The sequence below is a fragment of the Quercus robur genome, chromosome 2 (assembly GCF_932294415.1).
Source record: "Quercus robur chromosome 2, dhQueRobu3.1, whole genome shotgun sequence".
In the NCBI taxonomy this organism is placed as follows: domain Eukaryota; kingdom Viridiplantae; phylum Streptophyta; class Magnoliopsida; order Fagales; family Fagaceae; genus Quercus; species Quercus robur.
This window is the reverse complement of record NC_065535.1, coordinates 91,961,663-92,033,751: the sequence shown is the minus strand read 5'-3', so window position 1 is coordinate 92,033,751 and position 72,089 is coordinate 91,961,663. Positions and strand designations below refer to the sequence as shown.

General features: G+C 33.3%; 5 protein-coding genes and 2 long non-coding RNA genes across 8 annotated transcripts in view; 4 read left to right on the top strand and 3 right to left on the bottom strand.

Moving 5' to 3' along the window:
• The window catches only part of LOC126715831 (probable receptor-like serine/threonine-protein kinase At5g57670), a 4,536-nt gene extending 1,699 nt beyond the window's left edge, over window positions 1-2,837 (bottom strand). Inside the window, exons 1-6 of the mRNA XM_050416637.1 lie at window positions 1,939-2,837; window positions 1,590-1,844; window positions 1,351-1,508; window positions 1,077-1,156; window positions 825-960; window positions 486-635 (exon numbers count right to left, since the gene is read on the bottom strand). Coding sequence (XP_050272594.1) covers window positions 486-635; window positions 825-960; window positions 1,077-1,156; window positions 1,351-1,508; window positions 1,590-1,844; window positions 1,939-2,152 — 993 coding nt within the window. The 5' untranslated portion in view covers window positions 2,153-2,837. The remainder of the gene's footprint in view (window positions 1-485; window positions 636-824; window positions 961-1,076; window positions 1,157-1,350; window positions 1,509-1,589; window positions 1,845-1,938) is intronic.
• An 11,761-nt stretch (window positions 2,838-14,598) lies between these two features.
• LOC126715827 (vacuolar iron transporter homolog 4-like) lies at window positions 14,599-27,778 on the top strand. Of its 2 annotated transcripts, none has more exons than XM_050416633.1 (2): window positions 14,599-14,753; window positions 27,091-27,778. In XM_050416633.1, exon 2 carries the CDS (start codon window positions 27,140-27,142, stop codon window positions 27,722-27,724), a length of 585 nt encoding a protein of 194 aa, XP_050272590.1. In that variant the 5' UTR covers window positions 14,599-14,753; window positions 27,091-27,139; the 3' UTR covers window positions 27,725-27,778. The 2 variants fall into 2 exon arrangements, with proteins under 2 accessions (XP_050272590.1, XP_050272591.1); XM_050416634.1 differs by having other exon boundaries at window positions 14,599-15,325; window positions 27,663-27,778.
• A 4,139-nt stretch (window positions 27,779-31,917) lies between these two features.
• Window positions 31,918-32,559, top strand: LOC126715828 (DNA topoisomerase 2-like). Its single transcript, XM_050416635.1, has 3 exons — window positions 31,918-32,205; window positions 32,298-32,364; window positions 32,456-32,559. The coding sequence occupies exons 1-3, from the start codon at window positions 31,928-31,930 to the stop codon at window positions 32,540-32,542; spliced, it is 432 nt and encodes a 143-aa protein (XP_050272592.1). The 5' UTR covers window positions 31,918-31,927; the 3' UTR covers window positions 32,543-32,559.
• On the bottom strand, window positions 32,486-36,231 carry LOC126715830 (uncharacterized). The gene is made up of 3 exons (XR_007651934.1): window positions 36,010-36,231; window positions 35,762-35,835; window positions 32,486-32,763 (listed from the first exon to the last, which is right to left on the bottom strand). It is a non-coding gene; the product is annotated as an uncharacterized LOC126715830 (long non-coding RNA).
• A 3,996-nt stretch (window positions 36,232-40,227) lies between these two features.
• LOC126715829 (uncharacterized) lies at window positions 40,228-49,175 on the top strand. The gene is made up of 2 exons (XR_007651933.1): window positions 40,228-40,455; window positions 48,505-49,175. It is a non-coding gene; the product is annotated as an uncharacterized LOC126715829 (long non-coding RNA).
• A 6,763-nt stretch (window positions 49,176-55,938) lies between these two features.
• On the top strand, window positions 55,939-59,618 carry LOC126715826 (uncharacterized). Its single transcript, XM_050416632.1, has 2 exons — window positions 55,939-56,605; window positions 59,196-59,618. The coding sequence occupies exon 1, from the start codon at window positions 55,992-55,994 to the stop codon at window positions 56,586-56,588; it is 597 nt and encodes a 198-aa protein (XP_050272589.1). The 5' UTR covers window positions 55,939-55,991; the 3' UTR covers window positions 56,589-56,605; window positions 59,196-59,618.
• Window positions 59,619-69,835: 10,217 nt separating this feature from the next.
• On the bottom strand, window positions 69,836-71,322 carry LOC126715825 (ribulose bisphosphate carboxylase small subunit, chloroplastic 3-like). Its single transcript, XM_050416631.1, has 3 exons — window positions 70,988-71,322; window positions 70,752-70,883; window positions 69,836-70,348 (listed from the first exon to the last, which is right to left on the bottom strand). Exons 1-3 carry the CDS (start codon window positions 71,135-71,137, stop codon window positions 70,115-70,117), a joined length of 516 nt encoding a protein of 171 aa, XP_050272588.1. The 5' UTR covers window positions 71,138-71,322; the 3' UTR covers window positions 69,836-70,114.
• Window positions 71,323-72,089: the final 767 nt, after the last annotated feature.

The following is a 72,089-nucleotide window of genomic DNA, read 5'->3' as shown; positions in this document are numbered from 1 at the left end:
AATATTAAAATTAGTGTTGGTAGTTAAATACTGTGTACAGGACAAACAATGCCGCATCAGTTAAAAATCATGTTTTGAAAATACAAGTTCACAACTATAACTGAAATCGATTTTTATGCGTACAGGTGTGTGCAATAAGGCGTGTGTAACAAGATTTAGCCTTTTACAATTGTGCAAAAAGATATCTTATGCATTTGATATGTGCATCTTTCCTCTCACAGCCTGTAAATCTCATACAATTGTGGGGTTTATACATTGTGAGAGAGATAATGCATGTATCTGACGCATAAAATACTTATCATCGTTGTGGTGATAATATGATATAACTATTTTGTTTTTAAAAAGGCAATCTTGACTTATAGTGAAGTAATGGTAAATTTAGTAATTTACCAACTACCAAGCATCGAAGTACCTCTTCAGTGCATTTATTAAAACTGATCAATATATGGTAAGTAATTGAAGTACATCATGGCTTTTTTAGCTACCTCACTCATGGTTGGGCGCCACATTGAAGATGAGCGAATGCAAAGAGAGGCTGCAAAGGCAAGTCTTTTTTGCTGTGTTACATCAAAGGCCCCTCCAAGCCTTGGATCTATTAGCTTTTCAACATCCCCTTGGTTCAAAATTGGCTTGGCCTATTAAATTCAAAATCAACAATCAATAAAAACAAAACAATCAACATAAACTAAATATTGCTAAATCTCTTATACTTAGTCTAAGAAATCTTACTCCAGAAGAAACCCAAAATGTGATTTTCCCTATGAAAGATGGCGATTTTTCTAATAAAAAAAACATGGTGACAATTTTCTAAAGGTTGTTATTACCCAGCTGTGTAAGCTTTGGTGAGAACTATCTACTGGCCTCCTGCCTGAGATAATCTCCAAAAGGAAAACTCCAAATGCAAACACATCTGTCTTCTCATCCACAATCCCATGTAAATAGTACTCAGGAGCTAAGTGCCTGCATAATATACAACATTTATTATACATGTAAGATCATTTCCTACAATTACTAACTTATATCTTAGATTGCAAAACTGTGTATGGTTTATCCACCAAAAAAAAAAAAAAAATTACCCAAATGTTCCTTCTATAGGAGCTATTGAATGATGAGTCCACTGAGATGGAAGCCATTTTGCTAGACCAAAATCAGATATCTGTAACATACAGAAGAATAAATATCCAATTCAACACACAAAAAAAAAAAAAAAAAAAAAAGCCACTAGATTGATCAAGAAAAGGCAAACTGGACTATGCTTAAATATGATAAATTGCCAATTATCATAACAATTTAATCTGATAAGTAAGTGTGATTTTAATCATTTAACCATTATTCTAATAAAATGTGTACCTGTGGTTCAAACTCTGTGGTCAATAAAATGTTTGAGGCCTTGATGTCCCTGTGAATTATCCTTCTTTGGCAGCCCTTGTGCAAGTAATGGAGACCTCTAGCCGTCCCAATGACTATCTTATACCTTGTTTTCCAATCAACCGGTGGCAAATTTTCATCTACAATGAATATTTTCAAAGTATAAGATACAGAAATAAACACCAAAACGAAACAAAGCAACTGATTATAGTCTTATATACCATGCAGGATAGATGCAACTGAGCCTTTTGAGGAGAAGTAGAAAATGAGGTAAAGCCCATTCTCAATGCAACAGCCTAAGAGAGATAGTACATTTGGGTGACACACATGACCAATGGTTCCAATTTCTGTCAAAAACTCCTTCTCTTTCCTTTCATCATTAGAAGCTTTTGTCAGCCTCTTCACTGCAATTACTTCACCATCTCTCAGAGTTCCCCTGTATACCTCCGCATAGCCTCCTCTGCCAACTAAATTCTCTGACACCCACATAAAAATATAAACATATAAGTTTCATGAAAAATTTAATACTTAGTTATGACCATAAAATTATTTAGAAAAACAAAACAAAACCTGAGCTAAAACCATTGGTGGCATCAAAGATTTCTTCAAAGGAGAAGCATTTCCAAGTGGGTCTATGAGCTGGTTCTGGTACTAAAGCATTAATCTTGAGGATATCTTTGTTTTGTTCTACAATAGAGCCATCTGGGTTCGGAATTTCTCCTTCTAAACTGCGACGCTTCAATGAGAAGAGGCGCTTCAAGCTGTTGGTCCGAATATATTTCATTGTTGTACTGAAAACTCTGTTTCATGCAGAGCACAAAGAAAAGAAAGAACACAGAAATATGTCCAGCTGAGACGCAACAAAAACTGAAACCTCTCGACTCTTATCTCTATTGGACAAAAAAATACACGTATAGGCTTTAGACTTTAGAGGCAGAGATAAGAGTCAAAGGATTTTTGAATATTTTTTTTTGTAGTACTATTATTGGTTTAAGGAAGTGGGTGTGCTTGTTTGTGCGCAGGAGTTGGAGAGGAATTAAGGTTGTGTGTTTGTGCAGTGAATGATAATTGCATATAGAAGGGTCCCTTAGAGGGACTTAAATGCTTTGTACAATTCACCAAGAGGATGACCCAACCTGTACACGGTGGTGTATTTATGCTGTTTCACTTAAAAGTGCAACAAAAAAACTGACACGGACAGACGAGAAATTTGATCTGAGAGATGGAAAAGACTGGGAATGCCCTATGTGTTGCGCTCTGGTGGCCAAAAGAGGGTGTATACACTTAGCTTTCTCACAACATGTGGGATTCACACTTGTTGTAAGAGAGTTAGGTGTATAAACCCAAAATATGATATACTCTCTCACTCTAATGGGGTGAAATATGTGTCTATAACACTGTCTTCCAAGGTTACAATCCTCGAAAACCTGACAAATGGGTTGGTTTAGGTGGATTTGGGTTCAATTTGGTCAAATTTGAGTAAAAAATTTTGTCGGATAAAAATTAGTTGTCTTGTAAAACTTATAACCCTTACACAATATTTGACAAGCCAGATCAATTTGGCATGTCCTTCTAATTAATACAAATAAGAGAATTTAAAAAAAAAAAACAAACAAAAAAACAAAAAGAATAACAATCCAACATAAAAGTTAAATAATACATAAATTTTTTAGTTTTAGTTCAAAGTTTATTAGTCTAATAATTTCATAAAAGAATAAAAGAAAAATTGAATGTCATTATCAAATATCAACCTTAATTGCGCTTGTTGTAAACTTGTACTAGTAAATAAAATATGAAATAAAGTCAATACAATAATAACTAACATCCTAAAATTTGCCCAAATAGATATAATTATATATGGTAGGGTTAGGCTTGAACCACGTAGAATAGCTTTTGTTTAGCCCAAATAACTTTAAAAATATTTGAAATACAGTATTATCTCATAGAAGAATTCGGTTTTTTATTTTTTTATTTTTTAGATAGTAACTAACATTCTAAAATTTGCCCAAATGGATATAATTATGGTAGGGTTAGGCTTGAACCACGTAGAATAGTTTTTGTTTAGCCCAAATAACTTTATAAATATTTGAAATACAGTATCATCTCATAGAAGAATTCGTTTTTTATTTTATTTTATCTTTTTAGATAGTTAGATAATGGGGAGGCAAAGGTGATATTCGAACCTTAGCTATGGAGCACCAAAAAAAAAAAAAAAAAAAAAACCTATTACCACGGGTCAGGGACAGAGGGAAACTTGGATCCCCCCTATTCTCTTTTTTTAATAATTAATATATACATAGGCACTAATATAATTTTAGCAATTTTGATTTATAAAATCACACTTTGCCCCCTTAAGGTTATCATTGATTCTTTTACAAGTACTACTCTAGCCACAAACTTTTTTATAACATTTTTACAAACTGTTGTGGCAATAAAATTTTATTAGTTTGCATTTAAACTCATCACTTATATCACATTTATACTTACTAATAACCACTCACCACATTAATAATTTGTAAAAAAAATGTTTGTAATTTTAGCATTTTCCTCCTTTTAAAAGCCAGATCTCAAATCTCCAGCAGCTTCTCCAAATTTTTATACTATTTGGAGAATGAACAGTGACATTTAACTTTTACCTACTCACTTTTTCAAATACACTTTCCAACGGATTCTCTATCTCATTTAAATATTATTTCTTTATTCATTGTTTATTCTTTTTTTAATCACCATTTATTCTTTTTTTAACAACCATATTTTTTAATGAGAAGTGTTATATTCACAACATTTTACGCAATATTTTCACAACAAAATTTATGTGGAAAGTTGTTACTAGTTATAATTTGAACCCACTATTGAAATTATTTTTTTACTTGCCAATATTAACTAATAATAATCTGTTACTTAAAATTTATTGTGAAAATATTGTGATGGTATTTTTCAATTATGATTTTTTTTTATATTATTTTTCTTCCTTTCATTTCATTTTCATCCATTCACGTTTCATTTCTTTTTTTCTTTTTCTTGCTTTTCTCCTCCACACAAGTGTCCAGCCCCCTTCTTTTATTTTCTTTTTCACCGCAAGAACATTCCAACAACTCATTTGCTTCACATCAGAGAGAGAGAGAGAGAGAGAGAGAGAGAGAGAGAGGGCTACTCATCCACCGCCCCACCGCCGGTGGAGATCGAGGTCGCCAAAAGGACAAAGCCAGTGGAGATCGGCATTCACCACGCGGCACTACCACGTCCGCCGCCCCACCACCGCTCGTCCTCCCCACCACCAAGTTGGGTTAGATTGGCGTTCTTTATATATATATATATATATATATATATATATATATATTTGCTTGTTCTAATTCAACTTTATTTTAAGAATTGGATTTTGTTTTGTGTTTTGTGTTTGGATTATGTGAGAAACGGAGAGAATGAGAGAAAAAAAGAAATCTAGAGGAGAGAGAAAGAATTGATATAATAGTAGCTGGGATAATTTTTTAAGCAAAAAAATTGATTTGAAGTTGCTACAGTATTCTCTAAATTTAGAGAAGTACTGTAGCAACTTCAAAAATTTTTTTTGGAGAATCTGTGCGTTTAGAGAATCCGCTGAAGCATGAACAGTAGCATTTGGTGTTCCAAAAATAGATATACAATAACTGTTGGAGATGCTCTTAATTGCGCTTGTTGTAAACTTGTACTAGTAATTAAAATATGAAATAAAGTCAAAACAATAATAACTAACATTCTAAAATTTTCCCAAATAGATATAATATATATATGGTAGGGTTAGCCTTGAACCACGTAGAATAGCTTTTGTTTAGCCCAAATAACTTTAAAAATATTTGAAATACAGTATTATCTCATAGAAGAATTCGGTTTTTTTTTTTTTTTTTTTTTTAGATAGTAACTAACATTCTAAAATTTGCCCAAATGGATATAATTATGGTAGGGTTTGGCTTGAACCACGTAGAATAGTTTTTGTTTAGCCCAAATAACTTTATAAATATTTGAAATACAGTATCATCTCATAGAAGAATTCGTTTTTTATTTTATTTTATCTTTTTAGATAGTTAGATAATGGGGAGGCAAAGGTGATATTCGAACCTTAGCTATGGAGCACCAAAAAAAAAAAAAAAAAAAAACTATTACCACGGGTCAGGGACAGGGGGAGACTTGGATCCCCCTATTTTCCTTTTTTAATAATTAATATATACATAGGCACCAATATAATTTTAGCAATTTTGATCTATAAAATCACACTTTGCCCCCCTTAAGGTTATCATTGATTTTTTTACAAGTACTACTCTAGCCACAAACTTTTCTATAACATTTTTATAAACTGTTGTGGTAGTAAAATTTTATTAGTTTGCATTTGAGCTCATCATTTATATCACATTTATACTTACTAATAACCACTCACCACATTAATAATTTGTAAAAAAAAAGTTTGTAATTTTAGTATTTTTCTCCTTTTAAAGGCCAGATCTCAAATCTAAAGCAAAATAAACAAGCCCAAAAAAATTATTTAACAACAAAAATTACCAATAGTAAAGCTAAAAACAATTAAACTCAATCAACCAATTTTACCCAAAACTAACAACCTGGCCCTTTAAAAAATTTTAACAAAATAATTTTGTCCATACCCGGATGCACACATAACACACACACACCAAAAAAAAAAAAAAAAAAAAACCATTAGCTTTTAAGCAACCAAGCTGGAGGCCAGCCGCCACACGCAACTAACAGCAAAACTTCCTTATAGAAGACACTTAATACTAAAAACCTTCCTAACTTATGCATTAAACAAGTGGATTGTGCAAGGAAGTTGACTCCTCATTTAGTATTGTAAATAAATTGTGTAATTTTTCAAATATATATATATATATATATAAACAAATCATAAATGTAACAAGTTAGAGATATTCTTATTAAAAATTTGAGCCTTTGCTTGGAACTTATTGTTCTAGACTTTTTAAAAAAAAAAAAAAAAATTGCTGCTATAACATTTGTTGTGCTTCAATATGTTAATGGTTAGAATCAAGTTTGAAGGGGGTAATTGAGCCCGAAGTTCATACCAATAGATCACCCATTAATTGACTACTACCGTTATGTTTCCCTTTTTATAAAAGTAGTTAGATCATAGAGCAATTGGATATAGAATAATTTTAGAATTAATATTATTATACTTTGTTCAAAACTATTATCTCTATTATCATAATAAAAGAAGAAGAAACTAATAAAAATTTTAATGAGCAATAAACTATTAAAGTCTAAATTCACTTGCTTGAATATCATGATGTCATATAAAAAAAATAGTTTGAAATTAAGAGAGAGAGCCTATGGAGAAGTTCATTTTTTAAAGGTTCAATTTTTTTATTGAGGTGACTTGTTTTAACTGGTGCATAATAAAACAATGTCAATGATGGGCAGTGTGAAAGTGATGTTTTTACAATTACAACTTATCACCTTAATAAGTTATGAAACATATGTATCTAGCATTGCTCATAAATTTTAATACTAGTATTTTTTTTTCTTTTTTTTAGCTGAGGAAACTTATTTATTTAAAAGGGAGCACGTAGTATTGAAAACAAATCTTATGTCCTAAATGCTTCACCAATCACAACTTACTATGTGTTTCATTTTTTTTTCCAATTTAAAATTTGGTTATTTCATAAGAAAATTTAAACAAATATATCGCAAACTATGATTGGTGAAGCATAAAATAAAACATAAAAAATGGGAAAGAGGAAAGAGGAAAGATAATTTGTATTCAGCAATGTCATTGGAAAATTTTAATAGTTCAACACACTGCGTTGTTAGCTCAAGACTACCCTAGCAATCTAGCACTCTTTATAACGAAAATGAAACCACCCTCTAGTGAAGGATAACATGATCAATCATCAATATCATATATAAAAACAGAGTTATCATGGGAGAAAGCACGAGATTCTGCCACATGACACTTTATGAGAGTATATTTACATTTAGCCTTCTAATTAATTTCTTCCCATTGTATTCCAAACAATGGGCTGATGTTTTAAATTAGCCAAACAACTAATATATCTTTATTACTTTAAATTCTTTAGATAGATTCAATGGATAACTTTTCAGCTTTATCTTTTCTACGTACAAACTAAGTTCAATGTAGAATCGCACGAGTCTAATTCAATGGATTGGATGATAAGATTATTTGTTTTTACACATTTGTCTAGTCAAGCATAAAGAGCAATCTCCTCAAGAGTTTTCCTTCAAGAACTAAGTCCAGTGTAAATTTTCAAGAGTTAGGTTCAATGGATTAAGTAATATGATTATTTGTATCTACACATTTGTCCAATCAAGCATAAATAGCATTCTCCTTAAGAGTTGTCATTCAAGATAAATTTTGATGGAGTGATTTTTAAAGAACAAAGCAGAAACAAGGGTTTTGATTCAAGATGATAATGAGTCGCTCATTGTAGCATTGAATTGCAAAGAGAGAGCAATTCGGATTCGAAGGAGGCAAAACAAGTAGAGATTGTCCAAGCTATTAATTTTGCAATTGAGATTGGTGTAAGAGATATCATCTTAGAGTGAGATTTGGCATATGTTATTAACAAGCTTTCGATCTAAGGAGGAAGAGAATTCATGGCTAGAAACTATGGTAGAGTTAGCAATATTAAGATTTCTCAAAAAAAAGAAAAAAGTTAGCAATATTAAGAATAAGCATTATTATAGTTATAAAGATAATTTCATATAAAATTATTTTTTGTAAAATATTTTAAAATAAATTTATACTCTACCCCGTGCATCACTCAGGACATCAGCTAGTGCTATCAATTGGCTCCCCTAGAGTCTAGAGTCTAGTAGCCCCTAATCTGCTTCAATCGAATTGTGCGATTGGAATTTTCGCATGAAGAGAGGACCAATCTCCAAGAGACAACAATATCCATTACTCCCCAGCACAATAATCTATACATGTTCAATCAAGATTTCAATTAAGAATGGAGCATGACTTATAAAGCCTGTTATGGTTATGCTCTTGTCATGTAGTGCACAAAGATCAAAACACTACATTAGGACTCAATTTCTTTTCATTCCAAGATATTAATACAATACCTATGGTTCTCATCAACCCATTTTTTTAATGCCATATGGCAGTTTTCTAGCCAATAACATGTGAACATTTCCAGTCTTGGGCAAGTCAAGCACTTTAGAACTTGAGTCATAGGGATGTTATTGTTTTCCCGGCTACCAAGGACAATAAAATGTTGTCACTTAATTTTTCCCACTAAATATCCTGTTCTAAAAAGCAAGACAATGATGTTTTACTGTTTTTCACGAGCTCCACAGACTATTTTCAGCTTTTTTTTTTTTTTTCAATTTTCGTCAGTTGAGTCTGTAGATTTAGAGTATATTAGTTGTATTGTACAGCAGTAAAAAGACATGGGAAGAAAAACACATTAGACTTTGCACCATAAACGAGGCATTGTTTAGGGGTGAGTAATCCTTAATAAACTACTCCATGAATTTAGGGTGAGAAAAAAGGCGATGGTCATGCTTGCTTTTGGAGCTTTACCAAATGAGTGAAAGCGAGGATAGGAAGCTGTGCTCAATTACTCATCATCTATTCATTCACGAGCTAGTTCTTCAAAATTTGGACTATATATTTTTTTTGCACATGTTTTGAGACACACGAGAGATCACAGTCACAGGCCAAAGAATTTGACACCAATTATTATAGTACATGAAATTTAGTCTTAAAATATGATATATAGCATGAGACAAAGGCAACATATTCTCCCATTTCTATTTGACCCCAGTATCTTAATCGATCTCTTTCATCAATGTGTACCTGTCCATCTGTCATTACAATAAAAATAACAAAAATTCAAGCTCAAATTGCAACAAAGTGAGGCTCACATAATATGTTAAAAAATGCTATAAAATGACTTGTAAATTTGTAATTGTGTAAACCAACACGCATCCAAAATATATGAGAATTATATACTCAAATGGGTGTGTGAGAAAACTTGGGGATGTTGAGTTTAGTAGCGGGTCCAAAAAGTTGTCGGCATTTGGAAATGGGAGGGTTGAACTGCTTTTCCGGTTACCGGTGTACGCATGCTAGAAATTCAATGAATTAGGACAAAGTAGTTGGGTAGTTAATCAAAACGAAACGCTTTTGTATAAAAACATTAAACAGTTGATAGTATCTCTGATTCTTTAATTGCCATGATAGGATAAGAGTGAAAAAAAAGTACGATAAATATTGAGGAGTTGGGGGACATGTGACTGGTGATGCTTTATATGCCCTTTCATTTATAAATATTGGTTGTGACTTCCCAGTATAAGGTTTTGGATTTTTTCAGAAAATGTTTGATCGTAAGAGTTCAAATCCCATGACTATTTAAACAGCCCTTTAGTAGTTAGTACCTAGCTAAAAGCATATAAGAAAACACAAAAATATCTTATCTAGGGGAAACATGTTTCTGATTTAGTTGTAAGGATATAATAATTATGAATCACACATAATAGGAGTACAAAGTATAAACTCCACTATACGGTGCGTCTTGAATTCAAGTCATCTCTCTTTAACTAGCGATATGTTGGTGCCCCTTATACTTCATCAAAATAAGGTTTTAGCCTGAAAGCGTTTAGTATGGTTATGCTCAAGTAAAAAAGCCACATTTATCATCCCTTCCTAACCAATTTTTGTTTATCAAAAGAAATAATGAAACAGATCATATTTATCGAGAAGTGCAAAATCGGATGGATACAATCTCCATGTGTATGCCATGAAACTATAAAGTTGTACCTGTAAATTAACCAACCCCCAAAAGCGAAATAGGAAAAAAAAAATCATTTGAATAAGTATTGGGCTTTGGACCCAAAAACTTAACTCCACAAAGAAGACCCGCACATTAAGCCGAACTATAAGCCTTGCAAAATCAAACTGGGCTAAATTACTAATAACTCTTTGAGCTAAACAACCTGTGTGCATTCAGGCTAGCTAAAAGATCCACAACCCTTTTAGATCCTTGGGCTTGATAAGTCTTGACAGAATACCATGTGAGTTGGACCCTACAAGAGCCCTTTTTTACAAAATGAGTAACTCACAAGTGGAGACGGTTCAAACCCATGGTCCTCTTAGGCCTCATTTGGGAGGAGGGAATGAAATGGAATGGAAAGAAATAAAAAAAATCATTTTAGAATATTCTTCTATTCCCTTGTTTGGGAGTTTTAATGGAGGGAATGGAAAGCTCATTCCCTTATTTGGGAGTTTAAGTGGGAGGGAATGGAATGGATAGGAGGGAACACTCATTCCTCTTTATTTCCTTAAAACCTCAAATTTTCATTCCCCCTGAAATTTGGAGGAATGGGAGGGAATGGAATTAGATTTAATAATTTTTTTACTAAAACTCCCAAAATACCCCTATATATTCAACTCTTTATTTTAAAATAGGAGTCTAATAGTAATATTATCATAAAATGATTCCATTTCATTCCCTCCATGTTGCTCTCAAACAAGATTAGTGACATTCCATTCATTTTCATTCATTTATTTTAAAACATCCAAACAAGGTTACTTAATTTCATTCCATTCATTTCCCTTACTTAAATTTAGTCCATTCCATTCCATTCCTTTCCATTCCCTTATAATCATTCAATTCCATTCTATTTCATTCCCTTATAAACTCCCAAACGGAGCTTTAAGTCTAAACAAAGATACTCCTATGCTTTTGCAAGTTCAACGGGCTCATTAATGGGTGAACAACAAAACAAAACCCAGCCCTTTTTCTTAAAAACAAAAATGTCTAGCTCAAGATCTTCTTTCTAAAGGAGAGACAAAACTCATGACTAGTGTGTAGCTCATGAACCAAGGCATTTAGAACTAGGGAGTAGGTTAAAATCCTTTTGGATCTGAAGACTAGAGGATAGCTAGGCTATATGCTTCAATTCTCTGTGACCATATTTGGATGGCCAAGAATAAAAGCCAAATTTCAAATTTTATGGAAGAAGGTTTGGTCATTCTGGATACCTCATAAAGCTAAAATCTTTGAATGGAGAGAACTATTTAACTCTCTTCCAACCATTCACAATCATGCTAATTGTGGTCTTCCTTTAGATCCTATATGCTCATTTTGTATGCAAACTGTGCATGTGCTCTGGATTTACACTTGTCGCGGTGCCAAATAGTGTTTGGATTGCATGGAGGAGCAATGTCCGGAAATGAGATAGAGAGAATTGGTGGATTTTTCAGTTATTTTTAATTTGCCTGGTAAATTTGATCGCCATGTTTTTTTAGGGTTTTTTTGTTATTGCTTACAGCAATGTTAGCATTGATTGTCTCCAACCTCCTTCAGATGTGGCGGTGTCTAGTTTGATTTGTTGGAGGATTTTCAATTGTAGAGAAGTAGGAAGATGAGAAAACGCTACAACTTAACTTGATATCAAGAGTTTTGTACGTAGCTGAATTAGCACCCATGTACACAAAGTGCTTGGGATTAACTAAAGGGCTAATCATGGGTGGAACAGAAGACAAAGTTGATACTAAAGCTTTATAGAGAAAACCCTTGGTCCAGGCCGCTCATGCTCTCAGCTATCGTTGGTCCCTTTCAAATGGATTTTTTTAGCTTTTTTGATCCCAGTTCAGCTCCTTCTGTTTTGGAAGTAATTTTTTTTTTTTTTTTTTTTTTACTGTTTTGGATGTAATTAAGGAGTATGTTCATTTTGTATCCTGTTTTTGTTAATAAGAGTTTTTTATTCTCAGCCAAAAAAAATAAACTTGTTTCTTGTTTCTTTCTTAGAATCACATTGCTCTGACACCGACTAACTCTTATTCTCTCTAACCTCTTCAACTCTTACAAACTAAGTGACCAAGAAAAAGGAAGCTAGTTCTCGTGCACACACAGGAAAAGGAAAAGGAAAGGAAAAGAAAACTCTACCCACCCATCATTTTTATCTTTCTTTCTTCACTATTCAGGGAGGGCTCTAGAAATTTTTTTCAAGATGGTCATTAAAAGTCTTAAATTAAAAAAATAATAATAAAATAAAACTTGAATATATTGACTTCACCAAAAAAGTGCAAATACCTAACTGTTAGGATTAAATCGATGCAATCCACCACTAATTTCTTTTTTAGGAAAATTATGGTCAAAAGGTTGAAAAAAGCCTCTTTATAAATATATTATTTTTATTTCATCATCATTAATATGAAAATATGAGACATTTTCTTATAGCCTAAGATGTAAAAGAAAATTATTCAAATAAATATACGAATTTGCTTACAAGATGAATCTTGTAATATAAGTGATTTCTTTATAAGAAATTTGTCCATAGTGCTAGCAAAGGAATAAAAGATAAACTATAAATTCAATCAACATATTCAACTTAGGCATTCAACCATTATATTGTTCAATATTGTATCCAAGCATTATTTTAGTATATATGCATATTGTAGGGACTAGATTCGAGATCCAAGCCCAAAGTATGAATGGACTTGGGCCCAAAAAGCCCAAAATAATGAATTTGTAGATAATGGATTAAGAAAACTGGGTTTTAGTTAGCCAAACAACAAGTTATGTAGGTTTGATGTCAAAAAAATGAAAATACACGAGTGTATGCTAAAGAAAAACGTCATTGGCGAGGTCTGAGGACACTGGTTTTTATATAATGCTCTTAGGTAACGTTACAGGTTTAATTCTCAATTGCTACAGTGTTTCTTTCCTCCTTTTTTCGATCCCCTTTCTCACTCACTCCTTCTCATTTTATATTGTCTTTCATTTTCATCTCCACCTTCCACGTGCATTCTAGACGGTTGGTTTGGATACTTATTCCATTAGCACTCCCCATAAGTCCTTATATAGTAGCTATAAGGCTGAAATCTATTGTTCAGGCATTACCTCTACATTAACGCGGCCAAAGAGTTAGCTGCAGTACATTTAATGTGGAGACAGCAGCTTTCACCTAAGATATTTTGGAACTCCTCCTTATCTGAGGTTTCTACAATGCTTGTTCGCCCCAACTGAATTTTTGGGATCGTCACTCTTGCTGATAAACCATCTCTTAGGACCTCGGCTTTGTCTAGCCGAGGATGCCTTCATCCTCGACATACTCTCTTGAGCTATTATGACCAAATCCCACCTTTTTATTCATTAACATAGTCTCCTTTGACAAAGACTTCTCCTCCTCGAGCAAATCCTTGTTCTCGGCTTGGGCCACAGGCTCAATATATGGGTAAATAATGAACCCTTGGGCCCAAGGGCCCTACACATATGTACAAAATGTATCACATAAATATTCTAACAAACCTAACTAAAGATTAAAGCAAGAATTAATAAACTAACTATTTGAAAATGTGCGTTTGAAAAAAATAGTGATTTTAAAATATGCCTTTAGAAAACACAATTTAAAAAATCATAATTAAACATTTAATTTGGGCTTTTAGGCTAATTTGTTTCTTTGGGCAATTTTTGATGAGTGCTACATCTATAAAATTTTAGTAACATTTTCTCAACAAAGTCTAAATGATAAGTTATTATTGGTTCTAATTTAATCTTACCACTGAAATTACTTTTTTGTCCACCTTTAACAATAATGTAAAAAAGTTGTGAAAATATTGTGAACATAATATTTTTTACAATTTTTTTTTTATTTGATCTTCAATGGACCAAAATTTTAGAGAGGTCAAATTTTTATTTAGGGTGTTCAAGGTTTTTTTTTAGGGTGGTTAAGTTTGTTTTCTAGGGTGGTCATCAACCTATATTAGTTTAAAATTCGATTTTTTTAAGGTATATATAAATAATACTAATAAATAAATAAAATCAAGTTAGGGTGGTCAAGTGACCATCCTGAGTGAGGCATGGCGCCACCCCTATCACCGTTAATAACTAATTTGACTAACTCTCATTCTCTCTCATGCACACACAAAGAAAAAGGAAAAGAAAAAGAAAACTCTAGGGATAACAAGTTTGATTACAAAATTAATAGCATATTGTAAGTTGTAATACTATGAAAATTAAAAATTAAAAACTCAATGACAGACTAAATGTTGTTTTTTCCTTCTTCTTTTTTTTTTATTTTTTTATTGCAAAGTTGACTTTTGTACTTATTTATCATCAAATACATAGAGTGTCACTTAAGTTATCGATTTTTAATCTACGAGCTAGTACCCACAAAATGTCATCGATACTAGGATTAGATATAAAAAATTCATTGTGGATTTTGACCAATTCTTTTTAGAAGCTTTCCGAGAGAATGAGTTGCTCAATATGTTAATTTTAATATTACAAAGAGTGCTAAAGATGGTCATATGTTAAATCCCGGTTATCAAAAAGATTACGTTAAATCCCTACTCTAGATTTTGCGTTATAAATAACCAGAGAACGTGTCCTCCATGGACTCATTATCATAACCTTCTTCCGTATAATCATAGCTTCTTTGCTTTTCCACAACATTTCTTCAATGGCAGCCCATCAAGCTCAAGACCTAGACCACACCAAAAGGGGACAATGGCTACGAACCACCATCTTGGGTTACAGTGATGCGTTGCTTTACTTTCCATCCTATATGATTTTAATTGGAGCTGTCTTAAAAGATAAGACTGCGATCTTTAGTGGAGTTTCATGGTTGGTTGCAGGAGCTTGTAGTATGGCTATAGGAGAGTTCATCTCAGCTTGCTCAAAATATTACATAGATAATGCACAAATGAAGAGAGAGTGTAGCATTGAGAACATGGGAGTCGAGGAGTTAGACGCTGAGAAGGAGAAATTGTCAAACCCTTGGCATGGATTGTCAATAGACACAGCATTTTCATTTCTCGTGGGAGCTTGTGTATGGCTATTATTAGGGGTACAGTTTGTAAAGAATTGTGTGAGGGTAGGGTTGATAATAGCGGTTGTAAGCTTTGCCTTGTTATTGTTTGGAGGGTTAGGTTCTATTCCAGCTGGGACGGCTGTGAAGTCCTCGTTAAGGGTGTTACTTGGAGGTTTGGTGGCCATGGGAGTTAGTTATGGCTTTACCAAACTTCTTGATTCCGCTGGATTGTAACCATATGCTAGTTTTTCAAGTCTTTTTATCTTAGTGCCCGTTTGTTTCAGCATTTTCAGCTCAAAACGCGCGTTTTCAAAAAAGCCAGACCGAAAATAGTGTTTGGTAAGTATAAAACGCAACTTTTTGGAAAAAGTTGCGTTTTATATTTGTGAAGAAACGCGCGTTTGAGTTTATGGAGCTCTGGAGGTCCATAAACAAAAACTTATGCGCGTTTTGATTTTGAGCCGTTGGGCTCTTCCAAAAATTACGAAATTATCCTTGATAAATCATCCATTCTCATCTCATCTCTCTGCTCTCCCAATAAATTTCCAACTCCAAACACAAAAAAAATCTATAACAAATTCCCAAATAATCTCTCTGCTCTCCCAACAAATTTCCAAATCCAAACACAAAAAAATCTATAATAAATTCCCAAATCAGCTAAGGAAAAAAAAAAAATCAATCCTTTGCAAATTAGGATTCCTCAAAATGCAAAAAAAAAAAAAAAAAAAAAAAAAAAAAAAATCAGAATGTAGCAAAATCTTTCAAATGGAGTTTGTTACCCATCTTGCGGTGGATGAGTTCCGGTGGCTCTTAGAACACGCTGGGAACGCAATCATCAAAGCGATCGACACCGAAACAGTCCCCGCCATCGCCGTCTTCGGAATAGAAGCTGATCTGACAAGAAAAGGAACGAACGAAAAGGACGGGAAAAAAAAATTCTGCAAAGAAAAGGATACAGATTTACTCTGGAGTTGGGTGAGTTTGGTTCAGCTCACTATGGAACGAACGAATGAAAAAAAAAATTCTGGAAAGAAAAGGATTGAGGAAAAAAAAAAGTCCTCCGTTCGTTTTGAAGTGCTAAGAGGAAAAAAAAAAAAAAAAAAAAAAAAAAGAAGGAGAGCTGTGGTGGAACGTTCTGGACTGAAGAGGAAGTGGTATGAAATGAATTAAAGAGGAAAGGAGGAAAAAAAAAAGAAGGAGAGCTGTGGTGGAACGTTCTGGACTGAAGAGGAAAGGAGGAAAAAAAAAAAAAAAAAAGGAGGAGTGGTGGAACGTTCTGGACTGAAGAGGAAGTGGTATGAAGAAATGAATTAAAGAGGAAAGGAGGAAAAAAAAAAGAAAAAAGAAAAGAGTGTGGGTACGTGTGTGGAGGAGAAAAAAAGAGAGGAAAAAAAAAAAAAAAGTAAGGGGAGCCACGTGTGTGGAGAGAAAAAAAGAGATAAAAAAGGAAATGTTGTCACAATATTTTCACAATAAATGTTAAGTAGTAGGTTATTATTAGCTAATACTTGTGAGAAAAAAAATAATTTTTTTAGAAAGAGAAAAAAATAATTTTACTAGTATGTTAAAATTAAAATTACTATCAATTTTTATCACAATATTTTTACAATACTTTCACAATAAATCTTAAGTGGTAGATTATTATTAGCTAATATTGGTAAGAAAAAAATAATTTTTTTAGAAAGAGAAAAAAATAATTTTACTAGTATGTTAAAATTAAAATTACTATCAATTTTTATCACAATATTTTTACAATACTTTCACAATAAATCTTAAGTGGTAGATTATTATTAGCTAATATTGGTAAGAAAAAAATAATTTTTTTAGAAAGAGAAAAATTGATTTAAGTATGATGAAGTAATTGATTTAAGTATGAAACAAACTCACATAAAAAAAAAAAAAAATTTGAAATAAATTTCCTTATATATACATTGTCCTTTTTGGTCATTTACCCCTCAAAAAGCCACTTTTATCAGCTTTTACCAAACACTCAGCTTTTTCATTATGCACTTTTTAACAGTTTTTACCAAACACTCAGCTTTTTGAAACTCCACTTTTTACATTATGCACTTTTACAAAACTCTACTTTTTCATTATGCACTTTTTCTAAAAGCTGAACCAAACTCACCCTTAGTTTCAACATATGTTTGATCTTGTAGCATTCCTATCTTGTAGAACTACATACACAAATAAATTAAAAAGTCTCATATTTCTATTGGTCAAATGAAAGCTTAGAGAATAATGCAAAATGGTGAAAGAACAATCATAATGGCATTCATTGATTCTCATTTAACTTAAGGATAAAATTTCTCTCCAAAGTGAAACCCTTTAAATTTATTCCCTTATATCTTTTTTATTGAATGTGAATTTTGAAAAATTCACCATTAGATTGCATTTTCTTATTATATTCTCGATATTTGCAAAATTTTAAGAAAATCAAAAATCAATAACCATGTCATTAATCAAATGTTAAAACTTTAAGTTTAATTTTATAGTCTTATGCATAAAAAATACGTTTGTGAATAAAATAATAATTAGTATCTGATTTGAATAAAATTTAAAATGCATGTTAAAAATATAAAGAATATGCAAACCAACGATTAGATTTTTAAAATATATAACTATGTGTACCTGTCATTGCAATTAAAAAAAATTATTGAAATTCAAGCTCAAATCACAACAAAGAGAGCTCAAATAATGCATGAAAAAAAAATGCTATTAAATGGCTTGTATTGTATACAAAAACATGCATCCAACATATAACAATTACTAGTCACTAGTCGGTGTGATGCACAAGTTTATCTCAATGAAAGTCGTGTGAAATGTTTATACATTTGGGAAAAAAAAGTTGATAATAGATTTTGAATAGAATAGGACTCCTTAGTTTGTGGTCTACTCTCATAAAAAAAATAATAAAGAAAAAGTACATATTATATTTTAGGCTTCTCTAACAAATTTATCATTAGTCCACACAACAGAGAGCAGATAATTATATTCCTAAAAAGGTTGCAAATCACTTAATTAGTAATCATTTTCTTAGTTAAAAAAAAAAAAAAACATGGAGGGAAAGTTGTACCCAACATCAATATGTAGGATTTATTATAGAAATAAGACTCTTATTGGAGTTCTCTCTTCAAGAAATCTTCTCTTAGGGTATTCTTTACTTGATTTTGAGATATATATAACCATCTCTCTCTCTCTCTCTCTCTCTCTCTCTCTCTCTCTCTCTCTCTCTCTCTCTCTCTCTCTCTCTCTCTCTCTCTCTCTCTCTCTCTCTCTCTCTCTCTCTCTCTCTCTCTCTCTCTCTCTCTCTCTCTCACAATTTTCCATTTAAACCTATTCTAGATATCATTCCTCACCATGAATAAGTTTCTTCTTGCCAGAGGAACAACAGTGCAAAACCCTTTACAAGGTTTGAGTTCTCTTCCAAGGTTTTACCTTTTTGTGTTGCAATCTTTCTATCAATTTGCATGTACACATAACTTTAATGTTTGTAATTAAACAGGTAGTGGTATTGGGTTTTTTTCTTTTTTTTCTTTTCCTTTTTTCTTTTTATAAATGTTATTTGGTAATCTTAATTTGCAAAAACCTTCCCCTTTTTGCATCATTGTTTTCTCAAAGACTTTTTCATTGCTTTTGGAGAGCAAAAGTTTTTTTAAAATTAAATTATATGCTAACACAAATATTAAAAGCGCCAACATTGACGAGCAAAGAATTATTATGACGAAACTACATTATTAGTCCTTAAAGTTTATTTTATGAGCGTAATTAGATTCTTAAGCTTCAAGTGAGTGCTATTCTTAAGTTTAAAAAATAAACACTATTAGTCTTTTTTTTAACTCTGTTTTTTTTTTTTTTTTTTTTTTTTTTTTTTTGAGAATCTGTTAACTCTATTAATATTATTGTCTTTGTGGTTAACAAAACACAAACTGACTTATTAACTCTGTTACTATTTTTTTTTTTTTTTTTTTTTTGAGAGGAAAAACTCAATTCTCATTTAACTGAATCTGAAATTGAAGTACAACAGAGGGGAGAAAAGACAAAATACAATAAACTAACACTTCGCCCTATCAAAGATGAGCAAACTTTGCAGCAAAGGTGGGTCTATTCCATCCCATGACTGAGTAGCCCCAGCAACTTTTGCTAACTGTGCTAATTCATGCGCAGCTCTGTTGAATTCCCTTTTCAGATGCTTCACATTCCAGCTTCTAAACTCCCTTAGTAAGCCACTGATTCCTTGAATAATTGAACCCAGCTCTCCCATGTTTGAGTTTGTATTGATAGCCTGGATAACTGACAAAGAGTCCGACTCTATGACAACTTGATTGAGTCCTCTTTCACGGGCAAGAAGGATACCTTCTTCAACTGCAAAAGCTTCAGTTGTTTCTACTTCATACATTCCATTCAACACCTTGCTTCTTGCTACTACTACCCTTCCCTCACAGTCCCTAATGATCACACCCACACTGGACAACCTTCTATTCTCATCAATTGCACCATCAACATTTATCTTGTAAAAACCCGGGGGTGGTGCTGTCCACCCAACATCTGAATGCTACTGTCTTATTTGGTGTACAACCAAAGCTCCTTTGTAATCCTCTTGGGTTCGTTGCGCAAACCCCCAGATTTGGGATGGAGCAAGGCAAAGGGATTCATGGACCATTTTATTCCTTCTATACCATATAGACCAAGCCGTGACACAAAGAGTTTCCAGATCATGAGGTGTTCCCCTGCTCAAAATCTGCAAAGCAACATCCACAAAAGTTTTATTCTCTGCCAGCAAGCTAATCGAGCACTCATGCCAATTCCACCACACATCCCAATTTCTTTCACAGTACAGTAAGGCATGACTAGTACTTTCTACACCTTTCTCACATAAAGGGCAGTTCACTTCAGTGTTTATCCCCCTCTTATGCAGATTCAATCTCGTTGGCAGTCCTTCCATGCATGCTCTCCAAGCAAAAATTCTGATCTTTGAGGGGAGTTTGAGCTGCCACATTTTCTTCCATAGTGGGGTTCTACAATCTTCCATCGAGCATTCACCCAATTCAGATTTTTCCATCAATGGCAAGGCTACGTAGTAAGCACTCTTGACAGAAAACATGCCGCGTTTGTTTCCTACCCAAACTCTGTTACTATTATTGTCTCTGTAATTAACGAAACACAAACTAACGTGACAACTTAGGAATGTAACAATATGTCAGCTATTTAATTTTGCCACATAACCTTTAATTAATATGTATATATTTTAAAAAAAATTAAAAAAGAAGATTGGCTTCAGCCTCTCTCTTCCTCCTCTTTCTCTACTTCGCCGTCTTCCAAACCTCCAATCCTACTACCAAATCACATCAAAGGCAACACCAATCTGCTGGCAAAGTAAGTAGATTCACCTTTGACCATACAAAGTCTTATAAAAATCTCTCTCTCTCTCTCTCTCTCTCAAGATTCATTGGACACATTTATTGATTGGGAGCAAGAAACTCAACAAAAGGATTCAATGCATACAACCTTTCTTGTTAAAAGGCAACCATTGATCCCTGCAAAGGTTGGTTGGGCCGGAAAAAAAAAATCTTTAACATTTTGCAAAAGAAAGCAAATCTGAATATAATACTTAAAAATCATTCAAATGTTTGAAGACTATTGAAAAATATTTAAACCTCTTTATGTTATTTATAGATCCATTGGAAACAAATTTTAAGAACAAAGATACATAAAGATCCTTCAAGATTAGCCATCGGGGCAGATCCACGGTGATTGGCGAAGGACATAGAGATGTTTTGTGCTGCTGATGCATTAACAACGACGACACTACGACAGTTTGTTAATTGCTAGTGGCGAACGGTGGTGGGAGTGGCTGAAGTAGCAGCAACGGTAGCAACAGTTAAAGGGCCACCCGTTGGGAGAGGAGAAAGATAAAGCGTGGGGGGAAGTCACAAGAAAATATGTCGAATTTTTTTTAACAAAATAATTTTAAAAAAAATAATGACTCACATGCTAAGTTGCTAGCCTAGCAAATTCACCAACGTGGCTATTGCCATATAGACTTATATGAAAGTTTTAAAAAAAAAAAATGCCAGATTATTTTTTCATTAGCCACATAGGCAATAATGCTAATAGCAATTAACCAAAGAACTAATAATTCTTATTCTTATTTTTTATTTTTATTCAGCCAAAAAAAAAAAAACAATTCTTATTTTTAAACTTGAAGGACCAATAGTACTCATTAGAAACTTTTAAGAAAACAATAGCACTCACAAGGTAAACATTAAAGACCAATAATGTAGTTTCGCTAATAATTATTTATAACTACATCATATAACTCATTTATTTTATTTTGTTGTATTTTGTTTTTCATAATAATATAAACAATGTGTGGTATGTATGTATTTATGTACGTGTGTGTGTGTGGGCAAGTAATGAGTAGCAAATAAAGCTAAGCTTATAAAGTCTTATGACAAATTTAACTTTAGAGTAGGTAGTTCTTTGATTGAAGCTAGAGATAGAGAGATCAAACTATTTTGCAATGAAGAAAGAAACAGTTGTTATATGCTTTGTCTATTAAGAGAGTAACAACTATACTATTTTTTTTTCCTGGACCAAAAGATATATAGAGGTACTTCATGTTTGTGCTTTTGCTCCTGAGATTGGCTTTTTTTATATAATCGGAAGGCACTGTACATGAACTTCTTATAGCAATTTGCTCTTCTCCTTAATGATGATGTGGGACATATTGTTGCTGAGATAAAAGTTCTTATATGTTCCTTTCATACTTGGGATATCGACTTTGAGGTTGACTCAGTTTGCAATTCATCAAAAATAATGTTGCAGCTCTAGACCAATTTCCTTTGTTATATTTCAAATAAATATTGTGGAGCTCAAAAACTCAAACTGAAAAAAAAGTTCTTGATCAACACAATTAATTTCTAAGAAAAGGTTAAAAAAAAAAAAAAATTCATAATGAGAAGATTAGACAAGTAACTGAAAGACAAAGATTGTTGAATAAGACACTTTGATTGAGAAAATCTACTTCCCAAGTACAATGTATGAAATAAAAGTGAATATAGATTCTTGCTCTCTCTTTTTCTCTTTCTCGCTCTTCTTTCTCAATTTTTCTGGATCCCCTCCTTTGTGGGCTAAATCCTTTTATTCCCCCCCCCCCCCCCCCCCTCCTTTCTCCTGTCCAGCTGTACATTACTTGGCTAAATGACAAAAAGATGCTTGTCCCATCTAACACTTCTCCTACCATTCCTTGATCATGAAAATTGACTTTTAGGGTGTCTTTATTGTTTAAGTTAGTCATTCATCGATTAATGAGGCTGACATTAGGTAAAAACACTTAATTAATGCAAAGGTGATTGTTACTTTGGGTTCTATATCATCTTCTTTGTGTTTCTCAAGAAAAAGGGATCAAGATTGCTCCCTCTGTGAATCCGTTAGATCTCTTCTCGATAGGATGTTCCTTGGATTACCTCGATAGCTGGTCCAAATCATCCTACTACTTCATGGGATTGGGCTTTTCAATGTTAAGGCTTGGGCCAATATCTTATTTTGGGAGTGTCCCTATGGCATTCCTTCTTTGTTCCGAAATCCACGAGATGGTTATATTCCTCTCCCCACAAATATATTTTTATAATAGGTTGACAAAAAATTTTCAATTTATTGTTGAAGAAGTGGTAAAATTCTTTGTATATTTAAAGAATGTGTTTATTCACAATCTCTGTCGCATCAACATTTTTATTTGAGACTCCGAAGACAAACCCAAAAAGGAGTAGTAAAATAATCAGAGAAGGTACATCGTTCCTAATCTTCTTGGAGTGAAGAAGTCTATGGAGTAAGATCCATCGGCTTTGATTTTTTGTGTGTTTCTTTTATTTTGGAATAAATAGATCTGTATGGTACGTATTGAATTTGTGTTTCTTTTATTTTCGTATACAACATAGATCAATATAGTAGCAGAAGATTGATTAAAATATATGATCTTTAGATAACCACAATACGGCATGCAATCTACATGACTTGCCTAGCTACTAGGATGCCCAAAATGCAATATAAGTTAAGTGTCATAGTTGTTATACAAATAACAACAACAACAACACTTTTAATAATAATAATAATAATAATAATCAATACTATTTCAAGAATAATAATAATAATAATAATCCAACAAAAATATTGACACAATTATTTACTTTTTCCTTTTTTTTATTATAATTGAATGTTTCCGTGGGTAAAAAACTAGTTAAAAAATAATAGTCAAGATAGAGACTAAATGTTGGAACCTAATGCATTCACAACTGCAGCTCAACTCAATGGCATACTCAAATGCTATTTTTTTCCTTTTTTTTATATTACAAAGTTGGCTTTTGTATTCATTTATTATTAAATACATATAGACTTAAGTTATCGATTGTTAATCTATGAGCTAGTACCCACAAAATGTCATCGTTAGTATGTGAATGTTCAGTTTAGAAAATTGTCAGCATAAGTTGCTATCACTGATCCTCTCTCTACTTAGGCTGATTATGTCTTTTTTTTTTTCTTTATTATAGTTAAGTACTTGCTTAACGCGGTCCCCTAACAATTAATCAAATTTTTTTAATTCAAATGGGATTTAAAGATTAGAAATACAGCAAATGCAATGTATCCTCGAATCTCAAAGTTTGAATAATTTGTGTATTGACTATTTGCTTAACTAGCAAGGAAGTAAAAATCATTGAATATATAAAGCAATCCATGGTAAGAGATTTATTCATTCTCTATAACAACAAAGAAAATGGGTTACGACATTGTTCCAACTGCACCACCCAGTGCTAACATGTCATCCTATGAATCTGAACTACTGATGTTCAACGAAAAGAAAAAGAAAAGATGTAGGTTTTTCTCCAAGAAGTCGTTCTGGATGTGTTGCTCAAAAGTGGAGTTTGTCAAAGGGGCTCATCAAGAGAAAGAGAGAGCGAAAGGGAAGAAAGTTGGTTTTAAGCCTAAGAAGAAGAATGTAATGATGTGCTGCTCAAACATGGAGCTTGAGACCGAGGAGGAGAAAGAGCAAGTCCTTTCGTATTTGGAGAATGATACAAAGAAATCTCATGTGATGATGTGTTGTAGCAAATTTGTCATGGTGGGCTCAAAGAGTACTGATCTTGGCCATCAAACTCCCAAATAAACGTGACGAGGATGGTGTTTTGACTTTTGAGAGTGTCACCATTTTCTCAAACAAAAATTGGATTGATTTTTGTATTTAGTGAAGTAGTGGTACTTTCAATTGCACACTTTTAAGTAGTTTACATTAGAGGAGTATATGAGTTGCATGTATTAGGTTTTGTAATAAAGTTATGAATAATCGGGAAACATGGGATTTTAGTATTCTTGTATAGTAAGATTATATTTTGGTGTATTGGTTTACTTTTAGCAAAATTCTATGTTGGGAGATACATAGGTTTTTGTTGTAATGAATTAGATTGTGTGTGTATATGCTTCTCAAAAAAAAAAAAACCGTGTGTGTATATATAAAACCTACTTTATCAAATAGTGCTTATTTGACCATTCTTAATAATTCCAGTTTTTATATTTATGTTAAGTTTGGTTGCTCAGGCTGTTGTTTGGTACCTGTGATCCGCAGCCCAGATCGTGGCCCAACCAAAAAAAAAATTTGAATTGAAGCCCAAATTAATTTTTGCCTAGATTCAAGCGTGCATATTCAAGCTTAGATAATGTGGCCCAAAAGCCAAATCAATCCAAATCATAGGCTACTAATCATAAGTCAATAAATCACTTGTTAATTATAAATCTGCAAATCAATAAACCATAACTAATATCATAAATCAATATATCATAGTTAAGATTATAAATCAATAAATCACCTAGTCAAGATAACCATTTAATCATAAATCAATAAATCATAGCTAAAATCACCTACTAAACATAAAAATAAAATAAATCCAACAAGTCCAAGAAATAAGTATTGCAAGTCCAACAAGTCCAAGAAATTAAAAAGCTAGAAAATAAATCCCACATGTGACAAGTTTAGAATAATTACAAACCAACAAATTAGTCCAAGAAGTCTAAGAAATTAAAAAGGCTACTAAATTAATACAAAAAGTCTAATCCTCCACAGTTGTGACACAACTCCCATCCTCTTCATTAAGCCCCCCATCATCAAGAATTGATTGAAGTGTACAATCTCTAGGCATAGTTGAAGAACTTACAACAACAATGAATTAAGAAATGGAATAAACTTCATCAAATTATAACTAGCAAATATTAATATAAAAAAATGATTTTATAAATACAAATTAGTCAATTGCTAATCGTTGATTTCACTCCATAACCAATTCTGAGCACACATCATTGCCTCTATAGTCAATTACTACAGTGTGGACTTAATAGTCTCCCAATAGTGCTAAAGGTAGATTTTGAAACAACAGTTGTAACAGAAATGGTTAAAATATCTCTTGCAATCCTTTGTAAAGTAGGATACTTGATACCATTACTTTTCCACTATGCCAAAATATAAAAGTCTTCACTCCTCTTTAACACTCCCTCATCAATGAAATGATCAAATTTCATTCTAGGACTCCCATGTTTCTTTGAGAACTATTGTTCACAAATAAATCAAAAGATGACATTGTCCCACTCAACCTAAATTTCATTTGTGCCACTTGATTTGAAGTACTTGCAGGCATATGAGAACTTCCTTCATTATCTACAAGGGACTCATCTACATATCCATACTCATCAAGCAAATCATTACAAAGATTCTTAATTTTTTTAAATCTCCAAATCAGAATTATTACCATAAATGCTAAGATAATAAAACTCCAATAACTTCATCTTATATCTTGGATCCAAGATAGCAGCAACAACCATAACAACATTAACATTAACCCAATAAGAATTAAATTTAGCAAGCATGCTTTCTGCCATCATACTTATCATCTCATTTGAAGGCAAACTCCATTCATTTATTGCAATTTTCAACTCACACACCGAAGTAAAATACATATTAGTTGTGGAATACTTATGACCAGAGAAAAACTCAGTCACACAAATATCTTTGGCTACCTCCCAATCATGGTCATGTGGCAAACAAGTATAAAATACTCCACGTTTAGCCATATGAAAGAAAACATATTTATAAATTAATGCAGTAGAAAGCATTAAGTAAATTGAATTCCAACATGTCTTACAATCTAGGACCAATTCTTTGGTGCATTGAACACACAATTGGCGTGCATTTTCATCAAATTTCTACCTCCTTTTTGGTGATCCAGTCCAATAAATCACACTATCATGATTCCTTTCAATTCCATCACCAATAAAAGACAACCCATCTTGAACAATCAAATTCAAAATATGTGTAGCATATCTCATATGCAACACAGAGCCACCCAGCATAAGAGAACTAGTATCAAGCTTATTCAAAAGAAGTCTTATCATAGCATCATTAGTACTACAAACATTCACAAATTCACAAACACCACTGGGGATTTCGGACTCCTAATTGGTTCAAAATTTTGGGAGTTAGAAATTCTATCAATCAAAAGAAACATTCACAAATTCATTATTACACATACTCATTGATTAATGGGCACAAATTCATAATTACATAGATTCACAAATTCTATCAACCCAATGATAATTAAACATGATTAACTACAAATTCAAACACTCACTCGTTGTTTAATAGGCATAAAAGTGATGGTGACGGTGATCCTGAGGGTGAGCTACCAGAAGGCAACAATGACAAGGGTAATCGTGAAAATGGCAGAGGAGACCGCATAGTTGGCAAGGGACAACTAGATTTTTTTGTGTCTCCCATCTCTGTTTTAGGCACTGCATTCACAACAAACACAATAAACAATAAACAATTTCTTCCATTAAACAAATTATGCAGATATAAAGGGAAAGAACAGGGGTACATAAACAGGGGTACATAACCTTCTTCCGTAGAATCATAGCTTCTTTGCTTTTCCACAACATTTCTTCAATGGCAGCCAATCAAGCTCAAGACCTAGGCCACACCAAAAGGGGACAATGGCTAAGAACCACCATCTTGGATTACAGTGATGCGTTGCTTTACTTTCCATCCTATATGATTTTAATTGGAGCTGTCTTAAAAGATAAGACTGCGATCTTTAGTGGAGTTTCATGGTTGGTTGCAGGAGCTTGTAGTATGGCTATAGGAGAGTTCATCTCAGCTTGCTCACAATATTACATAGATAAGGCACAAATGAAGAGAGAGTGTAGCATTGAGAACATGGGAGTCGAGGAGTTAGACGCTGAGAAGGAGAAATTGTCAAACCCTTGGCATGGATTGTCAATAGACACAGCATTTTCATTTCTCGTGGGAGCTTGTGTATGGCTATTATTAGGGGTACAGTTTGTAAAGAATTGTGTGAGGGTAGGGTTGATAATAGCGGTTGTAAGCTTTGCCTTGTTATTGTTTGGAGGGTTAGGTTCTATTCCAGCTGGGACGACTGTGAAGTCCTCGTTAAGGGTGTTACTTGGAGGTTTGGTGGCCATGGGAGTTAGTTATGGCTTTACCAAACTTCTTGATTCCGCTGGATTGTAACCATATGCTAGTTTTTCAAGTAATTTTATCTTAGTTTCAACATATGTTTGATCTTGTAGCATTCCTATCTTGTAGAACTACATACACAAATAAACTAAAAAGTCTCATATTTCTATCGGTCAAATGAAAGCTTAGAGAATAATGCAAAATGGTGAAAGAACAATCATAATGGCATTCATTGATTCTCATTTAACTTAAGGATAAAATTTCTCTCCAAAGTGAAACCCTTTAAATTTACTCCCTTATATCTTTTTTATTGAATGTGAATTTTGAAAAATTCACCATTAAATTGCATTTTCTTATTATATTTTCGATATTTGCAAAATTTTTAAAAAAATAAAAAATCAATAACTATGTCATTAATCAAATATTCTTCAAGTTTAATTTTATAGTTTTGTGCATAAAAAATATGTTTGTGAATAAAATAATAATTAACATCTGATTTAAATGAAATTTGAAATACATGTTAAGAATAAAAAGAATATGCAAACCAACGATTAGATTTTTAAAATATATAACTATGTGTACTTGTCATTGCAATAAATTAAAAAAAAAATTTATTGAAATTCAAGCTCAAATCACAACAAAGAGAGCTCAAATAATGCATGAAAAAAAATGCTATTAAATGGCTCGTATTGTATACAAAAACACGCAATGAAAGTCGTGTGAAATGTTTATACATTTGGGAAAAAAAAGTTGATAATAGATTTTGAATAGAATAGGACTTCTTAGTTTGTGGTCTACTCTCATAAAAAAAAATAATAAAGAAAAAGTTCATATTATATTTTAGGCTTCTCTAACAAATTTATCATTAGCCCACACAATAGAGAGCAGATAATTATATTCCTAAAAAGGTTGCAAATCATTTAATTAGTAATCATTTTCTTAGTAAAAAAAAACATGGAGGGAAAGGCGTACCCAACATCAATATGCAGGATTTATTACAAAAATAAGACTCTTATTGGAGTTCTCTCTTCAAGAAATCTTCTCTTAGGGTATTCTTTACTTGATTTTGAGATATATATAACCAACTCTTTCTCTCTCTCTCTCTCTCTCAATTTTCCATTTAAACCTATTCTAGATATCATTCCTCACCATGAATAAGTTTCTTCTTGCCGGAGGAACAACAGTGCAAAACCCTTTACAGGATTTGAGTTCTCTTCCAAGGTTTTACCTTTTTGCGTTGCAATCTTTCTAGTTTTTTTTTTTTTTAAATGACATATATCAATTTGCATGTACACATAACTTTAATGTTTGTAATTAAAAAGGTAGTGGTATTGGGTTTTTTTCTTTTTCTTTTTTCCTTTTTTCTTTTTATAAATGTTATTGGGTAATCTTAATTTGCAAAAACCTTCCCCTTTTTGCATCATTGTTTTCTCGAAGACTTTTTCATTGCTTTTGGAGAGCAAAAGTTTTTTAAAAATTAAATTAAATGCTAACACAAATATTAAAAGCGCCAACATTGACTAGCAAAGAATTATTACGACGAAACTATATTCACTACAAAAAAAAAAAGGCTATAGCCGCATTTGCAAAACGCAGCTATAGCCTATAAAAACGCAACTAAAAGGCTATAGCTGCGTTTGCAAACACGGCCTATGCAGCAAGGCCATAGCCCCCTGCGGGGACCTAGAGCTGCGTTTTCAAAAACGCAGCCCAAACCGGGGTCTGTAGCTGCGTTTTCTACGGCCTAGAGTCGCGTTTTCTCACAACCCCAGATGCGGGACCTATAGCCGCGTTTTCAATAGAAACGCGGCTATAGGTGGCACATAGAGCTGCGTTTAAAACGCAGCCCAAGAAGTGTTTTTAGCTGCGTTTTATACAGCCTAGAGCCGCGTTTTTTACAACCCCAGAAGCGGGATCTATAGCTGCGTTTTCAATAGAAACGCGGCTATAGGTTGCACATAGAGCTGCGTTTTAAACGCGGCCCAAACAGTGTTTATAGCTGCGTTTTAGAAAGGCTAGAGCCGCGTTTTTCACAACTCCAGAAACGGGACCTATAGCCGCGTTTTCAATTGAAACGCAGCCCAAAGCACCGCATAGGTCAGAAATCTATGCGGTTCCTACAAACGCGGCTATAGGAACCCAAAACGCAGCTATAGTTTTTTTTTTTTTTTTTTTTAATATTTCTTTTTCTTTCTCAACACAGTACTGCCCAAAACAAAACCTGTAATTCCAGAGACATATTCCTGCCAACACTCAGATGCAACAATACTAACCAACAAAACAAATTGCATATATGAAATCATTACCAAATTGCATATTTGATACTGTATAGTATCCAAAATATTAATTACATAAACGATATTTTTACATAAACAAAACAATTAAGTTCATTGCCAAAAGTACCATTACATATCCAAAAAATTACATAGCAAATAAAAGTTCCCAACAAACTTTAGTTTTTACATCACAAAATAAAAACATCACTCAACAATTTCCCAGCAAGCTTCATGGTGCAGCCAATTACCTGTGACAATGACAACACCGGAAATAAGCTAACATTTTAAGCCCAAACAAACAAAGTCTAAACAAAATCAAGTATTTTGCTAGCTGCACTGTAACAAGGTCAACATCCCTTAAATTTTTAGAGTCTTTTTGATGTAACTTCATTTAAAACCATAGCATCTTAAAAACAAGACTAAGAGTGAGACATAGATTCCACTTTGAAAAGTTTATATACCTCCATACTCTATACAATATCATACTCTATACATAATCCATATTCACTACCATTTGTTAAATATAACAACAAATATTATAATTTCTTAGATGGAATGCTACCTTCCAGTAAGGTCCCTTCACATAGTTCACTAGTTGTCAAATTTCTATTCTTTCAAGTTTCAACAATAAAATGCGAACAATACTCCACGTCGAGTATACCATGTACTAATTAACCACATTGTTATTATTACCCTTCCTTTAAAACAATTAAATTAATAATGGACTACGTGGTTGACATTTAGCAAGTGCAAAAAGGCATGGTTGACATTTTCTAATTTGATTTTATGTCTTATAATACATCTACAGCACAGTAATTAGCTTGTTGTGCAGTATTTGTGTTTATTCCTTTTTGTGTTGTGTAGTATCTACAATTGATGATGACAACCGCAAACAAAAATTCACAAAATTTAAGTTAAGTTGCTAAGAACTATTTTGTCAATAACAGATAATTTCTGCATTTCCTCCTTATTTTGTTTAGTATCTTGGTGTTAATTGAGAAGAAAGGTGCTAGTGCTACACTTGGTGTTGTAGAAGTTCACAACTTTAGGGGTGGATTTCACTTGGTGCTGCACTTGGATTTCACAATTTTAGGGGTGCATTTGGATTCTTGGACTTGATTTTGATGCAATATCTCTGTTTATTTATGTGTTTCTTTGTTGGAATTTTAGGGTTTTAGGTTCTCGGATATGGTTTTGGTTGTTATGAGTTGGGGTTGGTGATTTCAATTTTTGGGGTTTTGGGACTGTTGGACATTTAAGGGTTTTCTTGGTGCTGGATTTGGATTCTTGGACTTTGTTTTGGTGGCATATATGGTTTAGCTGGTTTGTGAGGATTCATGGTGTTTGATTTGTTTGATTGAGTTTTCGGTGCATGATGGATTTAGTTAGGGTTTCAGTTTGTTTAGTGATTGTTCTTTGTTTTCTTTGATTCATTCTTGGAACTGATACAATTTTAGGTTATGTGACGTGGGCCAATTTTTAATTAACTCCTTTGTTTTTTCAATCAGTCTTTTGGTTCATCAGGGAATTTAGGATTTAATATGTTTCTGAATGAATGCTCTTGGATATCAGTTCATTTCAGTTATTGTTTATTACAGTGTTCTGATCCTGTTTTTTCATTCTAGTCTTGGCTTATTTATCAAATAAAAGGAAAAAAAAAAAAACTGTACAAAAGTATTTCTGTTGTGTAGTTGTAGAAGGGTTCTTGTCTAGATGCATATGCACAAGGTTCTGGGTTTCATGGGATATTTTACTGATTATATTATAATTAAATTGTTAATAGTTCATAGATTTGTGGGTGTTTTATTGCCTAATGTGGTTCAGAGTTCTGTTCACTTTGTGGAAACATAATATTGGTCACTGAAATTTATTGTTTAATGTAGTTCTAGATTAAGTCTTATTCCTTTGAAAAACATAGTTTTTCATCAATGTGCTAATTTAGTAAAATGGTTTTCGTGATCTGAAGGTGTTTTCCAACAACATGGAAACAAAATCTCAGCCAGTCATTTCAAAGTGCAAAGAGAGTGAGAATTGGACTAAGGTTTCATTTAAGCCCGACTTGGCAAAATTTAACATGACTCATCTTGAGGACAACATGGTTGCGCTGATGAAAAAGCGGGTATTTGACTTGGCTGGGTGCCTTAGGAAGTCTGTGAAGGTTGACCTGAGTGGAACTCGGGTCACCGTAAAATCATTTACTGATTATGTTAATGTCTACTCAGATTCGGCTGCTAAATCTAAACCTGAGAAACCTCCAAGGTTCTTTCTATGAAACTCTGAATGTTTTCATTTTATTTGTATTTTTCCCCTTCATAGTATTAATTGCTCACTAGAATCTTTTGTTTCCTCAGCTATGATGTGAAAGTTAATGATAGGTGGGAGATATGCGTGAGTCTTAGTGATGGGCAGTTTCAACCGGTACCTAGGTCTTTTGAAGCAAAGGGAATAATGAGTCAATTGAAATTGCAATTGTGTGAGACTTACATGATTTTTTTGTTTTTTTAACCAGGTCAGCTTTGTGAATTCGATTGCCACAACCAAGGGTGGAACTCATGTTGATTATATCAGTAATCAAATTACAAACCATATAAAATGAAAAAAGTAAGATTTTAAAGAACTGTACATAAAAGTGAAAAGGTAAAACTAAAGTTGATGCAAATACACAATGTAGAAAATGGGAGTTGAGACTGGCTGGGTGGCTTACCACAAGGACTTGCCGCTGCCAGTGGCCATGACCACCAAGCAGTCCTTTTTCTCTAGAATCTTCTCAATAGCTGTCTTATGATAGTCTCGGAAAGTACAATACCCAAAATATTTCTGCAGTAACACAAAAGTTACATGATCAACACATTCTTCACTGACTGATTAATGCCATTTCAAAGTTTTAATAAAGCAACCAAATAAACTTCTTCTAACGCCATTGCATGATGATGATTTTAAAGTCTAATCTCTAAATGTTAATTGAGTACCCAGTTAAAACTCAATTAACATAAGTGTTAATTGGTTTTAATTGGGTTAATGCCCATTTGACCCAATTAATAATTGGGTGGGTTTGAATCATATTTAAGTGAGTGGGTAAATGGGTTTGAGTTGATTTTACCACCTCTTGAGTTTTATACACCTAATCCATTGTAATCCATTTCTGTATACCTGCATTACCTCTTGCATCCAACCTATTTCCTGTTGAACTTTTGGCAGATACAAAAAGGCACCTCTAGTCTCATGCAGATTGAAATTCCAATTTTGCAAAATCTAAGAATTTGAAGGCTAGAAATTCACTGATGTAACTCATTTAAGTTGGTAATTATTCTCCAGGTATAAAAGTATGTGGTCTTTAACTTCTTTTTTTAAAGCTGGATGTTACTTGGTAGAGATGAAGTGTTACTGCACTTGTTTGTATCCCAAAGAAACATGATGCATTTCTTTGGTTTCCATATGCGTGCTGACCGCAAATCAATCAAGAAAATGACATGATAATTAATGGCCACTAGAAGACAGTAGTGACCTCCCTTGTAGCATTCACATCAAGAATGCTAAAAATTATAACTTTTAGTAATTCAAAACTCTATTTTATCTATTTTAACATCCCATTTTATAATATACCCAACATCAAAAGTTTTATATGTTTTACCACGTCATTAAAATATTGTTTCTTTATTCTTTTTATTTTTTTAATTTTTTATTTATTCTCAATCTCATCTCTTCTTCTCTCTTTCGCTGTGTATGTCTCTTCTCCCAAATGAAAAGACCTAACCCACTGCCGCTACCACACCCACTGCCACAACCACAACCACCACCACCCACATCCTCAACTCCCAACCACCAAAATCACAAACAAAAACAAACCCAAAACGAAATCATAATCTCAAAACCAAATCACAAACCCAAAATCAAATCAAATCAAACTCAAACCCACACCCATTGCCACCAACCACCACCACCCACACTCACTGTCACTAGCCACCACTGCCACAACCACAACAATCACTGCCACAGTCACAATCACCCACAACCACAATCTCCAACCACCAAAATCACAATCCCAAAACCATAACAGCATCCATCACAACAACATACTAAGGTATTGAGAAGCACAACAGCAAATGGTGGTGCCCCAAGTGGAGTAGGTTGGACAGCCTCTAGACTCTAGTTCCTTAGTCGAAACCCAAACCTCCACCCAAACTCACCACAAAACCTGATCTGAACCCACACAAATCCTGAGCTGAACCCACCACAAAACCCCAGGCAAAACCTACCCCAACCTCTCTAATGACAACAACCCCAACGGCCTAGCCTCTCTGATCTCAACCTCAGCCAAGAATGCTGATCATGCCGACCACACAGAGCACGAACCCTTGAAGCTTAACAGAGAGCAGATGGGTTTCAAGAACGAAGGCAGCGTGATGAGGCTTGATGAGAAGGGAAGGGAGATGATTGGCGACATGGGTTGTGAGGGAGAACCAGAAAAGAATAGGAGAGGCCAAGCATGAGAAAGAGGGAAAGGGCAAGCGTGTAGGATTAAACAAACAATATTTGCTCACTATAGTTGAGTGTCAAAAAATTTAGCATTTGACATGTTTGATGAAGAACTCCTATATGTAATTTTTTGGTTATTTTAGGTACATGCCAATTATACCAATGGTTCTTGTCAATGGTAGTGAAGGAATTGGGACTGGTTGGAGCTCTTATGTTCCTAATTACAACCCAAGAGACTTAATAGCAAATATTAGGCGCTTGTTGAATGGTGATGCTGCAGAGCCTATGGATCCATGGTATAAATGGTTTAAAGGAACTATTGACAAAACTGCTGCAAAGGAAGGAGGGAATAGCTACACTATTTGTGGAACTATAGAGGAAGTCAATGAGACAACACTAAGGATAACAGAGCTACCAATCCGTAGATGGACACAAGATAAGAAGGAATTCCTGGAATCTATTTCTTCTAGTAATAAAGAATGCAAAGATCCCTTCATTATGGTAAATTTACTGAAGTCCTTGAGAATTATGTTACCCACCACAATGTGAATTAGATTGTACCCAGTTTCTCATGAAAAATAATGCTGGCTGCAGGATTTTGATATGAATTGTGATGATGTAACTGTAGAATTTGACGTTTTCTTGACCCCTGAGAACTTGATTAGGGTCACTCAAGAGGGCTTGCTGAAGAAATTTAAACTAACCACTACAATTAGCACTACTAATATGCACCTATTTGACCCAAGAGGCGTGATTAAGAAGTATGCACCTAGATTTTGGCTGGATCCATAATTGGTTTTATAAGAGGTAGAGTAAAAGACTCAAGTAGCCCAACAATGTTTAGTCCTTTGATAAGAAAAGGCAAACAACTCAGCCTTCTTGGAAAATGAAGATAACCTAGCTTCATTTGAACTAATAGGAAGAGGTGGGTGTGGAGAAGTATACAAGGCTGACCTACCACAAAGTAATGACAAAATGATTGCCATCAAGAAGATAGTTGTAGCAAAATTGATCAACAAAGATAGTAAGATTGGGGTGTGCACCTAAGTAAAAACAAGACGAGGCCCAAAACAGCCCAAAATATAATCTGTCAAAGAATTTTCACATTTTCGCACAAGCACAAAATCTATATCATAAAGCAAAAACTACATGTGATTCAAAGTTGAAACTACACAAAATGCTTCTGATAGCTTTAAAAGGTTAAAATTTTTGATAAAGCAAAAACTATATCATAACATGTGATTGAAAGTTGAAACTACATGTCTATAATACATGAAATCTAAGTTTTTTCAATTTTCTGAAAACGAAACAGAGCAGTGGAATATGAAAACGAACTCACCGGAAGCCATTGTTGGATGGATGGTACTAATTCGTAATTTAGGGCTTGGTTGGTTCTTGGTGAAGGAGAAAAACCTGAAAAAGAACTCCTTCAGAAATCACAAGGCGTAGAAGGGAGAGAATAAGACTCAACAAGCTCAGTGCTCCACAGGAAAAAAATTTTAACAGCAAAAAAAAAAAAAATTGAAAAAGAATAAACGTGACAATGGACATGGAAAATGGAGAGGGAGAGAGAGAGATAGTGGTCACCTGTGAGAAGATCTAGAAACTTGATCAAGTGGAGTGACAGCCTGCCGGCGACGGAGTGAGCCTCACCAGTGAAGAGCTTGGGTCTCTTCGGTCAGCAAATTTTTCGGGTTTTGATGAGGGAGGAGGCGTGAGGTTTGTGGGTAGTGGGTTGAGAGCACGGCGGCGAGATTGGATCGAGAGGTTGAGCTGAGATAGTGAGAGCTGAGATTGGGGATCGGGAAATTTCAAGTGTTGAAATTTAATTAGGGTTTGTTTCACTTATACCAGCTGCGGAGCTGCGTTTTATTAAACGCAGCTCAAATACGTTTGGAGCTGCGTTTTATTAAACGCGGCTCCATATTAGATCGAGCTGCGTTTATTAAACGCAGCTCCAAACGTATTTGAGCTACGTTCAATAAAACGCAACTCTATATCAGATGGAGCTGCGTTTCTTAAACGCAGCTCTATATTCCCAGCTGAAGCCTTCAGGAAAAATGCAGCCTCAACCGAACAAAACGTGGCATAAACTCGCGTTTTTAGTAGTGATTGTTAGTCCTTAAAATTTATTATATGAGCATAATTAGATTCTTAAGCTTCAAGTGAGTACTATTCTTAAGTTTAAAAAATAAACACTACTAGTCTTTTTGTTAACTCTGTTTTTTTTTTTTTTTTTTTTTTTTGAGAAATTGTTAACTCTGTTAATATACACAAATTGACTTATTAATTCTGTTACTATTATTGTCTCTGTGATTAACGAAACACAAACTAACGTCACAACTTAGGAATGTAATGATATTTCAGGCTTGTCAGCTATTTAATTTTGCAACATAACCTTTAATTAATATTTATATATTTTTAAAAAAAATTAAAAAAGAAGATTGGCTTCAGCCTCTCTCTTCCTCCTCTTTCTCTACTTCGCCGTCTTCCAAACCTCCAATCCTATTACCAAATTACATCAAAGGCAACACCAATCTGCTGGCAAAGTAAGTAGATTCACCTTTGACCATACAAAGTCTTATAAAACTCTCTCTCTCTCTCAAGATTCATTGGACACATTTATTGATTGGGGGCAAGAACCCCAACAAAAGGATTCAATGCATACAACCTTTCTTGTTAAAAGGCAACCATTGATCCCTGCAAAGATTGGTTGGGCCGAAAAAAAAAAAAAAAATCTTCAGCATTTTGCAAAAGAAAACAAATCTGAATATAATACTTAAAAACCATTCAAATGTTTGAAGACTATTGAAAAATATTTAAACCTCTTTATGTTATTTATAGATCCATTGGAAACAAATTTTAAGAACAAAGATACATAAAGATCCTTCAAGATTAGCCATCAAGGCAGATCCATGGTGATTGGCGAAGGACATAGAGATGTTTTGTGCTGCTGATGCAGTAACAACGACGACACTACGACAGTTTGTTAATTGCTAGTGGCGAACGGTGGTGGGAGTGGCTGAAGTAGCAGCAACGGTAGCAACAGTTATAGGGCCACCCGTTGGGAGAGGAGAAAGATAAAGCGTGGGGGGAAGTCACAAGAAAATATGTGGAATTTTTTTTAACAAAATAATTTAAAAAAAAATAATGACTCACATGCTAAGTTGCTAGCCTAGCAAATTCACCAACGTGGCTATTGCCATATAGACTTATATGAAAGTTTAAAAAAAAAAAAATGCCAGATTATTTTTTTCATTAGCCACATAGGCAATAATGCTAATAGCAATTAACCAAAGAACTAATAATTCTTATTCTTATTTTTTATTTTTATTCAGTCAAAAAAAAAAACAATTCTTATTTTTAAACTTGAAGGATCAATAGTACTCATTAGAAACTTTTAAGAAAACAATAGCACTCACAAGGTAAACATTAAAGACCAATAATGTAGTTTCGCTAATAATTATTTATAACTACATCATATAACTCATTTATTTTATTTTGTTGTATTTTGTTTTTCATAATAATATAAACAATGTGTGGTATGTATGTATTTATGTACGTGTGTGTGGGCAAGTAATGAGTAGCAAATAAAGCTAAGCTTATAAAGTCTTATGACAAATTTAACTTTAGAGTAGGTAGTTCTTTGATTGAAGCTAGAGATAGAGAGATCAAACTATTTTGCAATGAAGAAAGAAACAGTTGTTATATGCTTTGTCTATTAAGAGAGTAACAACTATACTATTTTTTTTCCTGGACCAAAAGATATATAGAGGTACTTCATGTTTGTGCTTTTGCTCCTGAGATTGGCTTTTTTTATATAATCGGAAGGCACTGTACATGAACTTCTTATAGCAATTTGCTCTTCTCCTTAATGATAATGTGGGACATATTTTTTCTGAGATAAAAGTTCTTATATGTTCCTTTCATACTTGGGATATCGACTTTGAGGTTGACTCAGTTTGCAATTCATCAAAAATAATGTTGCAGCTCTAGACCAATTTCCTTTGTTATATTTCAAATAAATATTGTGGAGCTCAAAAACTCAAACTGAAAAAAAGTTCTTGATCAACACAATTAATTTCTAAGAAAAGGTTAAAAAAAAAAAAAATCATAATGAGAAGATTAGACAAGTAACTGAAAGACAAAGATTGTTGAATAAGACACTTTGATTGAGAAAATCTACTTCCCAAGTACAATGTATGAAATAAAAGTGAATATAGATTCTTGCTCTCTCTTTTTCTCTTTCTCGCTCTTCTTTCTCAATTTTTCTGGATCCCCTCCTTTGTGGGCTAACTCCTTTTATTCCCCCCCCCCCCCCCCCCCTCCTGTCTCCTTTCCAGCTGTACCTTACTTGGCTAAATGACAAAAAGATGCTTGTCCCATCTAACACTTCTCCTACCATTCCTTGATCATGAAAATTGACTTTTAGGGTGTCTTTATTGTTTAAGTTAGTCATTCATCGATTAATGAGGCTGACATTAGGTAAAAACACTTAATTAATGCAAATGTGATTGTTACTTTGGGTTCTATATCATCTTCTTTGTGTTTCTCAAGAAAAAGGGATCAAGATTGCTCCCTCTGTGAATCCGTTAGATCTCTTCTCGATAGGATGTTCCTTGGATTACCTCAATAGCTTGTCCAAATCATCCTACTACTTCATGGGATTGGGCTTTTCAATGTTAAGGCTTGGGCCAATATCTTATTTTGGGAGTGTCCCTATGGCATTCCTTCTTTGTTCCGAAATCCACGAGATGGTTTTATTCCTCTCCCCACAAATATATTTTTATAATAGGTTGACAAAAAATTTTCAATTTATTGTTGAAGAAGTGGTAAAATTCTTTGTATATTTAAAGAATGTGTTTATTCACAATCTCTGTCGCATCAACATTTTTATTTGAGACTCCGAAGACAAACCCAAAAAGGAGTAGTAAAATAATCAGAGAAGGTACATCGTTCCTAATCTTCTTGGAGTGAAGAAGTCTATGGAGTAAGATCCATCGGCTTTGATTTTTTGTGTGTTTCTTTTATTTTGGAATAAATAGATCTGTATGGTACGTATTGAATTTGTGTTTCTTTTATTTTCGTATACAACATAGATCAATATAGTAGCAGAAGATTGATTAAAATATATGATCTTTAGATAACCACAATACGGCATGCAATCTACATGACTTGCCTAGCTACTAGGATGCCCAAAATGCAATATAAGTTAAGTGTCATAGTTGTTATACAAATAACAACAACAACAACACTTTTAATAATAATAATAATAATAATAATCAATACTATTTCAAGAATAATAATAATAATAATAATCCAACAAAAATATTGACACAATTATTTACTTTTTCCTTTTTTTTATTATAATTGAATGTTTCCGTGGGTAAAAAACTAGTTAAAAAATAATAGTCAAGATAGAGACTAAATGTTGGAACCTAATGCATTCACAACTGCAGCTCAACTCAATGGCATACTCAAATGCTATTTTTTTCCTTTTTTTTATATTACAAAGTTGGCTTTTGTATTCATTTATTATTAAATACATATAGACTTAAGTTATCGATTGTTAATCTATGAGCTAGTACCCACAAAATGTCATCGTTAGTATGTGAATGTTCAGTTTAGAAAATTGTCAGCATAAGTTGCTATCACTGATCCTCTCTCTACTTAGGCTGATTATGTCTTTTTTTTTTTCTTTATTATAGTTAAGTACTTGCTTAACGCGGTCCCCTAACAATTAATCAAATTTTTTTAATTCAAATGGGATTTAAAGATTAGAAATACAGCAAATGCAATGTATCCTCGAATCTCAAAGTTTGAATAATTTGTGTATTGACTATTTGCTTAACTAGCAAGGAAGTAAAAATCATTGAATATATAAAGCAATCCATGGTAAGAGATTTATTCATTCTCTATAACAACAAAGAAAATGGGTTACGACATTGTTCCAACTGCACCACCCAGTGCTAACATGTCATCCTATGAATCTGAACTACTGATGTTCAACGAAAAGAAAAAGAAAAGATGTAGGTTTTTCTCCAAGAAGTCGTTCTGGATGTGTTGCTCAAAAGTGGAGTTTGTCAAAGGGGCTCATCAAGAGAAAGAGAGAGCGAAAGGGAAGAAAGTTGGTTTTAAGCCTAAGAAGAAGAATGTAATGATGTGCTGCTCAAACATGGAGCTTGAGACCGAGGAGGAGAAAGAGCAAGTCCTTTCGTATTTGGAGAATGATACAAAGAAATCTCATGTGATGATGTGTTGTAGCAAATTTGTCATGGTGGGCTCAAAGAGTACTGATCTTGGCCATCAAACTCCCAAATAAACGTGACGAGGATGGTGTTTTGACTTTTGAGAGTGTCACCATTTTCTCAAACAAAAATTGGATTGATTTTTGTATTTAGTGAAGTAGTGGTACTTTCAATTGCACACTTTTAAGTAGTTTACATTAGAGGAGTATATGAGTTGCATGTATTAGGTTTTGTAATAAAGTTATGAATAATCGGGAAACATGGGATTTTAGTATTCTTGTATAGTAAGATTATATTTTGGTGTATTGGTTTACTTTTAGCAAAATTCTATGTTGGGAGATACATAGGTTTTTGTTGTAATGAATTAGATTGTGTGTGTATATGCTTCTCAAAAAAAAAAAACCGTGTGTGTATATATAAAACCTACTTTATCAAATAGTGCTTATTTGACCATTCTTAATAATTCCAGTTTTTATATTTATGTTAAGTTTGGTTGCTCAGGCTGTTGTTTGGTACCTGTGATCTGCAGCCCAGATCGTGACCCAACAAAAAAAAAAAAAAAATGAATTGAAGCCCAAATTAATTTTTGCCTAGATTCAAGCGTGCATATTCAAGCTTAGATAATGTGGCCCAAAAGCCAAATCAATCCAAATCATAGGCTACTAATCATAAGTCAATAAATCACTTGTTAATTATAAATCTACAAATCAATAAACCATAACTAATATCATAAATCAATACATTATAGTTAAGATTATAAATCAATAAATCACCTAGTCAAGATAACCATTTAATCATAAATCAATAAATCATAGCTAAAATCACCTGCTAAACATAAAAATAAAATAAATCCAACAAGTCCAAGAAATAAGTATTGCAAGTCCAACAAGTCCAAGAAATTAAAAATCTAGAAAATAAATCCCACATGTGACAAGTTTAGAATAATTACAAACCAACAAATTAGTCCAAGAAGTCTAAGAAATTAAAAAGGCTACTAAATTAATACAAAAAGTCTAATCCTCCACAGCTGTGACACAACTCCCATCCTCTTCATTAAGCTCCCCATCATCAAGAATTGATTGAAGTGTACAATCTCTAGGCATAGTTGAAGAACTTACAACAACAATGAATTAAGAAATGGAATAAACTTCATCAAATTATAACTAGCAAATATTAATATAAAAAAATGATTTTATAAATACAAATTAGTCAATTGCTAATCGTTGATTTCACTCCATAACCAATTCTGAGCACACATCATTGCCTCTATAGTCAATTACTACGGTGTGGACTTAATAGTCTCCCAATAGTGCTAAAGGTAGATTTTGAAACAACAGTTGTAACAGAAATGGTTAAAATATCTCTTGCAATCCTTTGTAAAGTAGGATACTTGATATCATTACTTTTCCACTATGCCAAAATATAAAAGTCTTCACTCCTCTTTAACACTCCCTCATCAATGAAATGATCAAATTTCATTCTAGGACTCCCATGTTTCTTTGAGAACTATTGTTCACAAATAAATCAAAAGATGACATTGTCCCACTCAACCTAAATTTCATTTGTGCCACTTGATTTGAAGTACTTGCAGTCATATGAGAACTTCCTTCATTATCTACAAGGGACTCATCTACATATCCATACTCATCAAGCAAATCATTACAAAGATTCTTAATTTTTTTAAATCTCCAAATCAGAATTATTACCATAAATGCTAAGATAATAAAACTCCAATAACTTCATCTTATATCTTGGATCCAAGATAGCAGCAACAACCATAACAACATTAACATTAACCCAATAAGAATTAAATTTAGCAAACATGCTTTCTGCCATCATATTTATCATCTCATTTGAAGGCAAACTCCATTCATTTATTGCAATTTTCAACTCACACACCAAAGTAAAATACATATTAGTTGTGGAATACTTATGACCAGAGAAAAACTCAGTCGCACAAATATCTTTGGCTACCTCCCAATCATGGTCATGTGGCAAACAAGTATAAAATACTCCACGTTTAGCCATATGAAAGAAAACATATTTATAAATTAATGCAGTAGAAAGCATTAAGTAAATTGAATTCCAACATGTCTTACAATCTAAGACCAACTCTTTGGTGCATTGAACACACAATTGGCGTGCATTTTCATCAAATTTCTACCTCCTTTTTGGTGATCCAGTCCAATAAATCACTCTATCATGATTCCTTTCAATTCCATCACCAATAAAAGACAACTCATCTTGAACAATCAAATTCAAAATATGTGTAGCATATCTCATATGCAACACAGAGCCACCCAACATAAGAGAACTAGTATCAAGCTTATTCAAAAGAAGTCTTATCATAGCATCATTAGTACTACAAACATTCACAAATTCACAAACACCACTAGGGATTTCGGACTCCTAATTGGTTCAAAATTTTGGGAGTTAGAAATTCTATCAATCAAAAGAAACATTCACAAATTCATTATTACACATACTCATTGATTAATGGGCACAAATTCATAATTACATAGATTCACAAATTCTATCAACCCAATGATAATTAAACATGATTAACTACAAATTCAAACACTCACTCGTTGTTTAATGGGCATAAAAGTGATGGTGACGGTGATCCTGAGGGTGAGCTACCAGAAGGCAACAATGACAAGGGTAATCGTGAAAATGGCAGAGGAGACCGCATAGTTGGCAAGGGACAACTAGATTTGTTTGTGTCTCTCATCTCTGTTTTAGGCACTGCATTCACAACAAACACAATAAACAATAAACAATTTCTTCCATTAAACAAATTATGCAGATATAAAGGGAAAGAACAGGGGTACATAAACAATATAGGTGAAATGGCTAGATTTCAAAATGATGAAAATTCTTAACAAAGAAAAATGATCCATATTACAAAAGCAAAGTTCAAAAAGTTCACTGATTAAGATTAAGTCTTTTTTGCTTTTTTGAACCAAGATTTGCCAACTAACTCACTTACATATTTTACAATTTTATTGACTAATAATTCAAAATACATATTGACAATAAGAAAATGATTAAATGCATAGGTTGGCTTATCAATAATTAGGGAGCCTTACAATCATTTTCACAACAAAATTTCAAGCTCTCACCTTGTAATAGAAAGCCTTACAATTAAGTGAAACACCAAAATTTCAAGCTCTCACCTTGTAATTGACATTGTCATATCTGCATTTGGCAATAATGTTCAAACCTATCTAAAGGAAAATTATTATGTACTTAGTAAACTAGAACAATGCAATGATCATTTCATAAACTTAAACCGTTGCTAGTCTATTGAACAATCATTAAAATTCATTAATGCTTGATAACATTTTATTTTATTTTATTTTTTAAAAAAGGTAACAAAATGCTGTAATAATTCAAATATCATCCTCTCACACATGATTGTCAATGGAATAAAGGCAAATTGAAGCCATAGTTTTGAGTTTTCTTAAGTAGAGAAAACAAAAGACAGACAAAAAAAATAAAACATTTTATGAAATAATTAAGGGAAAAAAAAATGAAGAGAAGTAGAGAACAAAAACCTTGGACCAATGGTGAATGCTTGCTTGGGTCGACGATGCAGAGAGCTTGGACCAGCGGTGAAAGGCAGAGATAGAGGTCATGGCCTGTGTGACTATGTGAGCTGTGAAATTAAGAATGAATGAGGCAATGTCCTGTGTAGGAATAGCTATGACTGAGTGTGCAGCGTTTGCTTTTGTGAGGTAGTGAGGGTGAGGAGGCGTAAGTTGAAATGAGGGAGTTAGGGTTAGTTTATAGCTATATATATATGGGGGTTTTTAGTAATTTCAGAATAATCGGGCCAGGTTTGAGTCCGAGTTCGAGTCGGATTTTTTTATAAAACCTGGACTCGACCTAGACCCGCTTCAGGTTTTTTTTAAAAAAAAACCCATACCCGACCCTATTCCTTATCGGACTGGGTAAAACCCGGCCCATTAGGGTTGGGCCGGATCGGGTACTCGCAAGTCGGGCAGAAATTGCCATCCCTATATCTACTCGGTGTCTATGGAATTATTTTAATAGGTTGGTCTAGTGATTTTAATTGGAGCTATCATAAAAGAAAAGACTATGATCTTTAATGGAGTTGCAGGAGCTTGTAGTATGGCTGAAGGAGAGTTCGTTTCAGTTCACTCACAATATTACATAGAAAAGGCACAAATGAAGAGAGAGTGTAGCATTGAGAACATGGGAGTCGAGGAGCTAGATGCTGAGAAGGAGAAATTGCCAAACTCTTGGTATGTGTTAAATTATCAATTGTCCTAGAAGTTTAAGTTGTTAGGGAATGGTGAATTTAATCACTTAACCATAAGTCTAACACTCCCTCTTACTTGTGGACCTAAACTTCTCCTTAATAAGTGAGGGCCTAACAAATGAGAATTTAATATTCTAAATGGAATGTAGAGTCTATAAAATTTAAGCGGTTAGTAAATGGTAAATTTAATCACTTAACCATAAATCTAAATGTCTAATAGTATGGAGTGTCAGTAGACTTAGCACTTTCATTTTCATAGGGAGCTTGGGTACCACTAATAGGGGCAATACTTGTAAAGGATTATGCAGTGTGGGTGGGGTTCGCGGTTGTAAGCTTTGTCTTGTTAATGTTTGGAGGGATAGGTTTTTTTCTTGGGAAGGGACCAATTGTGAAGTACTCGTTAAGGGTGTTGATGGGGAGCTGGAAGGCTATAGGAGTTACTTATGGCTTAATTAAACTTGTTGGCTTTGCTGGATTCTAATCATATACTAGTTTTTCAAGTCTTTTTATCTTAGTTTCTTACTTTCAAGATATGTTTGATCTTGTAGCATCCAAATCTTGTAGAACTACATACACAAAAAAAACTAATAAGCCTCATATTTCTATCGGTCAAAGGAAAGCTTATATAATGCAAAATGGTGATGAAAGAACAATTGTAGTATCATTCATTGATTCTCATTAAACTTACGGACAAAATTTCTCTCTAAACTAGTTTGAAAAGAAATCCTTTAAACTTTTCTTATATCTTTTTATTAAAGGTGAATTTTGACTATTAGATTGTACTTTCTTATTATATCATTGATACTTACAAAATTTCAAGAAAATAAAAAATAAATAGCTATGTCATTAATCAAATGTTAAAATTTCAAGTTTTTGTAGTCTTATGCATAAAACGTACATTTGTGATACAAACAATAATTCACATCCAATTTAAACAAAATTTGACATGCATATTAAGAACATAAAAAAAAAAATGTAATCTAACAGTTAAATTTTCAAAATATATAATCATGTATATATGTCATTACAATTAAAAAAACAAAAACCAAAAAAACAAAATTCAAGCTCAAATTGCAACAAAGAGAGGCTCACATAATATGTGGAAAAAAATGCTATCAAATGGCTTGTAATTGTGTACAATAACATGCATCTAAAATATGACAATTATATACTTACTTAGATGAGTGTAATTAACTAATCTTTTTTATTTTTTAATCATAAATTAACTAAGCAATTTTAAATAGACGAGACTCTTTTAGTAAAATGGTGATTAACATAGTCTACCATCCATCATATGGACATTATAATTCCTCGTAACTTGAAAATGTTGAGTTTATTAGTAAACCAGTCAGAAAGATTTGTTTGCATTTGGAAATGGGAGGGTTGAAGTTGAACTGCTTTTCCGACTACGCATATACGCGTGCAAGAAATTCAATGAATTAGGACAAAGTCATTGGGAAGCTAGTCAAAACGAAACACTTTTGTATAAAACATTAAACAATTTGTAGTATCTAATTGATTCTTTATTGCCATGATAGGATCATAGGAGTGAAGAAAAGTATGATAAATATTTTGAGGACATAACTGGTGGTGCTTTATATGCCCTTTACAAAGATCGGTTGTGTGACTTCTCAATTTAAGGTTTTGGATTTTTTTTCAGAAAATGTTTGATGAAAAGAGTTCAAATCCCATGACTATTTGAACAAAGGAAGTTAATTCCGTACCGTACTGGGCAGTACGGCCGGAATTTTTCGTGCCGGTGCTTGGACCGGTACAGAAATTGGGTTGATTCGTACCGTCTTAAATACCGGTGTGTTTCAACTTGTTTCGGCAATTTCGGCGGATTCCGGTGCTTTTCTGGCGGTATCTTCGTTCCAGACCGGTACAAACTAAAATGGGTTTTCACAAAAAAAAAATGCTACTTACAGCGCCTCTTCACCATTGTTGAACCTTCATCCACCAATGAAATATTGTTAGATCTTGTGGCTTGAGCTCACTACCATTGCATAGTAGCTTCTTGAGTCTTCTTCTCTTCCTCATTGTCACTCTCTTTCTTTTGGCATTTCTGGGTTTCTAAACAAAATGGTGGCAGAGAATCCCAGAGGACAAAGTTCAAGATGACTTCACTTTTTTTACACCTACCCACTTTCTACTTCTTACTAAAAAAGTTTACAGTTTACTATTCTTTTCTTTTTGACCACTCAGAAGTTTTTTTTTTTGTTTTTTTTTTTTTTTGAGTAGTGAAATGGGCTAGGCATTAGCTTAAAAGAATTTGAACAAAAGAGGTAAAAAATTGAAATGTAAATAAATATATTAATTTATATAGAATTTGTCACTTTAAAATTTTATATACATATATATATATATATATATATTAGCAGTAATCCCGAAACAGTACACCGGTATTAACCAGTATCCGAAATATATCGTACCGCTGGCCAAACCGATACAGCCTTCGGTACGGTATTGACTTTCTTGATTTGAACAGCCCTTTAGTAGTTAGTACCTCGCCAAAATCACCTAAAGAAAACACAAAAATATCTTATCTAGGGAAAATATATCTAATTTAAGGATATAACAATTATGAATCACAAATAATAGAAATATCTATCATTTAAATAAGCTCCGCTATGCGAAGCATCTTGAATTCAAGTCACCCTCTCCAATTAGTCATGTGTTGGTATTTCTTATACTTTATCAAAATGAAGTTTTAACTTATGAACTTTTATGAGCTATTCTATGGTTATTATCCCTCCTAACTATTTTTTATTTACCATAAAAAAAAATTTAAAAATCATTTGAATAAGTGAAAAGAAAAAATCATATTGGGGTTCGGAGTTTGGATCCAAAAACTCCAAGAAGATGACCTGCTCAATAAGCCGAACTAAATGTCTTGCAAAATCAAATTGGGCTAAATGACCAATAATTCTTTGAGCTTAAAACAACCTGGTGCATTCGGGCTAAAAGGCCCACAACCCTTTTAGATCCTTGGGCTTGATAACTCTTGAATCTTGATATAATATACCATGTGAGTTTTAGACTCACAAGTAGAGAAAGTTCAAACCCATGGTCCTTTCTAAGTCCAAACAAGTGCTTTTGCAAGTTCAACGGGCTATAAGCCTATTATCTTTCCCAAAATTACCCTCTTCATATGTATTTTTTTTTCTTTATTATAGTTAAGTACTTGCTTAACGCGGTCCCCTTACAATTAATCAAATTCTTTAATTCAATTGGGATTTAAAGATTAGAAATATAGCAAATGCAATGTATCCTCAAATCTCAAAGTTTGAATAATTCATGTATTGACTATTTGCTTAACTAGCAAGCAAGTACTTTCTCAAAAAAAAAAAAAAAAAAAAAAAAAAAAACCAAGCAAGTAAAAATTATTGAATTTATAAATAGCAATCCATGGTTAGAGATTTATTCATTCTCTGTAACAACAAAGAAAATGGGTTACGACGTTGTTCCAACTGAAGCACCTAATGATAACATGTCATCCGATGAATCTGAACTATTGATGTTCAACGAAAAGAAAAAGAAAAGATGTAGGTTTTTCTCCAAGAAGTCGTTCTGGATTTGTTGCCCAAACGTGGAGTTTGTCAAAGGGGCTCATCAAGAAAAAGAGAGAGTGAAAGAAAAAAAAGTTGGTTTTAAGCATAAGAAGAAGAATGTATTGATGTGCTGCTCAAACATGGAGCTTGAGACCGAGGAGGAGAAAGAGCAAGTCCTTTCGTATTTGGAGAATAATACAAAGAAATCTTGTGTGATGATGTGTTGTAGCAATTTTGAGATGGGAGATCTTGGCCATCAAACTCCCAAATATTAAAGGTGATGAGGATGGTGTTTTGACTTTTGAGAGTATCACCATTTTCTCAAACAAAAATTGGATTGATTTTTGTATTTAGTGAAGTAGTGGTACTTTCAATTGCACACTTTTAAGTAGTTTACATTAGAGGAGTATATGCGTTGCATGTATTAGGTTTTGTAATAAAGTTATGAATAATCGGGAACATGGGATTTTAGTATTCTTGTATAGTAAGATTATATTTTGGTGTATTGGTTTACTTTTAGCAAAATTCTCTGTTGGGAGATACATATGTTTTTGTTGTAATGAATTAGATTGTGTGTGTATATGCTTCTCAAAAAAAAAAAAAAAAAAAAAAAAAAAAATTGTGTGTGTATATATAAAACCTACTTTATCAAATAGTGCTTATTTGACCCCTAATAGTTCCAGTTGTTATATTTATGTCAAGTCTGGTTGCTCAGGCTTTTGTTTGGTACCTGTGATTGTGGTATGGTACCATTAGATCTAAACATAGGAAGTATACTTTATTTGTTTGCCATATCTACTTGGTGTCTAAGGAATTATCTTAATAGGTTGGTCTAATGATTTTAATTGGAGCTGTCATAAAAGAAAAGACTATGATCTTTAATGGAGTTGCAGGAGCTTGTAGTATGGTTGTAGGAGAGTTCATTTCAGTTCAATCACAATATTACATAGAAAAGGCACAAATGAAGAGAGAGTGTAGCATTGAGAACATGGGAGTCTAGGAGCTAGATGCTGAGAAGGAGAAATTGCCAAACTCTTGGTATGGAGCGTCAGTAGACTCAGCACTTTCATTTTCAGTGGGAGCTTGGTTACCGCTAATAGGGGCAATACTTGATTATGCAGTGTGGGTAGGGTTGATAATAGCGGTTGTAAGCTTTGTCTTGTTAATGTTTGGAGGGTTAGGTTTTTTTCTTGGGAAGGCACCAATTGTGAAGTACTTGCTAAGGGTGTTGATGGCAAGCTGGATGGCCATAGGAGTTACTTATGGCTTAACCAAACTTGTTGGCTTTGCTGGATTCTAATCATATGCTAGTTTTTCAAGTCTTTTTATCTTAGTTTCTTACTTTCAAGATATGTTTGATCTTGTAGCATCCATATTTTGTAGAACTACACACACAAAAAAAAACTAATAAGCCTCATATTTCTATCGGTCAAAAGAAAGCTTATATAATGCAAAATGGTGATGAAAGAACAATTTTAGTCTCATTCATTGATTCTCATTTAACTTAAAGACAAAATTTCTCTCCAAACTAATTTAAACTTCCCTTATATCTTTTTATTGAATGTAAATTTTGAAAAATTCACTATTAGATTGTATTTTCTTATTATATTCTCGATACTTGCAAAATTTCAAGAAAATAAAAAATCAATAGCTATATCGTTAATTAAATGTTAAAATCTCAAGTTATGTAGTCTTATGCATAAAAAGTACATTTGTGAATCACATAATAATTCACATCCAATTTAAACAAAATTTGACATGCATATTAAAAACATAAAAACATGAAATCCAACAATTAAATTTTCAAAATATATAATTATATATATATGACATTACAATAAAATATAAATAAACAAAATTCAAGCTCAAATTACAACAAAGAGAGGCTCACATAATATGCGAAAAAATGCTATAAAATAGCTTGTAATTGTGTACAAAAACATGCATCCAAAATATGACAATTATATACTCAAATGGGAATAATTAACTTTTTTTATTATTATTATAAGTTGACTCTACAATTTTAAATATGACTGAGTTTTTTAGTAGAATGATTGTTAAGTAACATAGTCCATTGTCCATCATAAAAACCGTATAATTTCCTGTTAGGGATGCTGAGTTTAGTAAACCAGTCGAAAGATTTGTCTGCAATATTTGGAAATGGGAGGGTTGAAGTTGAACTGCTTTTCTGGTTACCTGTATACGCATGCTGATGTGCATGAAATATATACAATAAAGTACTCACATATCTACATATTTAGCCTTACTTTTATGTTATTTTGTGACTGATTATATAATATCTTTGTGTTGTAAGTAACAAGGACTTTACATGCAAAGTGGGGCTAGGCCAATTGATTCAAACCAAGTTACATCCAGCCAGGCATGAATTCAAGAAAAGACCAACCCAATTAAATTTAAGTCCAATTGGAGCAAGGAATTAAAGGAAATTTGCACCAAATCCAAGTCCGATTCCGATTAGAATTCCAGACTACATATCAGTTAGTATTTTTGGCATAACTTTCGGCTCAGATGTCCAATCGAGATGATTCAAGTTGGGCTGGAAATTTAACTTAAAGGGCTACAACTTTATAGTTTACCAAAAGTCCAAATTATGATGTTAAATGGGCCAAAACTGTCGGTTAAGTGAAGCCTAAAAATCTGAGATTTTCTCCAAACGGGAATTCAATTTGTAATAGGATTCTTTGACCTATTTAAGGGCTCTTTAGGGCAAAATTCAGGGAGGGGAGGCTAGTGCTAGGGCTGAGGGCTGAATGTATAGAGAGTGCGGCTACTTCTTTGGTTTTCTTCCATGACAGTTAGTTTTATTTTATTTGTCTAGTTTAATGTTTAGTGTTTTATTTTTGTGTTTTCTTTCAATTACTATGAGTAGCTAAATTTATAATTAGGGTTGAGGATGAAACCTTGTTAAGGATTATCAATAATACTTATGTGATTTGATTTTTCCCACAATAGTTGTTCTTTAATGATTTAAATTGTTCTTGCTTCATATCAATTGAGTAAGATGAGATTCTAGATATGAGTTCAATCATGTTTTTCTCATGATTTAGGATTTGTCTTAATTAATTGAATGCTTGGTTTATTAATTCTTGATTATAAAATTGGATATCACTTGTGATTTGTCTGTCAATGGATACAATTTATGATTTGATTTTTAGAATTGGATATATCTTGTGATTTGGTTTTATACTTAAGAAGCGAAGAAGAACATGCTTTTGATTTTTAAAATAAGGATTTTAATGATGATATTTTCCATGATAGCAAGATTGATTTCTAGATTATCATGCAGTGGTTGGGAAAAATTAATGATCATAAATATATACTGATATGACTTACAAGGTGGATTCCAAAACCTTAATTCCTTTCTCTTGATTGTTTACATCTTTTTATTACTTTATATCTTTTGCTTAGTTTAACTATTTGCTTAATTTTATTATTTGTTTAGTATATTTAATTGCAAATAAAAACCAATTTTTATTAAACTAGATTAGGATTAGTTTGGTTAAGGTTTAATCAATTTTCCTACGTTTATTCAAGTCCCTGTGGGTTCGACCTCGTTCTTGTCTAACTATACTTCAGTACGGTTCATACACTTGCAAGTATTTTAAAATTTCACAACACATGCAAGAAATTCAACGAATTAGGACAAAGTCGTTGGGAAGTTAGTCAAATTGAAACGCTTTTGTATAAAACATTAAGCAATTTATAGTACCTGATACTTTATTGCCATGATAGGATAGGAGTGAAAAAAAAGTACGATAAATATTGAGGAGTTGAGGACATACGAGTTATGACCGTTGGTGCTTTATATACCCTTTATAAAGATTGGTTGTGTGACTTCTCAATTTAAGGTTTTGGATTTTTTCAGAAAATGTTTGATCAAAAGAGTTCAAATCCCATGACCATTTGAGCGGCCCTTTAGAAGTTTTTTGGTAAACAAAGGAATTAACATTAATTAAGAAACATTACAGAGTTTGGGACGATAAACGCCCATCTTATCATCATACAACAACTGTGATATAGCAGGGGGGAATAAAAAACAAAAGACATCATAGCAGAAGCCGATGCCAATTTAGCTAAGGTATTGGCACAACAATTCTTCCCTAAAGCAATGAGACAATTTAGCTTAAGGTAGGCGCAGCAACAACACCCTGCAATCATCAACAAGACCTACAGACAAGTCTCCATTAGTATTGACATTGCTAGAAACTAAGGAGAGTACTACGGTTGCATCAAGCTCTATTTCCACAGCATGGCAATCCCTTTCAACACACAGCCCCAATCCTTCCCTCAAGCCCCACAACTCCGCGACTATACTTGAGCTAGCACTAATGGTTTTTGCAAAACCCACTATCAACTGTCTGACGCTATCTCTAAGCAAACCACCACATCCTGCCTTTCCACTAGAAATGTCAACTGCACCATCAGTATTGAGTTTAAGCCAACCCTCTGCTGGTTTCAGCCATTTCACCTGCCGCACTTGCCTATCCTTCCCTGTGGTAGGCTCCAACACACAGTACAAAAACTCACAAGCTTGCATTTCTACCACCTAAACTAGATTTGGGTTACTTGGTTGCTGCTTGAAGGCCAATCTATTCCGTTGGAGCCACAGATTCCACAAACCAAGCAGAAAAAAATATCTCCAATTAAAATCCTTATCAGGTGCCTTAGAGGAATCTAAAGCATTCTTTTTGATCCATGATTCAAGGTCGTCCGTGAATGATTGTTTGAGACTATCAGGGCAGCAAGAATGCTCCTAAAAGTTTTTTGCTGTCGGGCAGTCCCTCAGAACATGTAAGAAAACACAAAAATATCTCATCTAGGGAAAATATATCTAATTTAAGGATATAACAATTATGAATCACACATAATAGAAGTACCTATCATTTGAATAAGTTCCACTACACAGAGCATCTTGGGTTCGAGTCACCCTCTCCTATTAGCCACGTATCGGTATTCCTTATACTTCATCAAAATGAGGTCTTAACTTAGGAGCGTTTATGAGTTATTCTATGGTTATGTTCAGATAGAAAAGCTACACTAATTACCCCTCCTAACTATTTTTTATTTACCATAAAAAATTAAAAAAATTAAAAAATCATTTGAATAAGTTAAAAGAAAAAATCATATTGGGGTTTGGAGTTTGGATCCAAAAGCTCCACAAAGATGACCTGCTCAATAAACCGAACTAAATGTCTTGCAAAATCAAATTGGGCTAAATGATCAATAATTCTTTGAGCTTAAACAACCTGGTGCATTCAGGCTAATAGGCCCACAGCCCTTTTAGATCCTTGGGCTTGATAACTCTCGACATAATACGCATGTCTAGCCCTTTCTAAGTCCAAACAAAACCCAGCCCTTTTTATTTAAAACGAAAATGTCTAGCTCAAGATCTTCTTTCTAAAGGAGAGTCAAGACTCAAGACAACAATGCACTCTGGTCAAGTATGTAGCTCATGAATCAAGGCACTTAGACAAGCCCAAGTGCTAGGAAGAGTATCAAACTCCTAACCAGGAAGCTTTCATTCCAAAATTTGTGAGAAGAATTAATGGTATGTTTCATTTAACTGTACAAAATTTCTTTTGTAAATATATAAACTTGTTTTTTTGATATTTGGAAGAATGGTTAACTTTTTGTAGAGTATACTGTCACTATTATATAAATCTAATGCTCTTGGATCCAACATTTTATGGTTCTGCATACTTATTTTTGAATGAATTTAGCTCCAATGCTATATAGGGTTTTTAGATTTTTCTGATGCTTTAAGTAATGCTTTAGTTAGTTCTCCTACGGATGCAAATACTAATAATAATAAGGAATATAAGCACATCGAAACCAAATCTTGAGCCTTTTTTTTTTCTTTTTTTTTGGGGGGGGGGGGGGGGTGGAGGGACTGAATGATATTTAAATTTTTTTTAAAAAAAACACCATATAGAAAATGCTCAAAAAAATGGAGCTTTTATTTTTGTTGTTAATAAATATTAAGAATATCTTGATCATACACATTGTAGGGTCACAATTTGGGGTCCAAGTCCAAAATGTATGGAGTCTTAGTCCAATGAGCCCAATACAATGAATTTGTAGAGAATGGGTCAAAGAATTAGGTTCTAATGAATTGGACAACGGCTAATATTGGACTAAATGACAATCAAACACAAATAAGAGATATTAATATCAATGGAATTTCAGTCCGAGAAGATCACAATTATTGTATATTGATCACAGTTGGATACTAAGACAGTTTAGATTGCTACAGTGTTCTCTCTCTCTATTTTCCGATCCCCTTTCCATGAAGAGTCTTCCACCTTATATATCTTCTTTTGTGTCATCTTCATTCTCCCCTTATTGATTATCTGAACCTCTACTTGAGTACTTGTCCCATCAATCACCTTCCCTAACTCTCTATGAGTTGCGGTAGCCAAGGTAGCATTGTTCAAAAGTTTTCTCCACATAAATGTGGCTAATAAAGTAACTATTATGCATTTAATACGGTGGTGTTAGCCTTCTTTTAAATATTTTTAGGTTCTCTTCTTTCTCACATGCCCATGAAGCACATCCTTATCATTGAACCTTTTCGATAGATCACTTTAATTGTTGGGTTATATATTTTGAACCATATTCATTAAGTTCGAGGAGTATGTACTTCTCAAACAACCATTCATTTGCTCTCCACTTATAGAACTTGGTCTAAGAATATCTCATAATTATTTGCTTCTTCTCGGACTTATTTATCCCCTTGGATAAAGCCCAAAGTCCAATATACGATCTTGGGCCCTTACCCCTACACACGTTTATTTATTTATTTTTTTTTTACTTTATACACAAGTTTACAACTAGTTTAAATTAGTATAATGTAATTTAAAATTAAGGTAAACTAAATTGTGCACAACCAAACCAAATGAGTATAATTGTTTTGCTTATGGGGTTTAAATTGAAGCAAGCAAAAGATATTTTGTTTGTGTCAATGGAAAAACATTTTTTAAAAATATAAGTTAAAGGAAAATTAAAATTTAGTAAACAAAAAACCCTAATAAAGATTTAGTATTTTTTTTTCAAGAGTTTTATGCATTTATTTTTGGGGAAACAATCTCATTTTGTTGTTGCCCTCTCATGTTTTAAATCATACAAAAAATATTACTAATTTTCTACACATACCAAACACCAAAATATTTTTCAGCTCATTTTGAAGATGGTTTATCAAATACAGAAAAATAAAAAAGGTTTTCCATAATTTTGTTTTGAGAAAAAAAAAAAAAAAAAAAAAAAACACTTATTTTCCAAAAACTATGTCCAAAACGAATGGAGTAGTAATTAGTGTATCAAGTCTTTTTAAGTAAGCTTAAGGGAGCGACGTCGTTTTGGTACTCTTGCCTTATTGTGACGCTTCTTAAACAAAGCGCTACTTTGAAATCCATAAAGCCCCCATGGACTCATTCACTCTCACAACTCCACAACACACAGACCACCATGAGCGACCGCGACAGAGCACGCGATCGCGACCGAGAACGCGAACGTGACCGCGACCGAGACCGAGACAGAGAGAGGCGGAGAGACAAGGAGGACCGCGACCGCGACCGTGACCGAGACCGAGACCGAGACAGAGACAGAGACAGAGACAGAGACCGAGTTAGCCGCAGCAAGAGGTCCCGTACACCGGACCGCACGCGACCCTCGCGCAACACGCGGTCCCACACTCGTTCCCCTGACCGAAAGCGCCGCCGTCAGCGCAGCGAGTCCACCGACGAGAGGGACCGTCAAAAGGCCGCCGTATCGGAATTCGTCGACGGAATCGCAAAAGAACACCAAAAGCTCAAGGACAAAGACAAAGACAACGGCAACGGCAAGAAAGACGAAGATCAGGTTATGGCGGAAGGTGTGGACGAAGACGAGATTGAGATGATGAAGAAATTAGGGATTCCGGTAGGCTTCGACTCCACAAAGGGAAAGCCTGTCCCCGGAGCTGACGTCAGCGGCGTTAGAGCCGTAACGAAGCGAATGCCGAGGCAGTATATGAACCGCCGTGGTGGTTTCAATCGACCCTTGCCTGCCGAACGCAACCGCTGATTTCGATTCCAGATTAGGTTAGCATTGTGCTTTCGAAACTCTTTGAATTATGTTTGAATATGATTGATTGATTTAGTGCTCTATGAATTTGTTTCAATTGTTGAATGAAACAGTGATTTATGGTTTCAAATACACTGTGAATACTGAACTAAACATTAGCCTATGCGCGATTTTAGTCCCTGAAGTTTAATTAGTCACTAATGGCTGAACTAAGAGCTGTCAAGTGCGCGATTTTAGTCCTTGAAGTCTAATTAGCTACTTGTGATTGAACTAAAAGCTGAATTTTGCGCAATTTTAGTCTTTGAAGTTAATTCGTGATTGTGGCTGGACTAAAAACTGACGAGTCATCACTCTTTTAGACACATTGAGGACTAAGCGATTAGTTTTGAGTTTGTTTGTTAGGGACTAAAATCAATCATCTTAAGTTTAGGGTTAAAGCCAGTCACTCTAAACTATAGGGAATAGTTAAGGACGAAAATCAGTAACTTGTATGTTAGGGACCAAAAGCAATCACTTTAAACTTCAGGGACTAGTCAAGAACTAAAATAAGTAACTTCAGGGACTGAAATCGCTTGTAGGATAAAGTTTAGGAATCAATAGTGTATTTTGCTGTTTTTTAAACTAAATGCTTAGTGCAAGTATGGACATTATGTGTTAATGATATTGCGCCTTACTTTTGTTGCTGATGATATTGCGCCTTAAGATTGTGTTTGGAAACTTAGATTTGGATTTGGATTTGGATTTGGATTTAGATTTTAAATTAATAGATTTCAAATGCCTTGATTTCAAATTCAAGCATATTAAAGGTTTGAAATCCTTGGAGGATTTGTCAAATCCAAATCCTTGACCTTTTCTAAACTGTCTAAACAATATATTTGGATTTTAATCATCCAAATCCAAATGCCCAAATCATGTCATCCAAACGCAGCATAAATGATTTTCTTGTGAACTTCATTTAGTAACATTGTTACATAATTTGATACTTTACTGTATCCATGATGGGGTAGAAAAAGGAGGCATGTTCAGCTGCAGATTTAAGTTTGGGTGCTATTTCTGAATCTCTGTTTGGTGTGTGTGATTGGACTTTTGAAACTCTGCATTGTTTGTTTTAGCTTTATTCTTGCATTTTTCAGAAATAAAGCTTGGATTTTTTATTTATTTAAATGATTGGATTAATTATGGTCCCCTGAGGTATAGGCTCTTTCAATGGTATTTTTTGGGTTTAGGGCTAGGGATGCTTGGGTTGTGTTTTCATAAGCTTTAATCTACGATGAAAGGAGTAACCATGTTTTTGTACTTGAGGAGCACAGCTATATCTGTATAAGTTTCCTTTTGGGGTATTGAAGCTCGTTTATGATTGGGTCATCTGAGGTTAATAGAACAAACATGTTATTGAACTTAGGGTCAAAGAGATAAATAAGTTATTGTAGTTACTGAACACATTCAATATTCATCTGCATTTTTGGCAAATGTTTTGGCTCATTATATATTGTTGGTTTTGGGTGTTTCAGAATTCAAACCAATACCAAGCTACCAGTTGTTTGACATTGCAAATCCATGTCCACTAATTATTTTGGTTTATACATGGGGCTTATTTTTTTTCCCCCTTTTTACCTATCAAAAGAAAACATGTGGCTGATTTTCGGTGTTTTGTGATAAATATTAGCCTACAAGCTGCCATTGCCTTGGCAATAGGCATAGGACATATTGGGGAATTTGTTTACCTATGCTTGTGTTGGGTCTAAGGTTAGGAGAATTTGTGGATCTAGGGTTTAGAATTGCTGAAGAAAGCATTATGGGATTGTGATAGGAATTAAAAGATGGTTTGATGAGTTATTTGATGGCTAATTATTAGAAGAAAGTATGTGGGGTTTCAGGGTTTTATAGGTAAAAGAAAGGGCTTGATTTGAGATTGTAAGGAAGTGGGAAAATAGAGGATTTTAGGTTGTTCAGGGGTAGTATGAATAGTACCATAAAATTTAATTTGAATGAGTTATGAAGTAGTTTTAAATTGGAGAGATATTCAGCACAAAATTAGAATAAGTTTGAAATCTAATTTAGGACGCTTGGCAGTTTGCACAAAATTAGAGTGGATTGGCTTAATCCTTTATTGAGCTTCAGCTTCCCCTTTAATTATATTATATATAGATAAGAAGTTACTGGATAAGATTAATGACTGATGGCTAAATTGATTTTCCTCACAAATCAATGAAATAGAATCATTAATGAAAGCTGTAGGATGAAAGGAATTTAGCTCCTTGTTTAAATGTTGAATTGAATGAAGTGGGAAAGGAATTTGTGTACGTAAAATTGGATTTTAATATTAAATGAAATGATGGTTGCAAAGTAATTTCAGCTTATGAGATTTTGGATGATAACTGATGCATATGACTTTTATTTGTTGTCCTTGTGATTTGGCAATGAAGCAATGTTGCTGTCTGTTTTAAAATTGGTGTGGGTATGTATGTCAGTATGTGTTTCTCAAAGTTTTAAGGTTGATTTTTGTTGTTTGATGAAGTTATTAATTCTAGAATTGAGAAAAGCTGAGAATCATTTATGCAATATATTGGTCTTAAATTCCAATAATCAATTTTGTTCTCTTTCCAGATGGGTGTAGTCTTCTTCCGGCAAGACTTGATCAGATGCAGACTTGGATGCTTGAAACCCTTTAGTAGGATGAAAATGAATGAGGCCATGTAAGACTTTCTTTATTGTATTGAGCATCTGATGACTGCTATCTTGAGACTCAGATTTTTTCATTAGTGTATTGTATCTGATTTTTCTAGATATTGTTATTAGTTTTCAAATTTCGGGATTTATATTTAGTATCTGGTATTACTTGTATGGTCCCTCTGAAATGTGATGTGTTGTATGCAAGTAGATGATTCAAGCATCTAATAATTTGTATGCTTCAATTCTTTCAACTCCATGGCCACTTCTCATAGCTTGTGAGAGTACATTGTACATTGTTTGAAGGACCATGTGTGTTATCTTGACAAGACATGTATTTAATGCTTTCTTTTAATGTTCTATTGCTACAGCAAGGCAACACTGTCACAAATGGATAACCCTGCACATCTATGGAATATCATGGGTATATGTCTCTGTTTTGCTCCCCTTGGTATTTCTATAACTTCGGTTTAGTGTGTATTTTATGTATATTTCTTTTTCTTCTCTCTCTCTCTTTGCTTAATGGCTTAATGCTTGATAGAAGAGGAGGTTTCTTGGATGGTTGTCTCTGTTAGTTAATCTTATTTTATGCAGTATCCCCTCCTCCTCCTCCTCCCTTGGCTAATTTATTTTACACATTTTTAAGAAGAGAGGCTGGATAGATGTGTCTGCAATGAATACTAGAGGTTGTTATTCTCTAAGATGCAACCCATCTAGTGGCACTAATTTCAAATAATAGTCGTATTCTTTTTTAAACAGTTATTTAGCACACTACTTATCTGCATCCATTTAGATTATGCCCTTGGACAAGGTATAGTGCAAGCTTTGAAGTGGTCCAATAGGATTGGGAGAAAGAAGCTATAGGCTCCCCGAGCTTTATAAACTCAATAAGAAGCTTCAATTGAATAGGGAGAAAGTGTAACAAAAATCACTTTGGATTATGCAGGGTTGTGATTAAACAAATAGAAGAAAGATTAGCAAAATTGAAGAAGCATGATCCTACAAAGGATAATCTGCAGTTAGGCTTGTTTGAATACTGAATTGGAATAACGGTTATTAAGGGATGAGATGGTTTGGAGACAAAATCTAGAGAACTGTGGTTGCATGAAGGAGATTAAAACTCTAGATTTTTTCGCCTGTCCACCATCTTTTGTATTAGATAATAGAATTAGAGACTATTTTATAGATAAATTTGAAAGGCTTTTCTCCTCAACTTTACCATCCTTCCCTAGTGGGGGTTAGATAACATTATCCAACAATGCATTACGGAGCATGAAAGTGACGCCTTTCATGGAATCCTCCCCTTATATGTGGAAGCTAAGCTGGTGGTATGGAGTATAAACCCATGGAATGCCTCTGGGCCAGATGGCATGACAGGTCTATTTTATGCACATTATTAGGAAACTGTTGGCAATCAATTAGTTGATGCTGTCCAATCCTTTCTTTAGAACTGATTGGCTATCTCAAGAGGTAAAATCCATCCTTTTATCTTTTTGATCCCCAAGGCTCCCAATGCTCATTTTTCCTCTAAATTTAGACCTATTAACTTATGTAATGTTAAGCTATATGCTTATTGCAAAAGATTTTACTACAAGAATTGGACCCTTGCCAGCCAAATTGATTTCCCCCATGTGCTGGCTTATGTCTCTAACTGATGGATTGCTGAAAAGGATTATTATTTATCAAGAGCTATTACATAGTTTAGTTTATTTATTTATTTGAGATATTCAGCTATTACATAGTTTTAGGCCCAAAAATGAATAAATGTATGGCCGAATTGGAATTAAGCTAGACATGTCCTGCCTATAATCAAATTGAGTTGAATGTTTTAGCTTTAGATATCTCTCTTTATCTTTTCATAATAAATGGGGTTTTTTTTTTTTTTCCTGTAATGTTCATCGATCCAGGACAAAGCAACTTTCTTTACCTAGAGTGCATGAGGTCTTGCTATATGGCACTCTAATTTTTCATTTACCATTTTTTTTTTACCTCTTTTCATTAAGTTTTTTTTTTTTTTTTTTAATTGTCACTCAAAAGTTCACATTAACTTATTTTTACTGTTACCTCATTAATTGCTTGAGCCACTGCATTAGTATTAAAAACAAAAGCAAAAATTAATTAATTAATTAATTAAGGACTATTAACCACCACCTCCATCATACTGGCCTCCCACTACCATCAATATTTGTTTTATATTGAAATATTAAGTGTTTTTTTTTTTTTTTCTCTTTTACTATGGATTGCCTTCATCGCCATTAATTTTGTTACGGACAATAATGCCAATTTTTGTATCTATATGGTTTCATATGTTTGAAGAAATGCTGATGAGAAGGGTTAACAAGAAAAATGATAGTCATGTCAGTTGAATAATCCCAATTATTTTGTGTCCAAAGATTTTTTTTATTATCTAAATATGTGAATTGCTTTGTAGATTTTTCCTGTTGTCCAAATTTGTAAATTGTCCAAGTGTTTAGCTAAATGTTTTTCTTGATATTCTTGGAACAACCAAACAAGGGATGACTTGATAATTTTTTTCATTTTTGGTTTCATGGGTCAGCTTGTAAATTGTTTAGGAGAGGGGGGGGGGGGGCAAATATATTAATTTTAGAACCAAAAGAAATATTTTATGCTAATAAATATACTAGGGGACATGACCCCCCTCAGCCCCTAGGTAGTTTCGTCCCTATGAGCAAATGTTTAAAAGGCTTAAGATTCATCCTCACTTCTCAAGGCTTTGATGAATTCGATAAATTTGTTGAGGCAATTGGCATCAATGTTTAATTGAAAACGCTAGAGCTAGATTTTTTTTTTTTTTTTTTTTACAAATAGTTGATATTGTGAGTGATTATTAGAAAGTAAAAAAAAAAAAAAAAAAAAAAATGATATAAGTAATGAGCTCAAATGAGAATCAATAAAAATTTGTCACATCAACATTGTGTAAAAATTTTGTGTTTATAGCATTACTCATGCTTAATGTATGTTAATCATTTAACTTATTTAGAAAAATGCTAGTGGTTGGCCATAAAAACCAATAAAAATTCGGTCACAGCAATTGTAGGGGCAAGGGTCCAAGATCATATTCTGGGCATTGGGCTTTATCCGAGAATACAAATGGGTCCGAGGATAAGCAAATAATCATAAGATATTCCCAGACCAGGTCCCATTAGTACAAGGCAAATGAAGGATCGTTCGAGGAGTACATTCTCCTCGGACTTAATGAATAGGGGTCAAAATACATAATCCAACAATTAAAGCGACCTTCTAGAAAGTTTCAATGACGTAGATGTACTTCGCGAACACATGAGAAGGAAAGAAACCTGAAAATATCTAAGAGAAGGCTTCACCATCACATTAAATGCACTGCAACTACTTTTCTGGCCGCATTTATTTGGAGAATACCTCTGAACAGTGTTACCTTGACTACCGCAACTCACAAAGAGTTAGAGAGGGTGTCTGATAGAACAAGCACTCAAGTAGAGTTTCGAATGATCAACAAGTGGAAGGTAAAGATTATTCAGAGAGAGATATATAAGGAGAAGGACCCTTTCATGGAGGAGGGATCGGAAAAATAGAGAGAGAATACTGTAGCAATTTGAACTATCTTAATATCCAACTGTGATCAATATACAATAATTGTGGCCTCCTCAGACTGAAAGTCCACTGACATCAATATTTCTTATTTGTACTTGATTGTCATTTAGTCTAATACTAGTCATTGTTCAATTCATTAGGACCTACTTTTTCGACCCATTCTTTACAAATTCATTGTATTAGGCTCATTGGACCAAGACTCCATACATTTTGGGCTTGGGCCGAAATTGCGACCCTACAGCAATAACTTATAAAAAACATTTGTGAGGTTCAGCCCAAAATTTTCATTTATTTTACTTGCTTTTTCTCTTCTATAAATAGATCACATTGTCACTTTAGAAATGCACCAGTACTCACCCTTCTTCCTCAACTTCCTCTTTTCTCTCTTTCATTTTTTTTTTTCTTCTCTCCTTTCTTGTTCCCTTCACTAACCCTCACATTTTCTAGTGAGGTCCTCAACCAAAGCATTATTCTTTGTGCTCCACGGGCCTATCCTTCATGGCCAAGCCTCTCTCTCCAGTCTCTGCTCAGAACACTCGAGGAGGATATAGAAAACGATGTTCTTGCCTTTGCGGTATTGGTGTTGCTGCTTTTGTTCAAACACTAAATAGGTTTTTTTTTTTTTCCACACCTTAATTTTTTTTTTTCAAAGCCAGTTTTTGTAATTTCTTACCCTTTTTTGTTATTTTTTAGATTGGCCAGTTTTTGGCCAATCACAATCACTTCGATTTTAAATTCCCTCACATATTTTCTAGCTTCTTGACAGCAACATATTGTTATGACTTGATGCTAATACCCCTTTATTGTGAAAAAAAAAAATATATATATATATATATATATATTACCTTGTACCTTTTTTTGATAGGATTTACTTAGTACTTGAATTCTTGAAAGTAAACTACCATATATAAAAAAATAAAAAAAATAAAAAAAATAAAGATAAAGATAAATCACTCCACATATCCACACTTTAAATAATAATTATCTTAAATATTTATAATTCATTTAATAATATAAAATTTACAAAAGAAAAAAAATGTAAAAAAAAAAATTACCCATTACTTGAAAGTAAAGTACCATACAAAAGAAAAAGATAAAAATAAATCACTCCACATTCCAAATTCTAAATACTACTAATAACTATCTTAAATATTTATTATCCACTTAATAATATAAAATTTACAAAAGAAAAAAAAAATCCAGTACTTTATTTCTTGAAGGTAAAGTACAATATAAAAAGAAAAAGATAAAAAGATAAAGATAAATCACTCTACAATCCACTCTAAATACTAATTACCATCTTAAATATTTATAATCCACTTAATAATATAAAATTTACAAAAGAAAAAAAAAAGTGAAAAAATATAATTTACCCTGTACTTGATTTCTTGAAAATAAAGTACCATACAAAAAGAAAAAGAAAAAAAAAAGATAAAGATAAATCACTCCACGGTCCACACTCCAAATACTAATTACTATCTTAAATATTTATAATCCACTTAATAATATAAAATTTTAAAAAAAAGTGAAAAAAAAAAAAAGGTTTACCCAATACTTTATTTCCTTAAAGTAAAGTACCATACAAAAAGAAAAAAAAAAAGAAAAAAAAGATAAATCACTCCACGGTCCACACTCTAAAAACTAATTAATATCTAAAACATACATAATCCACTTAATAATATAAAATTTTTAAAAGAAAAAAAAAAGTGAAAAGAAAAATTACCCAATACTTGAGTTATTGAAAATAAAGTACCATACAAAAAAAAAAAAAAAACAAAAACAAAAAGATAAAGATAAATCACTTCACGGTCACCCTAAAAACTAATTACTATCTTAAATATTTATAAACCACTTAATAATATAAAATTTACCCAAAAAAAAAGTGAAAAAAAAAAAATTTACTCAATACTTGATTTCTTAAAAGTAAAGTACCATACAAAAAGAAAAAGAAAAAAATAAAGATAAATCATTCCACAGTCTACACTCTAAATACTAATAACTATCTTAAATATTTATAATCCACTTAATAATATAAAATTTACAAAAAAAAAAAAAAAATTCCCAGTACTTTATTTCTTGAAAGTAAAGTACCATACAAAAAAGAAAAAAAAATTTAAGAAAAATTATTCCACAATTCACACTTTAAATATTAATTACTATCTTAGATATTTATAATCCACTTAATAATATAAAATTTACAAAAAGAAAAGTGAAAAAAAAACCCATTACTTGATTTCTAGAAAAAAAAATACCATACAAAAAGAAAAAGGAAAAAGGAAAAGATAAATATAAATCACTCCACGGTCCACATTCTAAATACTAATTACTATCTTAAATATTTATAATCCACTTAATAATATAAAATTTACAAAAGAAAAAAAAAAGTTAAAAAAAAATTTACCTAGTACTTAATTTTTTCAAAGTAAAATACCATACAAAAAGAAAAAGAAAAAGAAAAAGAAAAATATAGATAAATCACTCCATAGTTTTGAAAGTAAAATACCATACAAAAAAAATAAAAAATAAAGACAAATCACTTCGTAGTCCACAGTTTAAATACTAATTACTATTTTAAATATTTATAATCCACTTAATAATATAAAAATTTACAAAAGAAAAAAAAAAAAAGTAAAAAAAAAAATTTACCCAGTACTTAATTTCTTGAAATTAAAGTACCATACAAAAAGAAAAAAAAAAAAGAATAAAGATAAATCACTCCACAGTTCACCCTCTAAATACTAATTACTGTTTTAAATATTTATAATTCACTTAATAATATAAAATTTACATAAGAAAAAAAATTGAAAAAAAAATTTATCCAGTACTTTATTTCTTGAAAGTAACGTACCATATAAAAAGAAAAAATAAATAAATAAAGATAAACCATTCCACAATCTACATTCTAAATACTAATTACTATCTTAAATATTTATAATATACTTAATAATACAAAATTTAACTGCACAAAGTTTTAAATTTTTTTGAGGATAAACAGCAAACACAAAGGTTTAACCTTTGATGTACACAACTGTGAGGTGAGTCAGACCTTATAGATTTTGAACTACACGTGGGTGGAGAGTTCAGACTTGGGTCATAATTCATAATGGCTGGGCTTGGGCTTTTTGTCTATTTTGAGAAGGTAGTCATTTGTTTTTAGAGAATTACATTTATTTGGTCTAATTGTCAACCTCAAACCATATCAATAACTAATAATAAAACTAAGTTACAATAAGTTATTGGGTAATAATTTAAAAACTTAATGAAAAAGGTTTAAAAAAACTTAATGGAAACTTAATGGGTAATAGTTTAAAAGCGCCATATGACAGGACCCATGTATCCTCACATGAGGTTTTTATTTTTATATATATATTGATTTTTTTTCTTCCCTGTAATGTTCATTGATCCAGGACAACGCAGCTTAGGAGTTTGCTTGATACGAGAGAAATAAGTAAACATTCAAGGTACCTAGGCTCACCCATGATTTTATCCAATAGGAAAGTTGAGGATTTTAGGTACTTGAAAGATGAGTGGGGAACAAAATTGTGTGGATGTTGGAGTAAATGATTTTCTTGGGCAGGTGGATGTGCTATGATTAAGTCGTTGGTCCAAGATATCGCAACCTATGTAACCTCCACATTCAAGCTCCCGAATCAGTTATGTGATAAACTTGATTGTATGTCTAGTCGTTTATGGTGGAAACATAAGATGGGGGAAGGTAAATACTTGTCACTGAGGGCATGTGATTTGTTGCGTTAACCAACAATTCAGGGGCTCTCAGTTTTAGGAATTTGGATATCAACAAGGCAATGTTACGAAATTGGGGTGAATGATTAATTGCTGCAAACAGAGAAAGCCTATGTGTTAGTTTTAAGGGGAAAATATGTTGAAAATAACATTTGGTTTCATGGTACTAAGGTTGTGGAGGGGTTTGTCGATGGAGATAGGTAGATGTTGGATATGGGTATCGAAATGGGTGCCATACTAACTTGGTGGGCATGACATTTTTGGGTTTTTGTAGTTGGTCAGTTGGTCTTGCTGGTGAGGCGAGGAGCCTTGAGAATAGCTCGCTTAGCCTGTCATGGGCTTCTAAACCTCACACATGTCACTACTCTAGTGGCTTTATGTCACAATTAACAGAATCATTAAGGCAAAAATACACTTTTTTTTTTTTTTTTTGAGAGAGAAAAATACACTGTTAATGCTTAAGATTTAGTACACAAGTGATGATATGTCAATTTTTTATGTCTTAATATATTTAATAAAGTGATGATGTGTCAATTTTTAGTTTGATCATATTATCCAAAAAACTAAAAGCAATCGTTTTAAACTTTCAGATCTACCGTCTCTTTAGGAGTTTAACTTCTTTTTTTTTTTTTTTTTTTTAAATCACTCGTGGACTTGAGTCTAGGGGTGAATGGTGTATTTTTTTGTTGCCTAAATGTTAAAAAAAAATACTTTAATATGTATGTATGAAACAAGAGCTTTGGGGTTCCTTTTGATTTTGGGCAAAGCACAAATTTTTTTTTTAATTATCTAAAACATTTTTGTTTTGAGGTGGCCAATTTAGTCAAAAATAATTGGTTACTGAGGTGGAATTATATGATTTTTTTTAGTCTTAATTCAATATTATACAGTAAAACATATCTCTTTTTATACTGAATGGGATAGGATGGTAGGTGAAGTTGCACACACATTTAATTCATATAAATTGTAGTATTTTATAATAATAAAAAGTATATTACTAAAAAAACAACTACTATCCCCTCAAAAAAAAAAAAAAAAACTACTTAACATTAAAAGTCCACTAAAAACAATTAATCTATATGCTATTAACTCACAAAAGAACAGAAAATAGCTGTAAAAATGTATTTGGGGGTAATATTTCGTCAAGAAACTCGAAGTTCATTGGTAAAAAAAATGTATTCACAATATGAATAATGTTTACACTGGATCAAGGCTTTCGTGTATCTATGCATCCTCATTTTGTGTCGGTATTGTATTTGGCCAGCTTATTTTCTGAAGTGACTTTAGAAGATAAGAGAATTCACACCCAAATACCTTATGCTAAATGTAAGCATTTTTTAGCATTTAAGTCCAAAATTCCCACTCCATTAGAGCATCAGCAGTGGGGCTTGTATATGCCAAATGTTAGAAACATTTGGCATTTAACTCCTAAAACTGCTCAACAATGGGAAGGTCATATCGCATATGCCAAAATTTTTTTGAGATTGAGCTACAATACCATCTCAAATGTAAGATGGTACTGTAGCTGAATGGTATAAAAAAAAAATAATTTTTTAATACTCTCATTTCTATCCTCTCTCATTTTTTCTCTTTCTTTTCTCTCTCTTCCTTCTTTCTCTTCCTTCTGCTTTCTCTTCTTCCTGCTCTCTCTTCTTCAACGGAATGGAGGCAACAACGTGAAGGCTCGATCAGAAAAGCTGTGGTGGAGGCGTGGAGGTTGTGGGTTTCCGGCGTTTGGGTTGAATTTGGGTGGCGTTTGGCGTTTGGGTTGAAGATGATGATGATGATGACGGGTTTGGGATGAATAGAGACAGCGAAGGGCAACCCTCTCTCTCTCGCCATCGCTACTGGTGAGAATAGATGGGTTTGGGTTTGGGTTTGGTGAGAACAGATGGGTTTGATTTTGGATTTTGGATTTGGATTTTGATTTTGGATTTTGGATTTGGATTTTGATTTTGGATTTTGATTTGGCTGGATTTGGTTGTGCTGTGTTGGCATTGGATTGTGTTTTTTTTTTTTTTTGGTTCAGCTACTGGGGTTTGTGGTTATGGATGGTGGGTCGACGGTGGAGGTGGTGGAAGTAGTTGTGGCTGGTGGGCCGACGATGGGGTAGGCGTCTGTGGCTTCGTCGGAGTGGGTTTTGGGTCAGTGGGTGGCAGCGTGGGTTTGCTACCTGGGTTTTTTTTTTGTTTTTTTTTTTTTTGGTGTAGACGGTAGATTATGGGTTGCTGGTGGTGGTGGTGGTGGCAGTGGTGGTGTCAAGTGTGTGTAGTGCGACAATGGTGGTGATTGTGGTTGTTGAACAGAAATAAAGAGAGAGAAAGAATAAATAATGTTTTTTATTGTAAATGATGGTAATTGTGGGATATTTTATTTTATTATGTAGAAATATTATTTTAATGAGTAGAATAGGAAAATAAAAGTTGAGATATTAGGTGTATTGTAAAATGGTATGGTATAATTGATAAAGTAACTTTTTGAGATGATAAAATAAGATGAAATATGAAATCCGTACGTGGATACTCTTAGAACTTGCAAAAGCCAAAGCCAAATATTGCAAAAAAATTTCGCAGCTGAATGGTAAAGAGATATATTATTATTTAATTCTTTCTCTCTTCTACTTTTTATTAAACAATTCCAACTCTCTCTCCTACTTTGGGATATATTATTTTATTGTATAAAAATATTATTTTAATATGTTGTATTGTAAAATAAAAATTAGATGCTGGAGTATTGTAAAATTGTATTATATAAAGTAGTTTTTTTGGATGGTAAAGTAGAATAGGATGGCATTTTGGGATGTGAATGCTCTAATAAAGTTGGCATACTCTAAACAAGAGTTTGTTTAAAATTCGTTTATTTTGCTGAAATTGAAAACTTTTGACTAAAAATATTGTAGATAAAAGTAAAAATTAATTAAAATAATATAATAAGACTTATAAATAATATCAAAAATATAATAAAAATAAAAATAAGATGAATAATAAAATAAAATCTTTCCAATCCGATCCAAATTATTTTGGATTTGGAGCCAACCTCAAACTTATATTCAGTTCATTTGTTAAACTCACTTTTTGTCTCGCATTGCCGACGGAAAATAAGCAATAAACCCTGTAGCAATATTGTGCCAGTGCCAGTGCCAGTGGGCAGTGGCAAGTCAAATCTGATGGAATTTAAAACCACTAGCCCCCACCAAAAAGAAGCCTGAAAACCATGGGCTAGTAATGTCCCACATTATAATATATAGAAGTAGATTATTATAAATAAGCAAGTACATATCACAGATCATATAAAAGATATTATTTTTCAACAAAAAGAGTGAATAAAAAAAGCTCACGAGTATCTTCTCCAAAGATGCTTTGCTAGTACATATTAGAAGATACCTACCATATTAGAAATAGAGGAATACTCTTCACAAACACCCAAATTTCTTATTGGCTCCGCATAAAGGGATTAAAAAACAAACATTGGGTTTGAAAATCTTTGAAGAGAAAGGTTAAAAAAAACCCAAAGCAAGCACCTTAAGCACTGGTGGTGGGTTTCTGAATGACAAAGGCCATGCACTGAGCTTGTTTCTTGTTGTCAAAAGCCAAGCAGCGAATATAAGCATTTGGGTAAGCCTTTCTGCACTCATGGATTTCATTGAGGACTTGAGAGGCATCACTGCACCCAAACATGGGTAGCTTCCACAGTGTCCAATACCTCCCATCATAGTATCCTGGCATTCGGCTATGCTCTCTACGAACACTCCCCACCTTCCATAGAAATAAAACAAAAGCATCAAATTATACAAACTGACATGATAATGAATGTGATCCGCGTAACTTTAACTCATCAACAACATAATAAATAAGTGTTTGAATTACTCTTTTGTTTTGTGATCATCGACACATTAGTTTGTAAAGATTAAACAATAAAATTTGTAGTGTCTTAATATCACTTGGGAGTAATGAATTCTCTGAAAAGATGAGCATAGATTCATGTGTGCCGGTTATTTTGGCTTATTGATTTGGAATATGACTGGTGTACATAAACAAATGATTTACATGCCCTTTTTTTAATTTAATACAAACAAGATGATGAATAAAGATTCCATTTGTTGAAACATGGAATAATGGAAGCATTATTAACTATAAATGTTAATTAATCTCATCTAACCTCATCAAACTCAAGGCAAGGAATCCATCCCATTTTCATCATGTAGTCAACCTCCTTTGCAATTGAATCCTCAGAGAGGGGAGGGAGGTAGGAGAGTGTCTCAAACTTTTTATTGTTAATGGGATTCCATGTCTGTTAAAAATTATCAATTAAACAGAACAAGTTAGAAGGAGAAAAACTGGTAATAATAATAATCAATGATCAGTGAGTTTTTAGTTTTATATCAACAATATTACCTTCATACAGTAAGTTTTAGAACCATTGGAGATAGTTTTCTGGCTCCATCCAATAGATTCTCTCACTGCAGGCAGCTTTGTGGAGTTTGATTTCAAGCCAACAAAGCCCGATACAGCAGCAACCGGAGATGTAAAGATCCCAGCAGACATCTTCAGACGGTGGTGGACCTGGTGGTGGTGGTACTAACAAAGAAGATTGAATAAAAAGAAAGCAGAACAGGTGGCACAGAGTGTGGTATTAGTATTACAAGTGTTTGTGTTTGAAGGGTGTATAATTGGTTGTGATGAAGTAAAGGACAATGAGTCGGCCTGGCTGTTTATGAATTGTGATGTAAGGTGGTTTTGTTAGGGGGAGAGTGGTAATAATAAAAAAGGGGGGTGTGGGGCACGATGTGGTGTAGTGTTTTATTTTGGTGCTTTAACCTGTAGTGTATCACCAACTACACCTTTTTTATGTATTAAGGCAATTAATTACTACTTATCTACTTATGGCACGCGAACCGTATGTTACTTAGTAGGACTGTCCAATCCAACCCGGAACCCGACTGAACCGAGCAACCCACCCTAACCGGAATTGGAAATCGCCCGAACCGACCACTCTAACGGTCGGTGGCAGGTCGCCGCCCACAAAACCCGTTGTCTTCGAGTCAGTTGGCAGGTTTCCTCTCCCAAAACCCGAGCAACCCGACCCGAGCATAGAGCCAAAAACTTCCAGCGATATTTGGAGTTCTCCGGTGAAAACATACAAAAATCGACGATACTTCGAGTTCTCCGACAAAAATTTACTTGAAACCCATCAGATCGGACAAGATAGATGAGATCTCGTCCAGATTCGATGAGATCTGGCAAGATCATGTTGAGATTCGGTGAGATCTCATCGTGATCTAGCCAAATCTCGACAGATCCGGCCAAAACTACGGCACCGACAATGAAACCCAAAACCGACCGGTACAACCCGAAGCCCAACACGACCCAAACCGGCTAATCCGACTAACATTCCGAGTCGGTTGCAGGTTCCGTTTTCACCCACTAGACAGCTTCAAGTCGAGTCCGAGTCGGGCACAAACTCGACCTGGCCCGACCTATGGACACTCCTATTACT

Excerpts from the sequence above, each read along its gene's own strand:
- LOC126715827 (XM_050416633.1), top strand. The coding sequence starts at position 27,140 with ATGGCAGCCAATCAAGCTCAAGACCTAGGCCACACCAAAAGGGGACAA.
- LOC126715828 (XM_050416635.1), top strand. The coding sequence starts at position 31,928 with ATGGAAACAAAATCTCAGCCAGTCATTTCAAAGTGCAAAGAGAGTGAG. Across the intron at positions 32,206-32,297 it reads AAACCTGAGAAACCTCCAAG|CTATGATGTGAAAGTTAATG; the intron begins GTTCTTTCTATG and ends TTGTTTCCTCAG. Across the intron at positions 32,365-32,455 it reads GTGATGGGCAGTTTCAACCG|GTCAGCTTTGTGAATTCGAT; the intron begins GTACCTAGGTCT and ends TTTTTTAACCAG.
- LOC126715826 (XM_050416632.1), top strand. The coding sequence starts at position 55,992 with ATGAGCGACCGCGACAGAGCACGCGATCGCGACCGAGAACGCGAACGT.
- LOC126715825 (XM_050416631.1), bottom strand. The coding sequence starts at position 71,137 with ATGTCTGCTGGGATCTTTACATCTCCGGTTGCTGCTGTATCGGGCTTT. Across the intron at positions 70,884-70,987 it reads CTAAAACTTACTGTATGAAG|ACATGGAATCCCATTAACAA; the intron begins GTAATATTGTTG and ends AATTTTTAACAG. Across the intron at positions 70,349-70,751 it reads CTTGCCTTGAGTTTGATGAG|GTGGGGAGTGTTCGTAGAGA; the intron begins GTTAGATGAGAT and ends TTTCTATGGAAG.